This window comes from Oreochromis aureus, linkage group 3, assembly GCF_013358895.1.
Source record: "Oreochromis aureus strain Israel breed Guangdong linkage group 3, ZZ_aureus, whole genome shotgun sequence".
Taxonomy (NCBI): Eukaryota; Metazoa; Chordata; class Actinopteri; order Cichliformes; family Cichlidae; genus Oreochromis; species Oreochromis aureus.
In genome coordinates this window covers 78,401,108-78,473,196 of record NC_052944.1, presented here as the reverse complement: position 1 = coordinate 78,473,196, position 72,089 = coordinate 78,401,108, and the positions used below count along the sequence as shown (strand labels likewise).

Genomic DNA, 72,089 nt, shown 5'->3' with positions numbered 1-72,089 from the left:
TTACTTTTCCTTAACACATGCATTCGCTTCATCTTCTTAGAATTTAACTCTGTCTATTTCTCTGGGTGCTCCCCTGACATCATCAGTCACACACACCTTCCTCTCACACACACTTTTAAATATTCTAACCTCTTTCAGACGCCATGACTCGTCTCACACACACTGCCTTCTCTCTCTCAAACTTCCATTTTCCACTCACTCAGACAAATCATGCAGAGTCACTCAAATCACATACTGACAGCCTTCACACAGTTAAAATCACACAAAATACGCTTTCATACGAGTATTTTGGACATGCCTTCCATGATCAGAAAGAGCAAGTCAAAAGAAAAAAGAAAAAGAAAACTGAAACCTCTCATCGTCTCACACCCCGCTTCTCCACACACACACATAACTGAAAAATAAAACACACCAACATTTATGGCTCACGAAATATACATCTATCCAAATTCAGTCATTTACTATACATCCCCACTAATATATTCACACTGTATTTACACTCTCATAATAACCAAAACCAACCTCTTATATACAGGCATTTAGCAAAAAGCTCAATTCTGTCGAAACTGAAACCACCCTCTCTGCGCGTCACTGCTGCTCATTTGCATTTACACACACCATCCGTGCACATCCGGCTGTGCATTACTGACACAGAGACTGATCTTACTCATAGATCTCATATTTTATATTACAGACGTCTTTAATTACAACTGCACAGATTTTTTAGGCCTTGTCGCTCCTACAAATTTCGAAAATTTTCCATAACCGACTCGAACGGGCAAACCTTCAGGTTTTTTGCCACCAATTTAACAGACCAGACTCGAACTGCTCTGTCCAGATTTCTAGCCCTAACTTAATTTACCGGTAGCCAAAAAGCGCAAGAATAGGGGACTTGAACCCCTAGCAATTTTGGAAATTCCCAGTTTTCCCGGTTTGTCGTGCCGTACTATCCCATTAGTCGCCGCTAGGTCAAGGATAAACGTCTTTATCCAGGAGGGAGCGTTACCTCCGAGAAAATGCGCTTCTTAACAGACGCCGCTGTCGTCCTAGACAAATTTAGAATAATTTGAAACAACAATCTACCCTCAACACAGGATTAAGATTGAGGCAGATCTACCTTTGTGGACATAGGGGACTTGAACCCACGAGATGACCATCACAAGATAGACCCAATGTCCAGCGGGACTTGAACCCACAGAAATGACCAATTTCCCTACTTTCTACATTTCTTTGGGACTTGAACCCAGTACTTTTACTTATCACTTATCATTACTTCATCCAGCATGCTCATGAAATTCCCATCAAACTCAAAATAGACCTTCACCAGTAATTACAGTGACCAGGCTTTTAATTTGACATGCCCAATGTGACACCTTTTGGAAATATATTTCAACAGGCAGTGTCTTACCTTTAAATGCCCCGGGGAATGCCTGCTCACTTTCACCACTGATTACCGTCTGCCCGTCCAATTGCCACGGACCCCGGATCTCACCAAAACCCCTCTACCTCTCTCTCACCGGAACGAGCCCCCAAATGTTAGGGTTCAATGTTGAGAGAAGAATCCATAAAAACCACAGATCCAGGCGTGTGCAATTTAGACGGCATTTTAATGAACACATGTGTGAGTTCAACAACCCAATCAGTGTTGAACTGTCTTTCTCATATTCAGACAACTGTTTTATGGGGTTAAGAATTGTACAGCCCCCTTTTCTGTTACTAGGCAGATTTACGTCACACTAAAACCACAATGACTTTTAACATAGAACATCATCTTCGTGTCGACGGCTGATGCTTCCTGTTAGCCCGCCTTCGCTGTCGCTTATCTCCCTGGAACATCATGTGCACTTCCTGTAGAAAATGTCACTCATACAGGCACAACTTCTGCATTTCTGCCCTACCAAAATAGATCTACCATGGTGTGTATGTGTGTGTGTGCGTTACGCGTGCGGCGGCATGCATGCTGTGTACTGCGTACGTGTCATGACCTCTCACTATTTGTCTGTCTGTGCGTGCAGAGTTTGCATCTGCTTTCTGAACCTTAGTTGACCTCAACTTAAGCAACTTGAACTTTCCCCTATCAGTGATCCCTATATGTGTACTCTACTGAATTAATGTTTTGATCAAAAGCCTCTACTAAAAGCTTAAATCAAAGATAAATGCATACTAACTCTTTGGCTCTTTGGCTTTCACTCGCTCTGCTTTCGGTTTCACTTCTGCAAAACATGCTCTGCAGGCGCATTTCCTGTCAGCCTGCAACTCAGTTTTCTCACCCACTGAAGACTATGTGTAAGAATATAAAACATTCAAAAACCTTTAAATTATAGATTCAACTGATTATAACTGAACCTGTAATAAAGACTAATATAATACCAATATATTTTTAACATCTGAGTGCATCTGAATGCAACATCACATGAAATGGTAATGATGATTATAAAATAACAGCAAATAATAGCAGTAAAATATTTCTCCTCTCGATACTAGTTATTTAAACCAACTCCTCAACATGTATGACCCAAAAGAGCACTGAGATCTTCTAGCCAGATGCTCTTAGTACATCCAAGGTCTGGATTGAACCATAGAGGAGATCGGGCCTTCACAGTAGCAGCACCCAGACTCTGGAATAATCTGCCAAAGGAGATTCATACTTCAGAGTCTATTCAGTCTTTTAAATCGCGTCTTAAAACTCACTTTTTTACTTTGGCTTTTAATTCAAGTTCAGTATGAGTACCATCAGGCCTGTTTTATGCCTTTATTGTTAATTCACTGTCTTCTTATTTATCTATATTTGTTTCTAATTTATCTTGTTTCTCTGTTGTTTTCTCTTGTTTTTAACCGTTTGTGAAGCACTTTGGTCAACTCTGCTGTTTTTAAATGTGCTATGCAAAAAACAAATTTGAATTGAAAAAAAAAAATGAATAACCCCATTAACTGCATGTGTTTAGACTGTATGAGGAAAATGATCAGATTTGGAGAACTCCATACAGAAAGGATGAACCACTGAAATATTTTATAAAAATAGCTCAGGAACATTTTCATATCCTGCAGTTTTAGCAACTGACGGTGGTTCTATTGTACATGCCTGCAGGTCTTATACTGACGCTTATTACGTTTTATTTATTTTTTGTTGGTTGAGTATGTGTCTGTCATTATTACCTGTTTGATTCATGAGGACTGCTTTTATTTCTCTGATTTAACACATACATTTACTCTCACAAGCCTTATCTATGTTTATTGTATGTGTTGTAGTATATAACAATACAGAGATTATTTTTATTAAAAGTGTGAGTTTTTGCTTTTATTCGTTAGATCAGGTTTACATCTAAAGGTACACACAGACTGGACATCTGTCTCTACACATTCACCTGTGTCAGTGAAACAAGTTCACTTCCTGTTACTTTGCATATGTTCCCTTTGTCATCTTAAAGCTGATAAATAGAGAGCAAGGGAAAAGTGGCTGCTATGGTCACAGCTGTTGTGTGTCATATACAACAGCTGACTGGAGAACACAGGTTGTTGTTTGTTCAGTTACTGCTGGGTACAGAGGTCCCTTTTCATTTTTGAGTCATTACATTTTATTTTTAACATCGGACTTTATTTGATTTGATGATGTTTATGTTTTTTGGGGGGGTTTTTGATGTGAAATAACATTCGTTCACCTGCTAACACAGTTCTGCATTTTTTGCTGGATAATTTTCCATCCTGAGGATCAATATAGTGTTTGAGGAGATCCTTCAGAACAACAGTAAGTGTTTAAATGACGTCTTTCAGTCTTTTAGTCAGTCTGACAGGTTGACTGAAGTCTGTAAGCTTCAGTGGATTAATGGACTGATAATGTTAATCCATCTGAAGCAGGATTAAAGCTACACCTTGCAGGTTACTGGTAACAGATTTTTATACAATGACATCATTTTGAAGTCTTTTGGCTGATGATGGTCTTTAGTATGTAGCTGATGATTGGTGATGAGATCAGTTATGTTTGTGGTGTTCTGTGGAGATCATTCAAGAACTGAAATAAAAGGAGACACAATAAAAACAAAAGTATTTCACGGTTTCATTTATTTGACAGAATTAGCTGATTATGAGGGCGGCAGAGACCTGCTTCTTTGCATTTGTAATATTTGTTTGTCAAATATGTGTGTACAAAGACAACAGGAATGTGGTTGCTAAGGTGTTGCCGTGGGATCTGATGTCATATTGATCGAAAATGCTTGTCTGTATATATGACAGCTGACAAGGAAATACAGATCAGTGTTGTCTGTGGCTGTTTGGTTGATTTTTATTATTTTGCTGAACTTTTTTCGTTTTTGAAATATTAAAAAACATAAATGAGAAATAACTTGCATAAAAAAATCTAAAATTTGTTTTTTACTTGTATGTGTAGTATTTTTCCCCCAACCTGATGATCAGGATGAGTGTTTGAGAGTTTCAGAGATCCCTTCAGAACAACGGTGTTTAAATTGGCTTATTTGAGTCTTTTATACAAAGTTCTCCAGAACAGCCTTGGTTTTATAGAGGCTACAACTAAATGTTGCCTCCTCCATAGTACAATATGGACAGTATGTAGTTGGTGATGGGATAGGTAATGTTTGTTCTGTGTGAAACACTCAGACCTGCTTTAATCCATCTCTTTTCTTATGACGAACTTTATAATCGTCCTAAAGTTCAACCCACCAAACGTCACTCTCACGTGACTTCAGGAGTTTGATTGGGCAGCTGAAGGACAGATCTGTCGATCAGTGACTTTCAGCATTATTTAAACCTTAAATTTAATCTCGTATAGTCAAGTTTTTAACTTGCATGCTCTTTAGTCTGTTCTATTCAGTCTGCTTTAGACAAACTATATAATAATAACTGTAAGTATCAGAACCAAACTCGAGAACACGGAAATGGCTCCCGGAGCACATGTGTCGCTCTGCTTGACTTTGCTGTTTGTTGGTGTCCTCGCGTTTCTCTCTGCAGGTAAGATTTAGTGAACAACACTGCTCTAACAGGGACAAAGATTTTAAATGTGTATCATGTTGTAGTTTAAAGAGTTGGTAAACAGCCACAACGTTTTATACATGACATTATTCTGCTGACTAGTGCCACGTGTACAACATGGCGGCACAGTAAACGCAGCATAGCAGACTCCATGTTTCTTTAAATGAGGATTACTTAATTGTATCTGTTTGGTTATTATCATTAAATGCAAGTTTTAATTTATCTTTGTAATTTCAAAATTATTTGAATCTTTGAATATTGTTTATTTCAGATTATGTATTGTATTTTGTAATGTACAGACCCGTAGCTGAAAACAATTACATTGCAATAACTTTTTTTTTACAAAAGTATTTATATCTTAATGATTTGCGTGGAGGCTTTTGGAATTGCTTACTTTATCAGTATTATCATTATTTTATTATTTACACAAATTCGATATTTAAGATTTTGCACAAACATCAGATTTGGGGGAAATTAACATTATTTCTGTGTTAAAAAATGATTTTTAAGGTCTGTATTAAATTTATACAAACCAAATCCACAGCCAAGTTTCATGATGTATTAAATACATTTTTAACATCTCTGGTGTTTCCATGGCAGCGTGGCAAATTTCAGTTTGTTACCATGAAACATGAATTTATTGTAGTCATCCAGTCTGCCTCCAGCTTCATGTGGATGATGAGAGCGGGCTTGGCTATGACATCTCATCATGACAGGAAGTTGTTGTAACTCAAATGCACATTGTTCAGTCTTCCTTAAACTTCACATTCTAGAAAGGAGTCCTGGTCTGGAGACATCTGCACACGAATATACACTCATAATCACAGTGCCACTAAGTAGCAACAGGAAACCACTGTAATAGACCTTTTGTGTTATCCATGCCATTGTTATTCAATTACTTTATTTATTTTAGACATGGTATACAAGAACACTGTGTGAAATTACCGGCTTTTCTCTAACATCATAATTTGTAATACATTTATAATAATTATTAATTATTTTGGACTCCTCCTCTCCTAGTACACCAGAAGCTCCTGTCTGTCCTTCAGCATCACAGCACATATGCCAAACTGCAATAATCTGCTGACGTTCATGTATTTTGCAAACACTTAAAACCCGCTGGACATAATTTATCACTCACTTTATTATCACTCAGAATAAAATACAAAGTTTATCAACTTATTAACGCTGACTCTCTGAGGACTAAAGCAGCAGTTTTCAGTTGTCCTGCACTAAAAGATATTTTTGTAAAAACACAGTGTAAATAAAACCTGTATGAAGCTTTAGACAGAAAAAAACTGATCAGTGACAAAAACACTTATGCTGATGGAATATTACTGTTATGGTTTGGATGCTGGAGATTGTGGAATTACAGGGATTATTTTACATAACCATCATCTTATCATTGCATTAATTATCATTTCATCAAAGTGTTTATTGAAGCTGCTGGCATTATGTTATAATTTATATTATAGGGGTTATCATAATCAAATATTAACATGTTTATTACAGGTGCAGTTATAACTACTTTAAAATGATTGAGTTATATATATATATATATCATAACTCATATGCTGAGTATATTGGTATAGTAAAATAGTAGCTGAGCAAAGGCCTGAATGTATTCAGCTTCTTGTGGTATTTGAGTTTGCTTAGTTACAGGTGACGGAAGGATGTCCAGTCCATGGTGACCTCAAAGGCCTTAGATCATCACCATATTCTTAAGAGTATGCCACAAGGAGGAACCTCTGTGTTTGCATTTAATTCTTAAAATACATGAATGTTCTGTACATGCAAATTATGTGCTTGTAAACGCAAGAAGGGGCGTTACAATACCCTGATGTTATAAAAGCAATCTAGAGTGTATTTTGGGTAGAGATGTACAACTGTTTTGCAGTTTGCACCTCTCCACGCTGCGTGCATTCATTAAAATCAATTGTTTGAACGGCCTTTTCTGGACTATCATTGTTTTACTCTCATCCTCAATTTCGAACCCGTAACATTTGGTGCATTGGCCGGTTGAGGGAGAAAAGTTGGAGGTTGAGACTGAGAGGGTCCAAGGTGCTCAAACAGGCAGACACGAGTCAGTGGTCGAAGTGAGTGGACATAAGCCGGCTTATTCAAAGGTAAGGCACTACCTGTTGAATTATTTCCAAACAGTGCTGAATTGGTTCTGACAAAATTGAAAGTCTACTCACTGAAAATTACTGGTAAAGGTCTGTTTTGGTTCTGGTGAAAATCTCATGAGAAGTTGAAGTTGAAGTAATGATAAGAAAAAGAGTAAAAGTGAGTTAGAGTCTCACTAAAGGTACCGGGTTAAAGTCCCAAAGGAATAAGAATAAAGAGGATTCAGAATAAAGAGAATTTAGAATAATAGGTAATTGGTGAAGTTTGTGACATTAAAGTCTCAATTGAATATAAAGCCGGGCTTGGACACCGATATGGTGGGTTTATGATTTTCGGGGTGTCTTCAAAATAATTAAATTGTATAGAACGGGACTCTGGGAGTCTAACAAGTGCATTGCTCAGACGTAACGGTTGCCAAGGTCAAGGGCGCTTAGACCTTGTCCTCAGTTGAGGATAGTCAGTTGGTCACTGTGGAGCTTGGGGCACTCCAGAATAACTAGTGGTTGGACCACTTTGCCGTCCGGGGCGGTGGTTTGCACTTTTTGGTCAGTAGAAACCGGGTTTCGGGCGTGTAACTTTTAACTTAAAACTTCGGGGAAGCCTGGGATGTCAAATGTCCCCAAAACAGAGCTTTTCGGCAGGGGTTGAGTTGGTTGACGCTTTTAAATTGTGTAGGGTCTTAGATATTTGACCACGGTCCGGGGCGAGACTGGTTAAATTGATCACAAAAACTCAGGGAGTTTGTCCCTTGGAGGGTTAATTTAAAAATTGTCTAAATTGTGTAGGTTTTGGAATGAGAAGCCTAAAATCTGTGCAGTTGTAATCATAGGACGTCTGTGTAAATATATTAAGAGACTTGTCTGAGTCTGAGAGTCAGGCTGGTATTATTTTTAGATTGTGTGTGTGTGTGAGAATGCAAATAAGGCAGCTGAGAGGTCAATAGAGTATGAGGAAGTTAATAGGGACTGCTAGACATTGCTGGTGCATGTACTTAAGACGCTGGTTTTGTTTATTACAATATGTAAGTAAAGTTTTATTTCTTGCCATGACTGTATGACTTTTGAGGGGTTTTGAGATAGGATACATAAACTGTTGATACTTAAGACCGTTACCTGGGTTCTGAGAACTGAAATTGAATTTGAGATAATTTAATTAATAAAGATGTCTGTAAGCGATGTGTGTTTTGGGGTGTTGAAGTAAGATGTTTTAGGATTTTTAGATGGGTTTTGTTTCAGTTTGAGATAATATATACAGTTACATTTTCTGTGTGTGTCGTTGAGTGACAACATGCGCACTTTAAATTGGGCGCTGTCCTTCCTCTTTTAGTTTCAAAACACAAAGGCTGTGAGATTAAAAATTACTGTGAGTAACGGTTTGACTTTTGACTAGGGAAATAATATGCTTACTTTTGGGTCTATGAAGATATTTGACCTTCAGTGATGTTATGAGAGGTTTCAGTTTTCTTTTTCTTTTTCTTTTGACTTGCTCTTTCTGATCATGGAAGGCATGTCCAAGATACTAAATGAAAGCGTATTTTGTGTGATTTTAACTGTGTGAATGCTGTCAGTATTTGATTTGAGTGACTGGGTGATTTGTCTGAGTAAGTGAAAAGGGAAGTCTGAGAGAGAAAAGGCAGTGCGTGTGAGACGATTTATGGCGTCTGAAAGAGGTTAGAGCATTTAAAAGGTGTGTATGGAATAAAGGAGTGTGAAATATATTTCTTGTGTGATGAAAAGTAGGATGTGCTAAAGTTTGAAAGTGTTTTTAATTCAAGAAAACAAAAACAAAGGAGTTAGATTAGTTTGAGGAACAGGAAATATTGCTTTGTGTACCGGGGCTGCAGCGACAGGAAATAGTGAACAGGAACTGTGCATGCCCATATATGGGAACTGAGTGTGTACAGAAAGAACACAGAGAGAGAGATTTAACTCTAGGCACATGAAGCAAATGAAGCCTTTAAGAAAAATGAATATAATACTAATTATATGGTTTAGTGTGTCAATACAGGTGGGCGTCTTTCAACTTTGCAATCTTGAGTTCAGCAGCAGAAAAGTAGATTAAAAGAATTGGGAAAATAAGCCAGTCTTTGGCTCGAAATTGTGCGGCTGGATCTCTCACTTTGTCCCTGAAGCGGAGAAGAAGTTCAAAGGACAGTTAATCGCCTGATGAAGACCGATAGAACATCGTGGACTTGAATACAGCAGGCAAACGACAGTGCCACTGATCCAGTAACACTGATGACGACTGACGACCAGCAGCAGCATGTAAGTGTAATGTAACATGTACTGTGAAAATACAGGCTGGGCAGTTGAACAGTGGGATAAAGAATTGTGGAAGAGCACTACACATTGAGTGATATTTTGCCATGCTGGGACTTAATCTGAAAGAAAGACTGTAAAGAAACAGAGAAGAAGACAGCAGCTGAGTTGAGACTGTGTTTGCTGGAGCTTTGAAGCCCGAACAGGACATTGTGCAGAGAGGACCAGTGAGAGATGAAGCTGGACGAGTTTGACTGCGAGAATATAGGATATAATTGGATTGAAAATTGAAACCTGAACTCATGAATTGTTTAGGGATGTCCACCATAGCATAACAAAGAGGTAAACATTAGAAAAGGTAAGAATAATGAAAGAAATAATTGTTATTACCTTAATGAATAGAAAACACACATACAAATTGTTACATGTGAGATTATTTTTGAAATGAATCAGAAGTGAGATAGTTTGAATCTAGAGCTCAGTGAAAAGATGCATAAATTAACTATGAATACATGAAAATGCAATGAATACATAAGGATGCAATGAAGAAAACAGCTTACACTGCATTTACATGACCACATAACATAAGGAAGAACACGCTTACATACATGGCATAATTGGTATTTTGACTAGAAAAGAGAAATGGGTCGTTTAGGCGTCCGTGATAATAATGAAAATGTCTTAGTTTGTTATTTTCAGGAGTAAAGCAGACCCAGGCCAATTCTCCAGATGCAGGAGTCTGAAGAAATTACAGGTTAACATGAATGGATATGTTAAGGCAAGTTTCTGGTTGAATTGTTTACAGTGTCCAGGAACCTGAGAGCAAGCCCTAACTGCTGGCGGAAGGCCAGGAGGGCTGTGATTTAAGGTGGGAAATTAAAGTTGGGGTTAGTGATTCGGGACGGAGAAAACTGACTCTTTAACTGGAGAATGGGAAAGTGTCTGTGAGACTGTGAAGCCATATATGCAAAATAGCACACACAAACATACGCAATGAAGATCGGCTTGCTACTTGTATGAGTGATAGAATGGTGTGAATGTTTAATAAAGTGATTAAAGTGTTTATAAGAGTGACTCAGGAGTGCTCTTGCACTGATTGATCAAAGTAAGTGATTAGTATAGAAAGAAAATGAAAATAATCGAATAATGTGATAAAGTTTAAACATGTATTTATTTTGCCAAGTTAAATTGTTGAGATATGGCTGAGTATGGAAAAAGTTTGAGAGCTCGTGTGAATGTGGACAGAGGAGCTTCCTGTGTGTGTGTGATTGAGGCCTTAAAGGAGGGGTAGATTGTTCAGAGGTGCAAATTTGATTAGGAGGTGTATAAATTAGTGTTGACATATTGTGAGAACGTGCTTATATGTTAAGGTTGAATGTGAGTTTGGTAAAGTGCTTAAAGGGGATCTCGTGTACAAAACGGTGTAGCTTTTTACGTTTTGGGTGTGTTCTATGGGTGAAATTTAAGATTGTTGAAGATTTTTGAGGTTGTTGTTTTATTTTTAATAGAGGGAGTTTTGATAAACATGGACATGTCTAAAAGGGCCCATAGTTTTTATAACAGTGCACTTATAAAGAAAAACCTGTCAGGTGATTTTGTTTTGTACTTTGATGAGCTAATACTCAGCTCTCTTTTTCTCATTTTTGTTGTAAGCAGGCCTGCAAAAGAGTGGATAACAGCGCTGACAAAGTAAAAGGATTGCCATGAGCCAATCCTGTCTAAAAGCAGAAAGAACTATTTTCTTAAAAACAAAGTAAAACAAATAAATGAGTTGATGTTGCTGAGAGTGAAGACTGAATATTTGCGAGATAGTCTCCACTGTCAGCAATACCTGATGTTAATGCATGTGAGTGAATGTGTGTAAATGGATGGTGACTGGACGGACCAGGCAGACCATAGGTTGGACCGACTGGACACTGACAAAAGACTGGACTAAGGTTGGACACATGACTGATAATTGTTCTGTTTTAACTTTTCTGTTATAACACAGGTTGGATCATAAGTGGATAAACTGAGTATAAAAGGTGATGTTCTGGTTAACACACAGGTTTTTGTTTCTAGGACGTTTCAAGGATGCAGGCTGTGGATGGAGCCAAGAAAGGATTTGACATGATGATTAATTTGATTTCATTCCTTAAATACAGGTTTGAAGGGCCGGAGCATGTATGCCTAATATGATAGGACTAACTTTTTCTTTTAATTTCCTAAGCTCGAGTGAAGGATTTTGAGTTTGTAACACATGAGATGTGTCACAAAAGGGGTGTTAATATATGCGATTAGCTACATGAAATGTGTTCTTTTAGGGTTACTAGGCAAATGTCTACGTGACCTTTGCCTAATAACCTTTGTGATGATAAACTTGTTTACCGACTTGCTCTCTTGTAGAACAGACAGACTTAGAAAAGGGAACCTCAGCTCTGAGTTTGAGAATAACTCTGTTAAGTTGACAGGAAACACGTCGAGACAGCAATATAGGGCAAATATGTTTGAGCTTGTAATTAAATGTGGGGCTTGAAAAGAGGAAGCAAATTTGGTACAGGACGTGCTTGAGATGATCAGACGAGAGAAAGGAGAAGAACAGAGCACAAATACACCGAGTTGTTTATATTACAAAGAAGATCAAAAGCTTGTTAGACACAGGTTATAATGGAAGCATAAAAGGGATGAGAGGAACTTTACATAACATAGAAATCCTGCAACAATTCGTAAATTGCCCAAACACAGTGTTCAGACCGGATATCGCTACCCGTTAAAGGGGCGAAGAAATCAGGCCTAAGTTTGAAAAATGAAATGGGTTAACTCGATAGAGGATGTTTCCAAAGGTAGAGAAAATAATGTAGGACCTTTTACCAGGAGAAAGCTAATTGTATCTTTTACACTTTACAGTGTGCATTGAGGGAAGTCAGGAATAGTTTAAATTAGGATTGAAAAAAATTAAACTAGGTGAAAAGGGGTGTAGCAAGTAGATTTAGGGCAGTTCACAGCCTGGCGTGAACGCAAGGTGCTGTCACACAGCTTAAGTTATTTGGTTGATTTATTTTATGACAAAATAATAAGGAAATATTAAAATATACAACACGTTGAGAAGATCTCTTATGTTATATTTTAGTGTTTAACATGGAAGATGCCTCTCTGGAGCTTCTCTCCTGATGCTACTCCACCAAAAGAAGTTTATTTATAGAGACTATGTCAGCTCCCAAACAGACAATAATAAACCAAGATTAGCAATAAACAATGTAAATATAAAGAATAACAAATGAAGAACAATACAGAATCCAAATCTGAACCAAAGAACAAAATAGTGAAATGTGGATTATTGGGTTTTTCTCTGTATATATGAAGTATTTGTAATGTGTATCTGCTAATGAAGGCTTGTAGAGGCCAGTTTATACTCACAAACGAGTGCTCAGCCAGACTGAAAAACAGGAAGCTTTAGTGCACAAGGCATATTAATAAATATAGACACAAAAGAGGAACTCCCCATATAAACAACGTTCAAAATGTGTGAAGTATAAAGTACCGAAATAACACTATATAAGTCACAGTTGATGATTCTAATGTTAGAGAGCTCTTGCAATTGGCGTCTGAGCTGTGCAGAGGTCTCTCTTAAGACAGGTACTTATGTAGGTTAGCATGAGGTTGAGTCCAACAGAAGCAAGGCACCCTAAATGTGCACAGCATGCAGCAGGGTGGCCAAAATAATATAGGAAACAGATAATCTGCCTTAGGATGACTGTATTAATAACGTGTTGTACAGTATTATTTTATGTTTGTCATAACAGTGATGTCTCTATTTACAGGTTGAGTTAATTTTATACACAATGCATAACTGTGCTTGTTTAGAGTTGATGTTCTATCCAAGAGGGTTTTAAGCTTCACTGGTGAGAGTGTCCAGGTGATACATGTTGAGGGATGATGAGAACATAGCAGGTGAATTGCATGCGCGCTTACAAACACACATGATTTAAATATAGGCCAGGCCAAAGGCCTGGACTTGATGCAGCTTTCAACTTTACAGCTCCTAACTTGCAGGAATGGCGGGGAGTGTAATGAATGAATGCAAAACATGCTTACGGACACAAACATGATATGAGTTTATTTTACAGGGTAAAGGTGGACCACAGGTTGCTTTGTTTCTGCTTAGCAACTACTGAGGTAAAAGGTGTTAAAGATAAATATGCAATAAGTGAACAGGAAATGTGTAAGGGTGAGCCGGGTGAAACAAAATGTTGTAGATAATGGAAACTTGTCTAACGGGCATTAACAGTAACCTTTGCATGTTATGTATATGCTGAGGCCAAAAGAGGCGTAAATCCAGATAGAAAATTTTGAAGTGTGCTTTTTAGCGGAGATTTAGGCTGACATGGGGATGGTGTGCATTTTACTTGGGTTGTGTTTAATAAGACTAAAAGCGTTGCTCACACACATAAAGAGTATTGAGATTGAATAAAGTTAATATAATGGATAGAGCCCAGAACAGGATAATACATAAGTAAAATCAAATGTAATGTTTGATTTCACTTTTATTGGGAAAATAATTAGCCAAGAAATGTGTATTGAACTCTCCACATACTTTGAAACTGCGCAACTCTGAGTGGGCAATGTAATGAAGCAACTGTTACATATTTGCATTAAACTAGCCAACATAGACTCACCACAAAATGATGTAGGATGTTGCCCTGCAGCGGGGGCAGAAAATCATTTGCAAACCAGGGATCTTATGTTGATTATCATATTCTTACTTATGTACACACACACACAGAAGGGAAAAATTTCAAAACAAAACAAAAAACAACTTCGCTTAACCTGTCAAGCACAGGAGCAAAATAAAAATCTCTTTGGGCTCTGTTAAAATTTCTTTAGTAAAAGTGTAAAAGGCCAAACCTAGGAAGTTCGGCAAACAGGAAAGTTCCTCGAGTATCAGGAGTTAATAGTCAGGAAACATTTCTCACATTAACGCCTTATATCTGAAAAATGATTGACTCATAGATGCAGATAGACACACAAGTGCACATACATCCAGATGTGCATTTAGACATTAAAAGTGTAGAGGCATGTACACACAGATTGGCAAACCGGTACAGAGTCTAACTGAAGAGCTTAACAAAGCAGACGTGGCAGTAGGGTTTGTGATTTTGCCTGATGTGATATTGTGAACCAACTTTGAATAATGACAGGAACCTTAGATGAACAAAGTAGGTTAGTAAGGTGTAGCAGAGAAAGGTTGTTTGTTTTCTATCCCTTACAGGAGAAGATTTCCACTAGAGAAGGACCCAGAAAAGGAGTGGAGATTACCTAAGCATGAAGTGTTTTCAAGTGGGGGCTGGTGTTTTATTGCTGGACCACCTAGAGGACATGAGGTTGTTGTCGGATTTGCTGAGTCAGGGGCGGCTAGAGAGGGTCAGAGCGAAGGTAGTGGACCTGGGAATGGTGTAGTGACGTCTTTGGAAGACGCGTCAAAGGGGAATTGTGGAATTACAGGGATTATTTTACATAACCATCATCTTATCATTGCATTAATTATCATTTCATCAAAGTGTTTATTGAAGCTGCTGGCATTATGTTATAATTTATATTATAGGGGTTATCCTAATCAAATATTAACATGTTTATTACAGGTGCAGTTATAACTACTTTAAAATGATTGAGTTATATATATATATATCATAACTCATATGCTGAGTATATTGGTATAGTAAAATAGTAGCTGAGCAAAGGCCTGAATGTATTCAGCTTCTTGTGGTATTTGAGTTTGCTTAGTTACAGGTGACGGAAGGATGTCCAGTCCATGGTGACCTCAAAGGCCTTAGATCATCACCATATTCTTAAGAGTATGCCACAAGGAGGAACCTCTGTGTTTGCATTTAATTCTTAAAATACATGAATGTTCTGTACATGCAAATTATGTGCTTGTAAACGCAAGAAGGGGCGTTACAATACCCTGATGTTATAAAAGCAATCTAGAGTGTATTTTGGGTAGAGATGTACAACTGTTCTGCAGTTTGCACCTCTCCACGCTGCGTGCATTCATTAAAATCAATTGTTTGAACGGCCTTTTCTGGACTATCATTGTTTTACTCTCATCCTCAATTTCGAACCCGTAACAAGATATAAAACTCTTCTACAATAATCCCCCTTTTTTAAGATTCAGCAGAGTTTCACTCTCCTCACTCTGATTGGCTGCTGTAGAAGTGAACTGTTGTACTTTTACTTTTAACCTCTCTGCTCTGTGTTGTTTCCTCTTTCAGACCAGAAAAACATCACAGCTGAGTCTGGACAGGACGTCACTCTGACATGTCGAGCTCCAAACAACGACATTAGAGCTCTAGAGTGGAGCAGAGCTGACCTGGGAGATGAATATGTGCTTTTGTTCAAGGATAAGCGATTTGAAACAGATAACCAGCATCCATCTTTTAAGAACCGGGTGGATCTGCAGGACAGACAGATGAAGGATGGAGACGTGTCTTTGATTCTGAAGGATGTGACGACTAATGACACTGGACCATACGAGTGTCATGTTGTCCAGCGAGTGAGAGGACCTATGACTCTAATCAACAGCACCTACCTTCATGTTGTTCCTCCAGGTGAGTGAGTAGAGTTGAGTGTGTGTGTGATCAGAGGTGAAGCTGCTTCCTGGTTGTTGATGTTTGTTTCTAAAGATGTTGTTGATGAGACTTTGTAGAAAGCAGCTGGTCTGAGTGATGTGATCAGAGTGCAGTAGATAATGTCTGACAGCAGTTTGAAGAGGAAATGGATTCTGTTCTGTTCTTCACTCATCACCTACCTGACAGCTGACACCTCACACCTGTTTCTCACCTGCAGGTCAGACAGGAGGAGACACAGAGGATGGATCTGTTGGACTGAAAGTTGGTTTATCAGTTATTGCTGTGCTACTTGTTGCAGCTGTTTTTTTTTTGTTTGTTTGTTTTTTTATCTATAGAAAACAGTCTCAAGGTTCAAATGAGTATCCTGCTGATCAACCGAGCTAACAACCTCTTCAGACCTAAAATCATCAATCCTGAACATCCAGCAGATGTCTATAGACGTCAAACATTCAGAGTTTGATGCGATTTCTCTGATTATCACCCTGTTTAGACTCAGACTAACAGTGTGTGTCTTTACTGTCATTAACTCTGAACTACAGTTTAGTAACAACCTGATGATGAATAAAGTGTTACAAAAATTTATGAGCTATAATCTCAGAATCAGTGGGGGTTTTTTTTATCATTTTGAATGAACTTTGCATAATCTGCATTATTAAGTAAATCCAGTTTATCACATCTTCCAGCTACAACACCAATATGAAATATGTAAATATATAAAGTACAGATTCATGCAGCTGCAGCTAGAGTCTCTGTTTGGGTCCCTGTGATGTAAATTTAGACATCATTGAGAGCGAGGGTTCGTTGATTAAATGTGCACAAGTGAACGTGTGTTTCCATCGTCTCAGGCTGAAATCTCTGATGCAACAATGATTTCAGATCATTGTAATATTTACAGGAACTCTGGGCTTCATTTTTATGTGCAAAACACTGAAAACTAAAGAGACAAATTCAAAGAGCACAGTGTAGAACAGCTGACTGCAGACTGATGTACACCACTGTAACATGTGAACATCTGCAGCTGCTGCTTGGATTGAATGTAGAGAGCCTTCAGAGCTGTAGTACAACCATCATCACCAATCATTCAAACTGGAGCACAAGTTTAAAACTGCTGCTCAACCTGTTGAGACAACGCCAGATGATAGGTTTGTAGCTTAAACCTATTCGCTGGAACGTTAAAGGCAATGTAATTACACAGCAAGCAAGACACGAAGTAGGCAAAGTTCTTTGTTTTACTCATGCATGAGGGAGGCCTGCCTGGAGCCAAGTGTCGTTCCACCTACTTGACCTCCATCAGACTCTCAGCCAGGTTCCCCATAGCACTCCTTTTATTGTGGTTACTTGAATATGCATAGGGTCATTAACATATAACGGTACACATGTGAACAAGGAATACCCTGCCTGTGGTTTTGTAAGTGTGTGTGTGTGTGTGTGTGTGTGTGTGTGTGTGTGTGTGTGTGTGTGGGGTCGAGATATGACCCCGTGAAGACTCCCCAAAGCTGGTGCCAGGAGTCTAGCGGTCCATCTGAACAAAAGGCTCTTAGACTCAAACAGATATACGTATATTTGCTATACCATATATCAGTAAGAGAAGATACGGCCTCTCCTAGGAGGTGTGTGATCTATGCCAGAACACTCTGAAGAGGAGTGAACGCACTCCCCTCTTCATGCAACACAGAGTTGTTACAGGCCTCCTAGGATGAGACATTCTTTCAATATGCCATCAACTATATACTTCTAAGCATATATGAGTAAATATTTCTAAGCATAAATGGCAATCAACAATACAAATCTAACACCAGACTCTGCGATTCTTTTGGTCCTGGTAGAGATCATGCTGAGATGTTTCCATGTTTTACACAATCGTTTTCCAACCATCCATCAATCTTCTTCCACTTTATCCGGGGCTGGGTCACGGGGGCAGCAGCCTAAGCAGAGAAGCCCAGACCTCCCTCTCCCCAGCCACCTCCTCCAGCTTATCCGGGGGAACACCAAGGCGTTCCCAGGCCAGCCGAGAGATATAATCTCTCCAGTGTGTCCTGGGTCTGCCCTGGGGTGCCTGGGACATGCCCGGAACACCTCACCCAGGAGGCATCGTTGTCAGATGCCCGAACCACCTCAGCTAGCTCTTTTCGATGTGGAGGAGCAGCGGCTCTACTCTGAGCCCCTCCCGGATGGGCACTCCACCCTTTTCCGGCTGAGAACCATAGCATCAGACTTAGAGGTAGGGGATCCTCATTGTCAGGTTTTGTATTGTTGGTTGTCATTTATGCTTAGAAATATCTACTTCTATATGCTTAGAGTTTTATAATTAGTTGTAGATTGGTAGAGGTTTGATCCTTAATACTCTGCAAACTTTGTGTGCATTCCAAAGTGCTCTGGCATGCACACACAACTTAAGGTCAGGAGAGGTTATATCTTCTCTTACTGATTTATGGTATAGGAGGACACCCACTCTGTATGTGGTTAAGTATAAGAGCCTTTTGTTTAGATGGACCGCTGGCACCAGCTTTGGGGAGTCTTCACAGGTTCACATTCTGACACACACACACACACACACACACACACACACACACACACAGTACTCTTTGTGTGTATGTATACGTCATATGTTAATGAACCTATGCATATTCATGTAACCACAATACAAGGAGTGCTATAGGGAACCTGGCTGAGAATCTGGACAGGCTTCCCTCATGCATGAGTAGCCCAACAAACTTTGCCTATTTGGTGTTCAATGCTTTCGCGGTGTAGTTAAATTGTCTCGTTCCAGCGGTGGGCCTGTGCTAGACAGACCCAAAACTCATTCCCGCTGCTTCACACTCATCTGTGAACCGTTCCAGTGCGAGCTGGACGCCATCACGCGACGAAGCCAACAGAACCACATCATCAGTGAAAAGCAGAGACGAGATTCTGAGGCCACTGAAGTGAAAGCCCTCCGCCACTTGGCTGCGCCTAGAAATCCTGTCCATAAAAATAATGAACAGAATCAGTGACAAAGGGCAGCCCTGGCGGAGCCCATCACCCACCAGGAACGAGTCCAACTTATTGCCGGCAATGCGAACCAAACTCTTGCAACGGTTGTATAGGGATCGAATGGCCCGTAGCAATGGGCCAGACATCCCATACTCCCACAGCACCTCCCACAGGACACCCCGAAAGACACGGTCGAATGCCTTCTCCAAGTCCACAAAACACATGTAGACTAGTTGGGCAAACTCCCATGCACCCTGAAGTATCCTTGAGAGGATAAAGAGTTGGTCCAGTGTTCCGCGACCAGGACGAAAACCGCATTGTTCCTCCTGTATCCGAGGTTCGACTAGCAGACGAACTCTCCTTTCCAGCACCCTGGCATAGACTTTCCCAGGGAGGCTGAGGAGTGTGATCCCCCTGTAGTTGGAACACACCCTCCGGTCCCCCTTAATAAAGATGGGGACCACCACCCCGGTCTGCCAGGAAGGTTGAAGATCGACGTATGTATGATATCAATAAAGCTAACTTAAACAGAACGAGAAAAGTATAAATTTCACAGACAACACCAACGCTGAACAAAGAAAACATGTTCATCACATACATTCGTGTCTTTCCTGTCACGGTCCCCGTGCCTCACCGGCTGATTCCGCGTTAGGCAACATGTCTTTGTTTTTGTTCTCTCTCTCTCTCTCCCTCTTTCCCCTGCCGCGGCGGTGCTCACTGCGGGCTCCACCCATGGCCCACGCACCTGTGCTCTTCATCACACCTGTCGCTGTTTACTGCAATCAGAAGGGCCTTTTAAGATGGCAGACCTACACTACTCGTCGCTGGAACGTTGAGCCACCCGTGTTAGTGCTTCAGCAATCTGCCTAAGTCTCTGAGTTTCTCTGCGAGCTAGAGCTAATCGGATTTTTCTGTGTGTGTGTGTGCGTGAGATCCCCGGACCCGTCCCTGTACCCCGGCGGCGAGAGGGAACGACTGGAGGAAAAGGAGTGGGATTGTTGGCTGAGAGAGCGGAGTGTGGTTTTGGACCCTTTCCCTTCCCCTCGCACCCTGGAGCCCCGGACCCCTTCCCCAAGCACCTTGTATATATATTCACCCGGTGACACCACTGTAAATACACGCACTATCAGTTTCTGCAAGAGTCTCCTGGTCTGCGCCTGAGTCCGTTTACAGAACCGTGTCATTTCCGTTATAAAGCTACAAGGGTGCTTTTGTCAGCCCTGCGGTCGGCTTGCCCACCATGTACCCCGACTCTCGCTCTATGGATGCTGTATGCTGTCAAGGTTCAATGTTGAGAGAAGAATCCATAAAAACCACAGATCCAGGCGTGTGCAATTAGACGGCATTTTAATGAACACGTGTGAGTTCAACAACCCAATCAGTGTTGAACTGTCTTGCCAAAATCAACACAAAGACTTTATAGATGTGAGAATTGTGCCACCCCCTCTTCTGTTACTAGGCAGAAATACGTCACACCAAAACCACAATGACTTTTAACATAGAACATCATCTTCGTGTCTACGGCTGATGCTTCCTGTCAGCCCGCCTTCGCTGTCGCTTATCTCCCTGGAACATCAGGTGCACTTCCTGTAGAAAATGTCACTCATACAGGCACAACTTTGCAGTCTAAAACTCATTTAGTAGGTAAGAGTTTATATCTGTGTGTGTGTGCACGTGCAGGGGCGCGTGCATGCTGTGTACTGCGTACGTGTCATGACCTCTCACTATTGGTGTCTGTATGTATATGTCTCGCCCTTAAATGCTCTCACATCTCACCCGTTACACTTCTGACCTTCACGTGACCAGAGGCTCCCCTTTACATATAATAACCTAACTGGAACTATATATGTAATCTACTGAATAAACACCCTACTCTTTCAGCTTACGCTCACTCTGCTTTCGGTTTCACTTCTACAAAAGCTGCAACTTCAAAGACATAACTTCCTGTCTCATTTTGGCACAAAATGTATTTTCCTGTCTCTGCCCTCTACACAGAGATCATAAAAGCATTAATAACATTTAAATTATAGATTCAACTCAACCATTTAAAATGGTTCTTCTTTGGACCTGTAATAAAGGCTAATATAATACCAATATGTTTGAACATCTGAATGCACCTAGGAAAGCAACATCACTATTAACACTGAAATGTTAATGATGATTATAAAAATAGCAGCAACTAATAGCAGGACAATATTTCTATTCCTGACACTCCCTCTCTTGGTGACCCTTAAAAAGGGTCACCATACACTTATAACATTACTCTGACCCTCTCTAGCAATGCCCGCTCCCCCTAAGAACACTCCATGGGTAACGTCAGGTTCGTCCTTGGTCCCTCTCTCGTGGAAATCTCCTCCTGTAAAGGATAGAAAACACTTTCCCCCTACTTTATTCAAACCTGATTCCAGCTAATATTACTCAAAACATGAACCTAATTTTGTATTTGGTTTTTGACTTCTATTTTTATATCTTATTCAACATTACTCAGCATTTGTGAACCTCTGAAAGCGTTGTCTTTAAGAGGATCAAAGGAAGCACGTCTCTGCATGTGCTTCCTCTTTGCTCCTTATCTGATCATCAACATCCTGTGCACAAACTGTCGCTGCTGCTGCAAGTTCCTCTCACCTAAAGTCACCTATCACAAGAAAAATCCTCATAAACGCTTATTCTCCTAAAGGATCAAAGAAAAAACAACCACTTTAATCAACTGAGTTTAAGCATACAATCAATTACTCCTAAATAACTTTCATCATAGCTAAAAGCTGAACTCTAACAGTATTTTGAACTCCCATTTCCTGGGTGATAACCTGTTTGAATATATCATTTTATTTCATTTTGCTGCTTTTAATGTAATGACTCCTTCTAACTTAAACTTTATCAGACTTAACCAAAATATATAAGGTTTCTCCCTTTGCTTCTGTTCTAAACAACAACTTTTTTACTTCAACAAGCATTTGTTATTCTGTAACTGCATTTTATATAAGAGGACTAATTTAAAGCTGCATGTGTTATCTCAATATTTTACATGTCACCCAATTTAGTTACAAACGAAACTCCTATTCAGTTAAATGCTAAATGGATTTCAGGCCTTTTGCCTGGAATCAATACTGTCAGGTCTTAATGAACTCTATATGTCTGTAAGCGTGTGCAATCCTTCAAAACTCAGGTCATTCTCACAGTAGATTGGCTAATCATAACGTTAACCAAAAGTTTGTGACCCTCAAGAGACGACTCTCTGAGCCACAACTCCATTAAAGGCACAAAAATGCAATGTGTATGAAAAAATCCTTTCTACATATATAATCTCCAATATTATTCATTTGAGTCAGCGAGACTTTTAACATCCTCATAAAAGCTCTCCTCTACCCTAGAAATAAATCTATTTACTATCTGTTTCTAAAGCCTACATTATAGCAACATTCTAGCATTATGTCACTGTTACAACTTATCCTAAAAATCAAAAAGAAATCACACATTTTCTACTCATCAAATGTTCACTATTTTCCCCAAAGCATATCCTTTATTCCCACAATTTCCCCTTTAAGTTTGGTGTACAACTTCTTATTAACACCAGCAATTTATCTTCTAAACCTAATTCAGTTCATTTTAATCCTTTCTTTTAACAAATCCTCAGTTTTACTATATCTAGATTATCAAACAACCCCAATCGTTATAACATCCTAGTAAAACCCATTTCAAATTAAACAAATTAAATCTTAAACCCCTCTCTTTTTTGACACATCTCATGTGGCAAAAAACTCAAAATGCTCCACCCAAGCTTAAAACATTAAAAGGGAAAAAAGGTTAGTCATATCATATCATCTCTCAGAACACTTCAGGCATCCTCCTCTCCGGTATTTTGCTCCAGCCCTGAAAACCTGTGTTTAAGGAACAAAATCAATTTAATCATCATGTCAAATCTCCTCCAACTCGTTGCTCCATCGAACTCTGGATCCTTGGGACTTCCTGGAAACAAAACCTTTACTCAACTCTCCCCCTATATGATCCAATCTGTGTCATGACACAAAATAAACTTAAACAGAACAGTTATTAATCATGAGTTACCCCAGTTAATGGTAACTTGAATCTCATCAACCAATGTTTCCCTTTTAGCATTTTGCATTCTCCCAACAATACAATGTAATCCCATAATCTAACCCCAGTAAAAAGAAATTTTCTCCAAACATACATCAGCAACCCAAAATCAGCATCCCCAGATTTAAGTCTCCCACTTGTCCTTTCATTTATTTCCCCCCTTGGTCCCCTCACTCACATTCACTCACACGCATTCACACCTGATATTTTTTGCTGATACTGCAGCCTTCTGCGCACGTCATCAGATGCTCCACATCAGCAAAATGAGCTCAATCCTTTGTTTTATTTCGTTTTTCCTTTTTAGGAAAATAGTTCGCTATACTTTTGACTGGATCGAATCGATCAATCCATTTTTAGACAGAGACTCGCCGCCGATCAGTCTCTGATTGTAATCAATTATAATTCTGTAAAGCCCACCTGATTTTCGTACTTGGTAATTTTGTCAACGCCGTCCGTTCACTGTCTTCCAGGCCTGCTTAAAACAAAAATGAAAAAAGAGAGCTGATTATTAGCTCATCAAAGTACAAAACAAAATCACCTGACAGGTTTTCTCTAAGTGCACTGTTACAAAAACTATGGGCCCCTTTAGACATGTCCATGTTTATCAAAACTCCTCTCTTGAAATAGAAACAACAGCCTCAAAAATCTAAAACAATCTTGAATTTCACCCATTCAACACACGAAAAAACCTCGCCAAAAAGCTACACCGTTTACAGACACAACAATAACCCCGGTTAAGCACATTACCATACTCAGATTCAGCCTAACACCTTACAACAATGTGTCAACACTAATTTATAAACCTCCTAATCAAATTTGCACCTCTGAACAATCTACCCCTCCTTTAAGGCCTCAATCACACCCACACAGCAAGCTCCTCTGTCCACATTCACACGAGCTCTCAAACTTTTTCCATACTCAGCCATATCTCAACAATTTAACTTGGCAAAAGAAATACATGTTTAAACTTTATCACATTATTGAATGATTTTCATTTTCTTTCTATACTAATCACTTACTTTGATCAATCAGTGCAAGAGCACTCCTGAGTCACTCCTCTTTTGTTTTGTTTTTTTCCATAACTCACTCCCTTGTCATACAGCTTCGTTTGAGTTATTCCACCACAACTCTATTTTATCCAAGTGTGTTTTAAGTGTATTTTCTTCAACATTCACACCATTTTAACCCCCATGAAATTAGCAGGCTGATTTAATTACATATGTTTGTGTTCTTAGCCAGGTTTTAAATCATTATCTGTTCATTAATCTTCATGAGCTTGTCTGTGTAAGGTTAGTGCATTTTCTGTTTGTATGTGTGATTCTTATAAATGTTTCTTTATGATCTTTGTGATCTTGTAAATGTTTCTTTTGCAGTGTTTCAAACTCCTTTTGACAGGGTGTATTTTCTCTCCCTGGTTCATCACTGGTCATTGTTAATGACATTTCCCCTCCGCCTGTGCCCAGTGGCCTTACCTGTTAAATCCCGTCTCCTCCAGTGACTCCAAGGTCACTCCGGGACTTAGGTTCGAGCAATCGTGACTGCGCCTTGCCTTAGGTTGTCCCAGGGTTTCGAGGTGGGATCTTACCCGTCATGGGCTGTCCAGCCTTCCATGCCCACCTACTACAGGAGCCAACTGGGCAAGGGTGTTATCAGGCCTAGGGGACACACTGGTTCTGGAAATTAAAGGAGTGTAAACTGCTTTCTTTATTAAACTTTCCAACAATAATTTCACATGTAACAGTTTGTGTACGTGCGTTTTCAATTCATTAATGTAATTGTTAGTTCATGTATTTATTTCTCTCGGTCTGTCTCTTTTCTAAAACCTGTAATTAATATAATTTTATTACTTTATTACTTTTTCTTAAAACATACATTCGCTTCATCTTCTTAGAATTTAACTCTGTCTATTTCTCTGGGTGCTCCCCTGACATCATCAGTCACACACACCTTCCTCTCACACACCCCCCTTTTTCAGTCTCTCAGACAAATCACGCAGAGTCACTCAAATCAAATACTGACAGCATTCACACAGTTAAAATCACTCAAAATACGCTTTCATACGAGTATTTTGGACATGCCTTCCATAATCAGAAAGAGCAAGTCAAAAAGAAAAAGAAAACTGAAACCTCTCATCGTCTCGCAGCTTCTCCCCACACACACATAACTGAAAAATAAACCACACCAACATTTATGGCTCACGAAATATACATCTATCAAAATTCAGTCATTTACTATACATCCACACTAATATATTCACACTGTATTTACACTCTCATAATAAGCAAAACCAACCTCTTATATACAGGCATTTAGCAAAAAGCTCTCAGTCCTCTCGACATTGAAACCACCCTCTCTGCGCGTCACTGCTGCTCATTTGCATTTACACACACCATCCGTGCACATCCGGCTGTGCATCGCTGACACAGAGACTGATCTTACTCATAGATCTCATATTTTATATTACAGACGTCTTTAATTACAACTGCACAGATTTTTTAGGCCTTGTCGCTCCTACAAATTTCGACAAATTTAATAATAACCGACTCGAACGGGCAAACCTTCAGGTTTTTTGCGACCAATTTAACAGACCAGACTCGAACTGCTCTGTCCAGATTTCTAGCCCTAACTTAATTTACCGGTAGCCAAAAAAGCGCAAATAGGAGACTCTAACTCCTAGCAATTTTGAAGATTCCCCAGTCCTTCCCGGCTCGTCGTGCCGTACTAACCCTACTCTTCAGGGTAGGTCAAGGATAAACGTCTTTATCCAGGAGGGAGCGTTACCTCCGAGAAAATGCGCTTCTTAACAGACGCCGCTGTCGTCCTAGAAAAATTTATAATAATTTGAAACAACAATCTACACCCGAAGCAGGATTAAGATTGAGGACAATCCTCAACAGTTTTAGAGATTCCCCAGTCCTCTTCGGATGTTGCCCGAAACTATCCCTACTCTTCAGGGTAGGTGAAGGATAAACGTCTTTACCCAGCAGGGAGCGTCACCTCCGAGAAACTTCTTCAGGATTGTATAACCAATGGGACTCTAACCCACAGATTGACCAAATTCCCTATCACTCTAAGTTCACTTATTACTTACTTATTCTCATTACTCAGTACTGTCACTTATACTTCATTATCATTACTTCACCCGGTAAACTTCATGAAAACTTCACCAAAATTAAAAACAGACATTCACCAGTAATTTTCAGTGAGTAGACTTTAATTTGACATGTCCAATCTAGCACATTTTGGAAAATTCAACAGGTATGTGCCTTACCTTGTTTAAGCCGGCTTGTCTCTCACTTCAGACCACTGACTCGTATCTGCCCATCTAATCACCACAGACCCTGGATCTCTCCAAAACCCCAACATTCCCTCTCTCTCACCGGAACGAGCCCCCAAATGTCAAGGTTCAATGTTGAGAGAAGAATCCATAAAAACCACAGATCCAGGCGTGTGCAATTAGACGGCATTTTAATGAACACATGTGTGAGTTCAACAACCCAATCAGTGTTGAACTGTCTTGCCAAAATCAACACAAAGACTTTATAGATGTGAGAATTGTGCCACCCCCTCTTCTGTTACTAGGCAGAAATACGTCACACCAAAACCACAATGACTTTTAACATAGAACATCATCTTCGTGTCTCACGGCTGATGCTTCCTGTCAGCCCGCCTTCGCTGTCGCTTATCTCCTGGAACATCAGGTGCACTTCCTGTAGAAAATGTCACTCATACAGGCACAACTTTGCAGTCTAAAACTCATTTAGTAGGTAAGAGTTTATATCTGTGTGTGTGTGCACGTGCAGGGGCGCGTGCATGCTGTGTACTGCGTACGTGTCATGACCTCTCACTATTGGTGTCTGTATGTATATGTCTCGCCCTTAAATGCTCTCACATCTCACCCGTTACACTTCTGACCTTCACGTGACCAGAGGCTCCCCTTTACATATAATAACCTAACTGGAACTATATATGTAATCTACTGAATAAACACCCTACTCTTTCAGCTTACGCTCACTCTGCTTTCGGTTTCACTTCTACAAAAGCTGCAACTTCAAAGACATAACTTCCTGTCTCATTTTGGCACAAAATGTATTTTCCTGTCTCTGCCCTCTACACAGAGATCATAAAAGCATTAACAACATTTAAATTATAGATTCAACTCAACCATTTAAAATGGTTCTTCTTTGGACCTGTAATAAAGGCTAATATAATACCAATATGTTTGAACATCTGAATGCATCTAGGAAAGCAACATCACTATTAACACTGAAATGTTAATGATGATTATAAAAATAGCAGCAACTAATAGCAGGACAATATTTCTATTCCTGACAATGCAGAGTTAAATCCCTCAAACGATTTACAAATGTATGCAATATGATCCAGAAACGTAAAGTTGCCTCTACGGATGTGTACAATGGTTGTGTTAAATTTGAAGATTTGACTGCACCCACTCCCATTTATAAACACGTGAAAGAGTCACCTGAGACCGACTGATCACATGACATGCTCACATGATTTTCCGTGACTTTAATAATGAATGTTCCCTACCAGGAACTTATCTTGAATATCATGATTTTGCTCTTCAGGTTGTTTTGTTGCTTTAATTAATTTATTATTAACAATAATATAAAGTTATGCACAAAAGTAATTACTAACGTAAAAAAAGTGGTTTATTTATATATTTTTTTAAATAAATAAATGCGGCCCCTAGCGACAAAGTACGTACAAACTCTACAAACTCTTCTAGCATGAACTGAACTTCCAAAACAGAGCAACCTAGATCACTTAAATTACACAATTGAAAGCATGAAAGTATGTATGTATTGTTTGTGTATTTAAACACATCATATTTATATATATTCAAATAATTTAAAAAAAAAAATGTTCATTTACCTGTTACTACCACACACCAAATCCGGTCGTTGGTACTTGCTGGCTTGTGTAGCCACTAGGTAACAAAAGCTCAACACAGCGCCTAGCATCCTGGAGCACTTCTGTTGTCTTTTGTACTTGTTTTGAGTTTTTATGTGCTTCTGAGTTTTTACGTGTTTCGGAGTTTGTACATGCTTTGTCTGTAGGGGCCACCGTACTTTTATATACTTATATACTTTTATTTATTCCACATAAAATGTAATAAATAAATCATATAATACAAAAACCAACTATTCACAGTTCAACTTTTAACTATTTAAATTTTCAGCTTTTTCCTTTGTGCAACAACACAAAACACTGCAAACCACAACACAATTAAATATAAATTTAAATATGAAAACAAAAAGAAGATGCATATTCTCTGTCATATGGACCTGCATGAATAAACTTTCTGAATCCTTTATCATCTGCAACTGAAAATAGATGATGTCCCTGGCTCATTCTCTGTCTCTCTCTCCCGCTCTGTTCATGTGCTACTGAGTGTAACTACGGCCCCTCACCCCTCATCCCAGCGTAAAGCACAAGGCTGGCATGCGGAGTAAAGCGGAAAAAAATGCGAGAGAGAGGGTGAGAGAAAGAAAAAAAAAAAACAAAACAAACCACGGCGCGCGATGAGGAGCCGGCTTGCGTCGTTCACGTCAAAGATCCGGCTCTAAGAGCCATTTCGTTTGCGACCGACCCATCACTACTTCTCTAACGACGGTATGCTTTGAAACAATGAGCTGCATCATAATTTCATTGTAATCTTAACTTCAAAACACTAATTTACCTCCGTGAGGAGTTCAGAGCCTTCCGTTAATCCTGCAGCACTGACCCTGTTCATGCTGGGATATTGCCTCTGGATTCACCATTTAACAACATAGATGAGATTAACTGCAATGACTGGAGGCAAATAAAGCAATGGTAAGTTCTTAAAGGTTGTGCGACTTTAGTAGCCCTGAACTTTAGAAATTGTCAAATTTGGTTAAACTGCTTAAAAATGGCCTTCTCCTGTATGTTCTGCTTGAATAGACAACAGCAGGGTATTGTTGGGAGATCCAACACATAGGAATAGAAATGCATTTCACTGCAAATAGTTTAGTTTATTCATTTTATCTTTATAGGCTTTGAGCTTTTCAGCTAGTGGCTCTTTAAGAATCAAAGTGAGGCAGCAGTTTGCTGATTTCTGCCTTGTGACTTTCACATTAATCAGCCTAGTAGTTTAGATGCTTTCTCCCTGCTGAAGACAATAGACAAGAGGTTATTCATATTTAAGCTCTAATTTGGGATATTTTTTTCTTCTTTTTGTGTTTGTTTGTGTCCCAGATGGCCTGACTCAGCGGGTGGGGGTAAACCCTGTTTCTGAGTTTGCCTTCGCCCAAGCAGTGCAGAAATGTCTCCGCTACCCTTCAGAAAACATGGGTGGTGCAGGATGCCCGATATCCAGCTTGATCCCCGAGTAAACTAAAAAAAATAAGTGACCTGTAACCAATACATGTAACAAAGAAACTTTTTAAAAATATAATAAATTACTTTGTAATTGATACAGAGATGTGTGTCATTTTATTACATAATGCCAGATGCTTCATTTTACAGGGATATTATTATGGACATGACAAATTGTAAGACAATGTCCAGCATATTATGGGTTTCCTATTTGTGGATCATACACAATTGTCATTTTTGCAAGTTTAAGTATTGCTGGTAATTTGCAGCGGTTTTTTATTAATACAAATACCTGTAAGTACTGATTTTTAATCATGACTTTATTGTTTCAATAGTAACCAAGGGTGCAAAAGTGATGGAAAATCAACATCAGAGTTCAACATTGATTCAATATCAAAACCTGACGTTGTTTCAATATTAAAAAAGGGTGCAAAAGTGACGTTGGGTCAACATCAGATTTCAACGTTGATTCAATAGAAGCACCTGATATTGAAACAATGTTTAGTCAATGTTTCCTTGCTATCTGGGGACACCCTGACCCCCGTCTCCTTTTAAGGTAGTGTCCATTTGCCTTTTGTCTGCCCCTCACTCTCAGTAACTCTTGCTTCCTGCCCTGGGAGTGGGGGTTCATTGTCCTCCTCCCCTGCACTCCAGTTTTTTGTTCCCATTCCAGGCCTATTTTCTATTTTGTATTCTTACACCCATTAACCACAATATTATAATGTTGCAAGTAATCACAAACTATATTCTCTTTAACTCTGATCTATATTCTGTATTAATGAATCTATTCTCACACACCCAAAGACACTTTCCTAAAAATCCAACATGGCTACTGCATGTAAACAGGAAGTGGTGGCTCCACCTTTAAAGAACTAGAAGAAGTGGAGCGAGGTCATCAATCTTTGGAATGAAAAGGATGCCAGGCAGAGGTGTTTAACTTATAATCAGGCTTTACTGTAACCATTAAACCAATAACCATATAAACAGTGACAAAAGAAAGAGGCAGCAACGCTGCTTTAACAATAAATCAGACAGGCCACCCAAAAGAAATGGAGGCCGCTTCACCTAAGAGAACAACTGCTCAGTTGAGAGCTACTTACAAAGAGCCATGCATGGTGTGATGGGCTGAAAACGGGCCTTTTCCAACATCTAGGCTAGAACAGCACAGACTCACACGCAGAGGAAATCCAACAAAAGCCTACCCCACACCCGCACTGCTCTCCTCCAGCTTTTATCACCTCTGGAAGGTACCTAAAGTATGTAATGCAAGGATTTAATCACTTCAAGATGGAGAAAGTATAAAGTTTAACTTTGAGTGACAATTCTGAATCACTTAATATGATAAGGAGATTCTGCAGGTCATTGATCAATGTATAAAAGTAAAATAGAATATGTTTTTAGTGACACAGCACACAAACAATGAAGCAATATGTATAATTAGGATTATTTATAATAAATGTGAATTAATTAGTGTAACCATAGAGAATGACTAAATCCTTCAGGACAATGTCACATCAATGCACTGAACTCACTATGTTATCCCTCTAACAGCCTCAACATGTTCTCACTGTAATTTCCCCCTCAGGAATGAATTTATGCTGCACTAATCTGAATGTTTAGGAGAAAATCAAATGCATTTTACTCGCAGTACTCGAGCTGACTTACCTTTGTTTGAATGACGGTGAATTCACAACGTGGAGAAAAATAGCCAAATCTTGTACCCAGTCCTTGGTGAATTGGATGTGCGCCTCCAGACATTTATATTTGCAAAACTGGTGCGCAGTGTATGCGCTGACTCCACAGACAAGGTAGGAAAATATATCAGGCTAAGTCAATCGTGGTTGGTCTTTAGGGTTTCTACTCCACTGCCATATTTCATATGGGTCCACATTTCCCATGCATGCTATTTTTTGCAAGTACCGTCTCTTTGCATGTGGACGCAATCTGTCTCTGTACCGTCCTTTTTCTTTTGAGCTGCTTTTAAGTATGGTTTATGGCAATCTTCCTTCCAACACAGTGTGCTTGTTTTGATTTGTGGCCTGCTAAAATGGTGCTGCGCTACCACAATGCACTGCGGCGTGACGTCAACTCCAAAGCCCCATTGGTGATAAACAAGGGCAGATGAGCAGCAGCTGTGACCTAAGGCAGACGCCAGGGGCAGAGAGAGACACAGAGGAGGGGCAAGAAAGAAGGAGAGGGAGAGAACAACACCACACCCACACACTCCCACAGCCTCACAGGATGTAAGTAGAAAAAATAATAGATGAGGTTTTGTTGGCAGGATTTGGCCAACCACATTGCTCATTGCACAGCAGAGTGGCAAATTTTACAAAGGAAGAACAAACCACAATGTTAGTAAAACTTGAAGAGGTTATACACATAACACAGAATGGCGGTAACCCAGCTGCTGCTGATAAAATGGTGAGGCGACAGAAACAGCTCTATACAGTTGTGTGAATTTAATTTACCCCAGTAGATGTAAATGACCTTTGTGGTACAGAAAGCCTGGAGTTAAAAGAAAATCCAAGATTTTTCCTGTGAAAATCTAATTCAGGGAGAAGGATTTGTTGGCGATGGGTGTTCAAGAGTGCAATCTGACTAAATGCTGGCAGCATGGGTTCCAGATCAGCTTGTGGAAGTGGAACTAACAGCAAACACCAGCAGGACCAGCCAATGGTTTTGCGATGCAAGCTATGAGGGCACAGCAGGTATCTCCGATCTGGAGGCTCGTCTAATGTGTACCTAGATGCTGGACCTAAAGCCTCTTTTCGATTTCTTCTTAGGATTTTATAAGTAGTAATAAGTAATCCAGTGAGGAAAAAGAGCACACAAATGGTGGGGGGAAAAGTTTTCTTGTAACTGTTCTGATCAACATAAACTCTTTGATGTGGATCAGAGAAGAACGGTCATAAATCACAGCAGCATAGCTCCCTATAGTAAACATTGGGGCTGATATAATAGCATTAGATACAATATAACACAGAGAGGTAGAAGTCAAGCCAAGCACAGGCGCCATCTTTTTGTCACGTGCAAGCAACATGGGTGTGATTTCCATATGCTCCAGAGAGCATGACGATAATGAATAAAAATACTGGCTCACTCCTGGTGGCTGCTTGGCGGGGCCTGGTCCCCGCTGGCTCTGTCGGGCCCCTTCTGGAGTGTGGGGGGGCCTTCACCATGTCTGGGCCCAGCGCTCAAGCCATGTCCACACTAATACGTTTTCTTTTGAAAACGCATCTTTTTCTCTCCGTTTTGGAGATGTGTCCACATCGAGAAGACGTTTTTGGGCAAGGAAAACAGCGTTTTGAAGTGGACACCGAAAGCGGAGAATTTAGGAAACTATGACACATTAGTTAGTCATATGATGCAGTCGTGTGAACAATTAAACTAAGTTGGCAGAGGGAATTAAACAGCAGATGTTTTGTTTGCTCTCAATTTTGACAGCCCTATTAAAGATAATATCAGTTTGTACATGCTCCAGATAGCTTTCCTTCAAAATCTTTAATTCTAACTCACTTTTGCAATTTTGTACTTTTGTGTTAATCGCAGCAAGAACTGCACCTCATTGTCAGTTCATTTAAAAAACTTGTTTTTCCTCAACATTTTGCTGTGACGTTTTAAGGAGCCGAAAAATAAATAAACGGCAGACAGAAATGACACAGGGCGATTAGTCGTTTCAATGTGAATGAAAAACTCAGAACGACTGAAAACGATAGTGTGGACGTGGAGCGTTTTCAGATGAAAACACTTTTCAAATTTATCCTGAAGGTGTAGATGTAGCCTCAGCCTCTTTTGGCTTAGCTATCTCCCAGAGGAGCCTGCGGGCATGTTGTTGTGGGTGAATCCCATCCGGGTCTCTCCTCAGCTTTTTTTTTTTTTTTTCAGGAGCTCTGAGCTGGTTCAGAAGATGTGATCCAGAAGTTAATCCAGTCTGAGTCACATGTTCATGACTTTGTAGTTTATCAGACAATAAAAACCTTCAGCTTTGTGTTTTTTTTCTTAGCCCAACTTCACCTTAAATACTGAGAGACACTATCAATGCTTCACAGGCTGAGGAACAGTAAATAAAATATTCAATTCGATTTTGTTTATGCAGCATCAAATCACAACAACAGTCGCCTCAAGAGCCTTGGTGAGAACTAAAGTCAACTATTCAAGAACACAGGTCCTCACCACAGATTTAGCTGCTCCATGTTTATGTAGTTTAATAAAGCACAATTGCAACATGTCACTGTTATTTAAATTAAAAAAAATAATAATGAAACAGATTATTTCCTATACTCACGTTGCTTTAATTTACCTAAGAATTAAACAACAGAAAATGGACTTTGAAATCATATAAAAGAACACACTGAGCAAATATTCAACAACTACTACTAGAGAATGGTCTTTATTCTTTACAACAAATTGAACAAATCATTAAAGACACCGAATGTTGTGCCAGATGTTTTTAGGCTGAGGTTGTGGTTTAGTCTTTATTTTCTTATCAATTCAATATCATAAAAATCAATCAACCAAACCAGAACAACTTAAATTTTCTGTTTGACACATTTATCCTGTACATTAATCATATATGTAAAACATCCAGAGCTATTACAGTTTATTTTATTTGTGGATGATACAAATATTTTCTCTGCTGGAGAGACTTTGCAGGAGCTTTTGTGAATTTTCACACAAGAAATGCTTCAACTGAAAACATGGTTTGATAGAAATAAGTTATCACTAAATTTGAATAAAACCACATTTATGTTATTTGGAAATTGCAAAAAAGATGGTGGAAAAACATTGTTGATAAATCATGTTGAAGTGGAGCAGGTTTTTCATGCATATTTCTGGGTGTGATATGATGTTCAACATGTCAGGATGTCACAGAAACTACCAAATGATCAACTTTATAAAAGTCAGATTCACAATTTAAATAAAGACACTGATATCTCAGTGTCTCTCATTAATATTTTTACTTATCCAAATGATGCCTTCAGGTTCCTTCCAGTGTTTAAAATAAACAGCCCTGTCCTCAGAAACAGGATGCTGGACGACTGCAGAGCTGTTAGCTTCAGTTAACCACAGACCACAAACACACAGTCCAGCTCACAGTGAACAACACTCAGTAAGTATAATATTAAACACACAAGTTACAACTGAACAAGATTTCACATTTTTGATAAAGAAACAAAAAAACCCTTGATGTTGCAATTTTGATGTTTACCTTCATATTAAAGTCATAACAAAAAATGTATCAGAGTTTACATTAACACCATCCTCCTCACACATGGTTTATATATGGCCACTAGAGGGGGATGTTGGACTTTAACACTAACATGGATACAAGCAGATCATCAGTGATGCTTCTCTCATGTTGTAGGATGTATTAGAAGCACATGTGGAGGACGGAGGAGAGAGGAGGCTGCACAGGTGATCCTTCCCAGAAGCTTCTTTTGTTTTTAATGTGTCAAAGAGGTGTGACACACAAGTACAACCATGGAGGGAGGAAGAGTTAAACTTCAAAGTCTTTCACTTTGATCCATGTTGTGAATTTAAAGTCAGCATAAAAATAAAACGTGATGAACACTGCAACACCTGAGATCATAAACACAGCTGTAGCTGGGCTGCACCTGTGCTCCACTTAAATCCTTGTTTCCTTGACTCCTCTCCTCCAGTGAGAGGGAGTGAGATGTGAGTAATTTAGGATGCATTGTAGGAAATAAGAGAAGGTAACATTTAAAACAGTGAGTGAGTGTTTACATACCTGTAACTACTGACTGATGTTTCTGTGTAATTTACTAATATCAAAGTTTCATTAAAGAAAAGAAGAAATCTTTGTTTAATAAGCTTCTAATAAAAATGAAGACTTGTTTATCCTCCAGCTGTTGCCTTCTATTAAAACTGAAGGTAAAACTCTCCTGCTAAGGACACACCTGTGCTTCCTTCACTTTATCACCTCCTTCAGACGAGGAGGCAGAAACACATCAGAGAAGAAGAAAAGCCCTCCGACTCCTCGTGTTTCAGTGTGAACCAGGAATCAAAGATGGATGATCGCTTCACTTCCTCTTATTTTTTAAAGGTGGAGCCAACAGTTCTTGTTTGCATGGAAGTCCGAAGAGGCCGTTTGGTCTGTTGATCAGTAGGACAATCTTTTAAACCTCAAGACAATAACATTGAGTAAAAATGAAATATACATACAGGGTTTGTAGGCCTGCTGTCTGTGCTCAGCTCATCTGTTTCTGTATGATTTTAAACACTGACAACACCCAGAACTCTGAACAGCGGCAGCAGACTCAACGCTGGAAAAACCTCTGAGACGTTTCTACCTCCTAAGGTTAGAGGTTAGTAGGAGTTAAAATCCCCGTTCTCTCGTTCATATTTCCTATAGATCACAAAAACAATAACAACAGCAACAAGAAACACGGCAAAAACATTCAGACCAATGAGCAGTCCAACTGATCCATCCACTCTGTGTCCTCCTGGCTGACCTGCAGGTGAGAAACAGGTGTGAGGTGTCAGCTGTCAGGTAGGTGATGAGTGAAGAACAGAACAGAATCCATTTCCTCTTCAAACTGCTGTCAGACATTATCTACTGCACTCTGATCACATCACTCAGACCAGCTGCTTTCTACAAAGTCTCATCAACAACATCTTTAGAAACAAACATCAACAACCAGGAAGCAGCTTCACCTCTGATCACACACACACTCAACTCTACTCACTCACCTGGAGGAACAACATGAAGGTAGGTGGTGTTGATATACTTCCATGAGTGTGTTTCTGCCATGAAGACAATACACTCGTATGTTCCAGCATCATTAATCGTCACATCCTTCAGAATCAAAGACACGTCTCCATCCTTCATCTGTCTGTCCTGCAGATCCACCCGGTACATAAAAGATGGATGCTGGTCATCTGGATCCAGCTGCTCATCCCGGTAGAAAAGCACATCATTATCTCCCAGGTCAGCTCTGCTCCACTTCACAGCTCTGATGGGTTTGCCTTGTGGAACTCGACATGTCAGCGTGACGTCCTGTCCAGACTCAGCTGTGATGGTTTTTTGCTCTGAAAGAGGAAACAACACAGAGGAGAGAAGTTAAAGGTCAAAGTACAATCATGATCAGAATGATTGACTTTAAGACCTGAACTCTTTCATGGCATGCATTTTTAATTTCTCTTTGCTATTTGGACTGATTGGGACCCTATGAATGTAAAAACAAAGAATTATCTTTTTAGCAAGCATAAATAAATAGCATTATTTTTTTTCCTGAGTTTCTGAGTAAAATGAGATCCACATATGAGGACATTTGTTTTAAATTTTGATGATTTGACAGCGGCAGTATAATGTCCTTGTAAGCAGTGTTGGGTGTAACACGTTACTGTAATTAAATTACTTTTCCACTGAATATCGATGAATATCATTATTTAATTTCAATAATTTATCTTCTAAAGATAAAAATAAACTCTGTTACTTTAACATCGCTGTAGTGCAGCTGCACGTCATTTCGCGCCAGTTTGCTGCATAGTCGTATTCTACAGCGGAAGATGTCGGACTCAGCTGAAGCGAGTGGCTGTTTTATGAAATGGACATATTCCCGTCTCTTCACTTTTCTGAAACAAGCAGGCAAGAACATTACGGTAATATGTAAAAACCATCGGCTGCTGTTAATAGCACGAGTAATCTACTGAAGCGCCTGACACAGAGCATAGACGAACACTTCTGAGTGATCCTTGTTCATCATCCATGGATAACACCGCGGCAACTCCTGCTAAGCAGCAAAACCTGATTTTACGTCAGCAGCACAGAAAGCGTCTGAAGGTGAGCTTAAAAAAATAATTGCAGGCTACACTGTGAAAGAGATGCTACCGCTGCGTACTGTAGAGCAGCGGTCCCCAACCCCCGGGCCACGGACCGGTCATTTGGTACTGGGCCAATATCGGTTTTTAGCGTTATTTTGTTGTCGGTTTTTTTTCGTTAACTCTGTTTTCCTGGGTCTTTTCACGTGTGTTATGAATAATTCTTCTTTTTTTCGGTACTGCTACTAGTTTTATTTTGTTATATTTATCTGCGACACCTTAAAGGCCGGTCCGTGAAAATATTGTCAGGCACAAACCGGTCCGTGGCGCAAAAAAGGTTGGGGGCCATTGCTGTAGAGACTCCGTCTTTAAAAAAATTATTTATTATTTAAAGAGTTTAATTTCTATTGTTTGTCCACTCAAGGTTTTTAAGAAGTATTTAGTTAAATTACTTATTGAGTAATTAAGTTGCTTTTCAGACACAGTAATTAGAAATCACCTCTGATCACACACACTCAACTCTACTCACTCACCTGGAGGAACAACATGAAGGTAGATGCTGCTGATGATCTCTAAACCTTGTCCCTGGACAACACGACACTCGTATGTTCCAGCATCATTAATCGTCACATCCTTCAGAATCAAAGACACGTCTCCATCCTTCATGTGTCTGTCCTGCAGATCCACCCGGTTCTTAAAAGATGGATGCTGGTTGCCTGGATCAAAGCGACCATTTCGATACAAAAGCACATATTCATCTCCCAGGTCAGCTCTGCTCCACCTTAGAACTATGATCTTGTTTAGTGCTCGACATGTCAGAGTGACGTCCTGTCCAGACTCAGCTGTGATGGTTTTCTGGTCTGAAAGAGGAAACAACACAGAGCAGAGAGGTTAAAGGTCAAAGTACAATCATGATCAGAATGATTGACTTTCAATATTTTGTTTATTTTCTTTGACATTTGAGTTTATAGTCATGTTGGATTTAATGAACCTCTGAACATCCAGCAGGTCACCAATGACCCACTGAGGGGGAATTTTAGCCTCATGCTAAAAGATAAAGCTGAAAGAGACTCTCTCGCCATGAGAGAGTTCAAAGGTTATTGACCCTCTGAAGCACCGTGTACTAAAGCGTACTGTTCAATAAAGAGCTCGACCTCCCCACTTCAGGTGGAATAGCAGGCTCAACCTCAGTGTGGGTCCTTTGTTGTAAGAATTCTCAGCTTGTCACAATATAGTTTGCAAACCCGACTTATGCTGTGGATTCATTTTATTTGAGAGATTAACACAGTTTTGTTTCAAACCTCACCTGCATGGAAAAACATGAACATGTTGTCAAACAGGAAAGTTTAATATATCGACGCACTTACAGACTTCCGCGTTAGCATTACTGATGATGTTAAACTGTTAAATAGGGATTTATCAACAGATTAAACTGAATTTAAAGCTCTGCAACTCTAGACTACCAGCCATAAAGACAACAGCTGGAGAAACATCTGTCTCCCTCTGACTTCCACCAGCTCATCCATACAACAAACAAACATCAACAACCAGGAAGCAGCTTCACCTCTGATCACACACACACTCAACTCTACTCACTCACCTGGAGGAAGAACTTTCAGTGTGATGATGCTGATGGGCTTTAATAAGCGTGTTTCTGCCATGTAGACACGACACTCGTATGTTCCAGCATCATTAATCATCACATTCTTCAGAATCAAAGACACGTCTCCATCCTTCATCTGTCTGTCCTGCAGATCAACCCGGTACCTAAAAGATGGATGCTGGTAAACTGTAACAAAGTGACCATCCCGGTACAAAAGCACATGTTCATCTCCCAGGTCAGCTCTGCTCCACTTTACAGCTCTGATGTTGTTGTTTGCAGCTCGACATGTCAGAGTGACGTTCTGTCCAGGCACAGCTGTGATGGTTTTCTGGACTGAAAGAGGAAATAACACAGAGCAGAGAGGTTAAAGGTCAAAGTGTAATTATGATCAGAATGATTGACTTTAAATATTTTGGGGTTTTTTTCCTTTGACATTTGAGTCAAAAGAAATAAACAACAAATTGTTGTATATGTTCATGGATGTCAGCAACAAAAAGCTTTGTAGCTGTATACTGACTCCTGAAACTACAACACATCACACTGACACACATTAGACATCTTTGTCTCTGTCACAGCTGCATTACAGATGTTAAGTGCCCACTCAGTCTTGTATGTCCTTCATACACACAGAAAAAGAGTCCATATAAAAAAATAATTATTTCAAACAAATCATTCACATGTAAACCAGACACATAATCTTTATCACAGATATAAACATTATTTAGTTTGTACCAGCTAGATTTCCAGGTGTGCACCAGGTAGTAGTGCACATGTATCAACAAGCATGCTGCCTTTTCCAGTTGTTCCCACTTTTTCTCTTTAGTCTAGCTTTTTTATTACTTATTTTTTTCTTTACTTGTACTTGCGTCTGTTTTAAAAAATTTATTTTAATCATGTGGATTGAGAGAGTTTTTGATCTACTTGGGGTTGGGAAATGTTCCTTTTATCGAGCAACAGGACCACAGCACAACTTCTACATACTGCACAGGCTGTTTACTCGAGAGAGCAGCTGATAGTACTCAGACCCACAGACGTGCCAGCTGAAATCTGGAGGAAAACACAACAAGGATGTGAACAACAAATGTTCAGTCATTAGCAAATAAAATTGATGAGCTAACGATGCTAGCACAGAGTCAGAAGGAATATCGGGAGTGTAGCCTGATGTGTTTCACAGAATCATGGATGCATCAGGACATTTCCGACGATAACACATCTGTGGAAGGCTTCCACACTGTTCAGACGGACAGGGACAGTGCCACAAGCGGTAAGCAGAAAGGAGGGGAGCTTACTCTTCTTGTTAACAACTGGTGGTGAAACCTTGCCCACAAATCAATCAAAGAATGCTGCCTGGACACTGAACTGTGCACTGTTGGACTCAGGCTGTATTATTTGCCCAGGGAATTTACCCATGTAATCTTGGGGGCTGCTTATGTTCCTCCCTCTGCCAGCATGTACCACTATCCACTCTGCCATAGCTCCCACCAGAGGGGGACAGACCACATCTTTCCTCAATGACAAGAAGGGTCCAGGTGTTACTAAAGGACAAGATCAGAGAGGCTAAAGACAATAGAGCTCGAAAATGTGACGTCAAAACCGCAACGGATTGTAGGATTGGTAAGTGGTACTAGTGAACGCAGGCTTTCACAAGAAAACAGTCACAAAGCAATAAAAAAGAAACACAAAGAATGTCAAGAAGCTGTTGTATTATTAACTGCAGTAGCCGGTCGCATGACAGTGAAAGGAAGCCGATGGGTAAAGAGATCGGCTTTTAGCGGATTCCATCGTGGAAGAGAAATTGTTCATGTCATGTTTCCGAAGTAACAAAGAGCCGACAGATGGCCTGGATTGCAGCCATTTGAAGACCAAATATAACGTCCCAGAACACTGCAGCTCACATGTTAGTCTGCTCCAAGCATTTCTACAAAGGTAAGTCTTCTGTTGTAGTTATTACGTAATTTATCATAACATAATTGTTGATGTACATTACAAATAAGTCTTATATTGATTTCAATTGAATTCGTTGCGCTATGCTGCTCTGTTCACTGTGGCTTTGGGGCTAATGTTTGTTGTGTTCCCATCTTCAGAAGTTTTCTGATGACTCTGCAGTGGTTGGATGCATCAGCAGGGATAATGAGACAGAGTACCGGGCTGTGGCTGACTCCTTCATCACATGGTGCATGCAGAATCATCTACAGCTCAATGTGGCAAAGACCAAGGAATTGGTGGTGGATTTTAGGAAGACCAGGAAACACTTGACCCCTGTTTCAATCCAGAGGGTAAAAGTGGACATTTTGGAGGACTATAAATACCTTGGAGTATACATTTACAATAAACTGGACTGGGCTAAAAACACCACAGCACTTTACAGAAAGGGCCACAGTCGTCTCTGTTTTTGAGGCGACTGAGGTCCTTCAACATCTGTTGGACAATGCTCAGGATTTTCTACGACTCTGTTGTGGCCAGGGCAACCATCTACGCTGTTGCATGCTGCACATCCCAACAGACTAAATAAACTCATCCACAAGGCCAGTAATGTTATGGGAATGGAGCTGGACTCTGTTAGGGTGGTATCAGAGAGGCGGATGTTGTCCAAGATAAAGACAATGCTGGATAATTCCTCCCACCCGCTCCATAACGTGCTGGCTAACCACAGGAGCACACTCAGTGAGAGACTGAGATTACCCACAATGCACCACTAAATGACACAAGAAATCATTCCTGCCCATGGCCATCTGTCTGCAACTGTAAACCCACATAATTTCTTTAGGGATTAATAAAGATTCTGATTCTGATGTGATTTCAAGTTCAAGTAGACCGACACAGTTACAGCAGACGTTTACACACGAGTTAGAGACAACAGCTGGAAAAACATCTGTCTACCTCTGACATCCACCAGCTCATCCATACAACAAACAAACATCAACAACCAGGAAGCAGCTTCACCTCTGATCACACACACACTCAACTCTACTCACTCACCTGGAGGAACAACACTCAGGCTGATGATGCTGATGAGCTGCCATGAGTCTGTTTCTGCCATGAAGACACGACACCCGAATGTTCCAGCATCATTAATCGTCACATTCTTCAGAATCAAAGACACGTCTCCATCCTTCATCTGTCTGTCCTGCAGATCCACCCGGTTCTTAAAAGATGGATGCTGGTGATCTGGATCAAAGTGACCATTCCAGTATGAAAGGACATATTTTGGCTCCAAGTCAGCTCTGCTCCATCTTAAAACTATGATCTTTTTGTTTGGAGCTCGACATGTCAGAGTGACGTCCTGTCCAGACTCAGCTGTTATCATTTCCTGATCTGAAAGAGGAAACAACACAGAGCAGAGAGGTTAAAGGTCAAAGTTCAATTATGATCAGAATGATTGACTTTCAATATTTTGTTTATTTCCTTTGACATTTGAGTTTATAGTCATGTTGGATTTAATGAACCTCTGAACATCCAGCAGGTCACCAGTGACCCACTGAGGGGGAATTTTAGCCTCATGCTAAACATGCAAAGTGTCAGAAACTACAAGATGTTAGCTTCCACAGAACAACAACATGTGCTGATAATAAGTGAACACAAGTGAACTCTAGACTACCAGCCACAAAGACAACAGCTGGAGAAACATCTGTATCCCTCTGACATCCACCAGCTCATCCATACAACAAACAAACATCAACAACCAGGAAGCAGCTTCACCTCTGATCACACACACACTCAACTCTACTCACTCACCTGGAGGATCAACATGAAGGTAGATGATGCTGATGATCTTCCATGATAATATTTGTTCCATGTAGACACGACACTCGTATGTTCCAGCGTCATTCATCGTCACATCCTTCAGAATCAAAGACATGTCTCCATCCTTCATCTGTCTTTCTTGCAGGTCCACCCGGTTCTTAAAAGATGGATGCTGGTTGGCTGGAAAAAATTGGTTGTCTCCATACAAAAGCACATTTTTGTATTCCAGGTCAGCTCTGCTCCATCTTGCAACTCTGATGTTGTTTGGAGCTCGACATGTCAGAGTGACGTCCTGTCCAGACTCAGCTGTGATATTTTTCTGGTCTGAAAGAGGAAACAACACAGAGGAGAGAGGTTAAAGGTCAAAGTACAATTATCATCAGAATGATTGACTTTAAATATTTTGTTTATTTCCTTTGACATTTGAGTTTTAAGTCATGTTGAATTAGGGGTGGGCGGTATAAACGGTATACCGTAGAAACAATATAAATTTTGCCAACGGTAAAGATTTTGACTATACCACTCTACCGTGATAGCACATGTTGATGATGTCATCAAGCTGCGCCTGTTTTGGTCGAAAGCATGGCAGCGGCTACAACCATTATCAACTACAAATTATGCCGAGCAATAGTAATAGCAAAGATAAGTAATAAGTAATAGCAAAGAGACAAAGCAGTTTTGAAATATGGGGAAAGCGAAAAACTGCACTTTCTCCACTTCCGTACCGTTGATTCATTAATATTGAGTTCTTTCGCAGCTGCTCTGTTCCCATGTTGTTGCAGTATATTAATAACTAACCTCGTATTGTAGAGGGATTATCTAAGTTGTTCTCCTGACTGAAGTTTGGTCCGTGTATATGTCTACATCCTCTGAACATCCAGCAGGTCACCAGTGACTCACTGAGGGGGAATTTTAGCCTCATGCTAAACATGCAAAGTAGGGCTGGGTATTGTCACTGATTTCTATAATTAATTCGATTCAGAATCACAAGGTCCCGAATCGATTCGATCCACGATTCAATTCAATTCGATTTGACTCGATTTAAATCTGGGAAATTTTGCCTCAGACAGTCAGAAATATTATAATTCAGATCAGTACATTTACATATTGTTGTATCTATAAAAAGGAAGCTGACACTTTCCAGACTTTATCAAAGGTGTGAGCGTCACATCAGATGCCTTTGTGTCAAAGTAGCTGAAGATAAAACACAGAAAAACATGAAGGTGGTTTTCCAGGCCTGGGATTTTATAAAAATATTCTGCAGTACATCAAAAACGAAAGAAAACCATTAATCAACATATGAACGTTACCTCTGACGTTACAGCGGTTTTATTAGAGACACGGCTAAGCATTTTGCATTTTGCATAATTTTAAAAAGTTTAAATTTGTTCAGTATTGAACAGCGGAAATTAGGTTTTCTTTTCGGAAGTATGTAAAAGGGAAAAAAAACAGCGGCCGACAGCGCTGTAAACAACGGTAGACTTGTGCGTAACAAGCAAGCGAATAATGCAGAAAACAGATTTTTAGACAGGAAACTGTAGTTGAAGTACAGAGAGAGAGAGAGAGAGAGCTGTGCATGAAGTGTGATTTTATCGTGGGTGAAGCAAAACAGCAAAAGTCAGAGGGAATCCATGACAATGTTTATGTGAAGCATAGTTTGGATCTTCTTTTGCTGCTGGTTCAGTCAATATTGTTTGTAGAGAGATAAAACTAACAGCTTTAGAATCAGCGCAAAAAAGGCGTAAACACGAAGCACGGACCCGCCGAAATATCAGAATCAGCGAGCTGTTGGCCTTCAGACCCGACCGTTTTCGGTGCCGTTGGGTGAGAAAGGCAACATCTCACTGATTCTGATCCATCGGAGGCTCCGCGCTTTGTGTTTACGTCTTTGTGCAGAATCCGTGTACCTGCTCTCATTTACTGTCTTAGCTGTTTGGTGGTTGTTGAAATTTTTTGAGGTTTCACCTGAGGTTCTGGCATTTCGGGCAAAATAAATTTATATCAAAAAATCAATTCAGGATTTTAATGAATCGATTTTACCTTATCGAAGCCAGAATCGATTTTAATCGATAAATTGAAAACCCACCCAAATGCAAATTGTGTGAAAAACTACAAGATGTTAGCTTCCACAAAAAACAATGTGCTGATAATAAGTGAACATAATGTGTGAGAGAAAGCAGCCCTCTGGATAAACTACCTCTGACATCCTCCAGCTCATCCATACAACAAACAAGCATCAACAACCAGGAAGCAGCTTCACCTCTGATCACACACACACTCAACTCTACTCACTCACCTGGAGGAACAACATGAAGGTAGATGATGCTGATGAGCTGCCATGAGTCTGTTTCTGTCATGTAGACACGACACTTGTATGTTCCAGCGTCTTTAATCGCCACATCCTTCAGAATCAAAGACACGTCTCCATCCTTCATCTGTCTGTCCTGCAGATCCACCCGGTTCTTAAAAGATGGATGCTGGTAATATGGGACATACTGTCCATTTCGGTACAAAAGCAAATATTCATCTCCCAGGTCAGCTCTGCTCCACTCTACACCTATGAATTTGTTGTTTGGAGCTCGACATGTCAGAGTGACGTCCTGTCCAGACTCAGCTGTGATGTTTTTCTGGTCTGAAAGGAAACAATACAGGGCAGAGAGGTTAAAGGTCAAAGTACAATTATGATCAGAATGACTGACTTTAAAAATTTTGGTTATTTCATTGAAGTTTGAGTTTTTAGTCATGTTGGATTTAATGAATCTCTGCTGGTGACCTGGCGGATGTTCAGTGTTCCCACTATCCCATAGTCCAGCCTATCACGCGATTCACATTCGTATATACGAAGCTAATCAACGTGGTTGACAGGCTATGACAGCGTCCTTATGTGCCGACACCGGTGTTTTAGCTAGCAAAGCGGCGTGGCTGATGTGGAGTGAAGCCACGTTAATGACAACGTGTACAACCATTGGAGATGTGAGCAGGACAGACGGAACAACTGACGGAAAAAGTGTGGACTTTATACCAGTTTTTAAATTGTGTTGAGAGGCCACGTAAAACCAGAGTTATGATTAAAAAAAATGCAATGTTTGGTTTTCTTCCTGAATACTGTCGTTGTTTATATTTACTGCGGGAAGAAACGGTAAAAACGGCGTTTTTTAAGGAAAATGTTTGAAAGCCTGTGAGCAAAAACAACCCCCCACCCACTCACCCTTTCCTATTGGTCGAAAAATGTACCATGTCGACCAAAACACGGCATTTAGTTGTTAAGAAACGGGGGGAAGTTTTAGGAGTGACGGCGGTGTTTTGAGATGTAAGCGAATTGTGACGTTTAGCGCAAATCTTGTGTAGTTAGTGTGTAGTGTAGTCAATAGTTTTGTTGTGTGTGTCAGAACAATGAGACGACTGCTGAATGTTACAGGTGTTACAGCAGTGATACATCTCATACATTTAAACACACAAACCCCGTGAGCTGACATCCAGGAGGTGCTAAATAGTCCTCTATGGCCTTATTGCCTTATCCTCCATCTTCTTTCTCAATTATTTCCACTCTTTAAACGATATTTTCTCCATGTGTGGAGCTAACCGTGAGCTGCAGCATGCAGACACCATGTGCGCTAGCAAAGGAAAAAGTGGCTGGGTGGAGACCCAAACAGCAAAGCTGTACCCTACACAGTTCACCACCGGAGGGCGCAAAGGAACAAAATCCAGCTTAACAAACATCAAATGCAACAAACGTCAAATGCAAAAGACCATTACAATGCCAAAACCAGTAACTAGTCGTTACTGGGATTTAGATAGGCTCGTTATTCGTTACTTCGTGTGGTGACTTTATTTTGTTCATATGGTTAATGATTAGAGTTGCCAACCGTCCCGTAAAAAACAGAATCGTCTCAATTTCAGAGAAAATATTACGCGTTTCGTATTGAGGTGAAAAGGAACACAGTTTGTCCCGTACTTCAGCTACAATGAAAAAGACACAAAGCTGGAGTTATTGTCTTTGCTGCACAACTGCCTCTTCATCTCTTATTCTATCCCCTCTCTCTCCTGTTTCTACTTCAATCATGAAACTGATCAATGATCAGCTGATCGGCTTTTCTCTCTTGTTTGTTTATCGCCCACTTTGCGCCAGAAAGAGGAAACCAGCAGATGTCGCGTTAAACAACAGCAGCACGTTTAAGCTTGATCAGCTGTTGTTAGAATTTATTTAATATTAATTTCTAGTATCAGCTGATGTTTGTTGGAGCCACAGCTGTAAAGCTGCTGGTCATGATATCGGTTTGGTTATCTGGTGAGAGGGAAACATGCAGATGAAACCAGGAGATGTCCTTACTGAATCATCAGAGCTGAACAGGTGATGTAGAAACAGGTTTACCTTTTAGGTGACATGAATGAGTTGAAGGGAAGTTATGAACTGTTTCTGAGAGACAAATAACACCAGGATCCTTTTCTATGTAGCTGACAGCTGGTAACTGTGCAGGGGCGGGTCTAGCAAAGTGTTGCCAGGGGTCCATGTAGGGCATTAACAAGGAAAGGGGGGCACAAAGAAATACTTTTCTTTCTTATTCTCATTTAAAATAGCTTTTAACAAATAATTATCTGAGTCTTACAACAAACGATTAATAGATTGATACATATATACCATCAGAACAGTGTACATCACTGTCACAACAGTGTTTGTTTTCATTCAAAGGGTTTATGATTTTTCCTATAATGGCGGGCCGGTCTCTAGTCAAAATGCCCGGGACGATTTTTTGTCCCAGTCCAGCTCTGTATGCAGCTCATCTGCAGTCTGGTGTTACCTACATCTTCTTATTCAGAAGGCAGAATTTCCGAGTTCTGAGTACAATCGAAAGCACCACGACTGCAGTTTTTGTGTTGGATGTAAAAAGCACACATGACGCTGTGACATAGGCTAGAATCATGGCGGCAGTCAACGACGGTCCAGGCGTGGGATTTCTCTCGTGGAAATGTGCACATTATTTTTTCCTTTCTATTGGTAGGTGGCACAGTGCACTTGTAAGTAAGCAAGCTAGAATACTGGCACTCTTGCTGGGTATCCAGTTACGGAAGCAACACATTAACAAGAGAATTCTGAGTAAAACCAAAGTTACTTTCCCTAGTAACTAGCTACTCTGAAAGTAACGAGTAACTTGAAGTAACTGAGTTACTTTTGATAGAACTAACTAGTAATGTAACTAAGTTACTAATTTAAAGTAACTTACCAAACACTGCTAGTGACCCACTGAGGGGGAATTTTAACCTCATGCTAAACATGAGTGTCAGAAACTACAAGATGTTAGCTTCCACAGAACAACAACATGTGCTGATAATAAGTGAACACAAGTGAACTCTAGACTACCAGCCACAAAGACAACAGCTGGAGAAACATCTGTATCCCTCTGACATCCACCAGCTCATCCATACAACAAACAAACATCAACAACCAGGAAGCAGCTTCACCTCTGATCACACACACACTCAACTCTACTCACTCACCTGGAGGAACAACATGAAGGTAGATGGTTCTGATGAGCCACCATGAGAATATTTCTTGCATGACGGCACGACACCCGTATGTTCCAGCATCATTAATCGTCACATCCTTCAGAATCAAAGACACGTCTCCATCCTTCATCTGTCTGTCCTGCAGATCCACCCGGTTCTTAAAAGATGGATGCTGGTCATCTGGAACAAAGCGACCATTTCGATACAAAAGCACATATTCATCTCCCAGGTCAGCTCTGCTCCACCTTAGAGCTATGATCTTGTTTAGTGCTCGACATGGCAGAATGACGTCCTCTCCAGGCACAGCTGTGATGGTTTTCTGGTCTGAAAGAGGAAACAACACAGAGCAGAGAGGTTAAAGGTCAAAGTACAATTATGATCAGAATGATTGACTTTAAATATTTTGTTTATTTCCTTTCACATTTGAGTTTTTAGTCATGTTGGATTTAATGAACCTCTGAACATTCAGCAGGTCACCAGTGACCCACTGAGGGGGAATTTTAGCCTCATGCTAAACATGCAAAGTGTCAGAAACTACAAGATGTTAGCTTCCACAGAACAACAACATGTGCTGATAATAAGTGAACATAATGTGTGAGAGAAAGCAGCCTCTCATTATAAGACACTGTGAGTCTCTGCATGCTGCCTTTATGGAGCTACAGCTGTTTGTATACACTGAACTAAAAGCTTTGTAGCTGTATACTGACTCCTGACACTACAACACATCACACTGACACACACATTACACTTCTTTGTCTCTGTCACAGCTGGATTACAGATGTTAAGTGTCCACCCAGCCTCGTGTCTCCTTCACACACACTGAAACAATATGAAAATAAGGGTTTTGTTAGTAACATGTAAACCAGCTAATGTTCATTAATCTTTATCTCAGAGACAGTTTAGTTTGTAACAGTTAATAAACACGAAAATATGACAAACATCAAAGTGGAGTGACGCAGTTAGAGCAGAGATACGGGTTCTGTAGTTCTGCTGATCGGACTCTTATTTTGTCATAAACCCTTGTTATTGTTTTGTGTCGATGGGATTTAAATAAAGTCTTCAGTAAAGCTGAAAATCACAGCTGAAAGTAACAGATCTGGCCGATCGCTCCGATTTATCATTTTGTGCCTTAAAGAGCAAAAAAAAAAAAAAAAAAAATGCGCAGCTGTTCTTTAACCAGCTCCACGGCATAAAACCAAGTCTGCCAAATGAATTTATTATTCAGAATATACAAGAGAAAGACTTTATTAGTCTCTGAGTGACTCCATCCAGTCTCTGCACACACGGACAAACTGAACCAGCACGAAAGTAACTCTACTGCCAACTGTTTGTCTCACAGGAAAATGTTTACTTTTATAAAAGTAAAACATATATTAATATTTTTACTATGCAGCCGATCGTTCCATTTTTTTCTCAAATTAACTCCGTTTGTTTTTAATACAGTTAAATTATGAAATCTGACCTGCAGAGACAAACAGGACAAACATCAGCGTGGAGCAGAGTGACGCAGTTACAGCAGACATGTCCGTGTTCTCTGTTTCTGCTGATCTGACTCTTAGTTTGTCCTAAACGTCTGAGTCTGTTGGTGTTTTCACTCAATAACTGAACCTGAGTTTAAACCTGAACACATCAGATTACATTTACATTTAATAATGTTTTGCCTTTCAGCTGTTGTTGTGCTAGTTTTTCTTGTCGGTGTTGTTTTTCTTCTTCTAGTTGTTCTAGTTCTTCTTGTTCCTCCTCCCAGTATTTCATACTGATGCAGCTTCTTCTCCTTCTTGTTCATCCGTTTTAGTAGCAGCTTGCATCCAAAGATGTTGCACTACTGCCATCTGCTGGGTTTATTGTTACATCACTTCCAAATCCTAAGATCCTCTGGATGAGTCCAGTATTTCTCAAAAACTGATAAACCCCTCCTTTCCCTTCATCATGACTTAAGCACTCAGTCACCTTTTCAAACTTGAGTTCTGTAGTACTACCCATTACTACCCTCAACATTCTCCTTTGACTGACATACTTCCTGCAACTAATAAGCAAACGCTCAGTGTTTTCGATAGCATTACACCATGCACAGATACCATTGTCTAAATCTGAAGGAAAAAGTATGGTTTGGAAAGTAAGAATTTATGGAAAATGGCATGGGATAATGAAATAAAAGGGAGACATTTATATAGAGTACAAAACACAATAGAAGTTAAGAGGAGTAGAGGATTAAATAGGTAGGAGGAGATAATTATAAGTAGAATACGAACAGGTCATTGCTTTCTCAGTGGCACTATTTTTAAGATGGAGAAACATCTGACTGGGTTATGCCATCAACATGTATTCTTTTAATAGCTTCCTTAGCCAACCTATCTGCTCTTTCATTACCTACAACTCTTATATGAGCCGGAGTCCACATTATTTGTCACGATCCTGGGTCTTATGACCCAGTGTTTTGAGTTTAGTTTATTTGGATGTTTATGATTAGGCAAATTAGTTTTTTCTAGTTCTTTGTTATTAGATTCCCCTTGTGTCTTCCAACCCCTGTTAAGTCTCCCTTCCCCCTTCATGTGTTTCATGTCTGTGTCTTATGTTATCAAGTTCAGGTTGTCATGTCTGCGTCTTATATTTCCTGTTTTATCTTGAAGGGGTCCTGTGTTCCTATGTTCACTGGCTGTGTCCGAATTCAGGGGAAGGATGCTTAAAATGCCATATTTGGAGGCAATGACGTCACGGCGACGCGACGAGGACTGTCCGAATTCAAAGAGCACTCAAAATGTGGCGACAAATGTGTCCTACTTTTCCGCGAATTTGAGGGTTAGTCGTGTCCGAATTCAGGGAAAGGATGCGCCAATGCCATATTTGGAGGCAATGACGTCAAATGCGTCCTACTTTGCCCTGAATTCTAAGGATGGTCTGATGTATCCTTCATGTCCTACTATATCCCAGGATTCATTGCGGGTCATAGAGGAGATTTGTTTCTGATAACGATGGTGGTCGAAGCAGGAGAGGAAAACACTTTCAAATGTAAGTATATGAAAATCTGGTTGTACAAAAGTTAAATTGTTATAGCGGTCGTTTTGTTAAGCTTTGGGCATCTGCATAGACATGTTTCTTTTCTTTAAAATAACCATAAACCAGCTTGTATCGGGGGTCCCGCGATTTATCATGTATTGCCGCTTACATACAGCTAATTTTGGTTTTTTCGAATTGGTGATATGTTGTGGGGAACAAAGACCAAACGGCTTAATTTATTAAAACGAGGAGAAAACGATCACCTCTTCACTGGGGTGAAGAATTGGGCCGCTACGGCGTGGATGTACAAGAATAAATCAATTTACACATCATATTCATATGAGTACGGTCCTATTAACCCTCATGCTGTACAGCAGCGGTCCCCGACCTTTTTTGTGCCACAGACCGGTTCATGTCAGACACGGAGCCTTTAAGGTATCGCGGATAAATACAACCACATAAAATGATCCGACCAAGACAAAAACTGTGGTATTTTGTAAATATAATAATAGACGTGAATGTGCTGTGTAATTGTGTAACTTTATTAGCAGCGTCCTCCTGAAAATGCGCCAATATTGACAGTAACATCCTCCTCTCTGCCACTTAATGCTCTCTGGTCGCTATGGTAACGTGTAAATATTTCTTTCAAAATAAGACACACAACTACAACAAGGGAAAGACTCAGGGAAACAGAGTTAACGATAAAACCCCTGAAAACCATAAATTTCACACCGGAGCCTTAACTCTGTGGCCCGGTACCAAACGACTCACGGACCGCTGCTGTACAGAACCTGTGATGTCCAGACGGTGTTCCTCTGGTGTTCTGCTGTGAAAACCTTTGGGCTTAGGGATTAACATAGTTGCCATGTTAGGTGCATTTAAACGGGTGGATTCAGTGGCAGAAACACACACAGGCACAGAACTGCGGTGAAGCAGATTTATTAACAGTGGTCAGGAAATATTTACAGGGGGACGGGGCTATATACAATGACCGGGTAAATGTGCAAATAAACAGAGCCGAGGGGGATGAAACGGAGCCGAGGTATGCAGACAGATAGATGGGCAAACCAGAGCTACCTAAGAACGAGGGACAAAACAGAATTAGCGGATAACCGGCGAAAATCGAGAATGAAACTGAAACGAACGGAGAGAGTTGGAGAGCTTACTTGAAACACCAAAATACAGGAATAACAACGATTGCAGGCCAGCGCCAGGTAAGTCTCTGTCATAGATCCAAAAATGGGCCAGCGCACAAAGGAACAGGCAGGCGAGCAGGCGGCGAGACAGGCACTTATGGGAACGACAATAATCCGACATCAGACGTCCATCACTCAGCTCCCTAAATGCTCCCACTGATGACGTCCGATGCGCCGCAGGTGTGCCGGCATGCCGTCAAACACCGCCCCCCGCCTACCTGTGCCGAAAAAGGAAAACAAACCCCAGAAACACCAACACACATACCACCAACTCCTAATATGCCATGGTGTCCTTTCTTCTCTTATTTGTTGTGTGTGATCAGGACAATTCTGGAGAGGATGGGCCTGCAGGGGAAAGTCACCCCCTTGCAGGCCAGAAGACATGAGATAACTTTAAAGAATACAAAGTACGTATGTGTGTTATCAAGAAGATAATTCTTAAGAACACAAGTTAATAAATGTGCAGTTACTAAGAGTTGTTGTGGTGTTTTTGTTTGCCTGCTGTCATTTTTGATTTCCTCTGCCTTTAGGATTGCAAGTATCCAGGCTCAGGAGAGGGGGTCAGTGGGAAGCCCACTGCTGCTACTTGGCCCTGGTTTGCCCTCATGGATGAGGTGATAGGACAGATGCCTTCCATTAAGCCTCCTGTCCTAATTTCCTCTCTCCCTGAGGACACTCCAGGGCCAAGCGCAGCAGTGGGTGACCAAAACAACAGTGATGACGAAGCGGCTCAGCCACCTACGACAGGGAGAAAGAGGAAAAGAGACGGGGATGATGAGCTGCTAGACCTCATCAGAGAGGACATGAGGCAGCAAGGAGAGGCTGAGGAGAGGACGGACAGACTGTTTTCACTTCTAGAAAGATTAGTTCCCATATGAGTTATGTATTGAGAAATTTATTTATTTGAATATATTTGTTACATTGTTATATGTGTTATGGTAAATGGTCTGTATTTATATAGCGCTTTCTAGTCCCTAAGGACCCCAAAGCGCTTTACATATCCAGTCATTCACCCATTCACACACACATTCACACACTGGTGATGGCAAGCTACGTTGTAGCCACAGCCACCCTGGGGCGCACTGACAGAGGCGAGGCTGCCGGACACTGGCGCCACCGGGCCCTCTGACCACCACCAGTAGGCAACGGGTGAAGTGTCTTGCCCAAGGACACAACGACCGAGACTGTCCGAGCCGGGGCTCGAACCGGTAACCTTCCGATTACAAGGCGAACTCCCAACTCTTGAGCCACGATCGCCCGTGTTGCATTAGTTTAAAGGTTTTATGTTATTAATAAATTGATTCAAACAAACAGTAATTGTCACTGAACTCAATTTGATTTACAGGCATTTGTAACATGTATGAACACAACGCTAACTTTGAACAATATTACTTGGATATTTATTTGATGACAATAAAGTCAATAATATTTAAACAAGAATATTTCTAATACACCAACAATATTTAAAGAAGGAAAAACAATATTTACAGTTGTTCACACAGGATTAACCTGAGTGACCTGTTCCTGGACCGTTTCTTTAACAACTGTAATAGATTACAGGAAGTCTCTGGCAGTGTTGCTGAATCTGCCCAAGCAAGATCAGACATGGATGGGCTGCTGCAACTGAGATCTGCGGTTTGTCTTTTCTGGTGGGCGAGTGGAGAATCACACAGGCTGGTCTGCAAAGAGAGCTTTAGGATGCTTCCTCCCACTGTCCACTGCATCGTCCATCCACAGGGTTTGCAGGGCTCACTCGAGGCTGCCACACCACTAAGATGTTTACAGAGATATACAAGCAGGAGATGGTGGATGCTATATTATTAGTATAATACTTGTAACTCTGTAGCAGACAACAGTTTGATAAAGTGCTACGAAAAAAAAGAAACCAGAAGTTTCAAAGAGATTTAGTTTATATATTTTATATGATACAGAAAATGTGTACGAATGACCGGCAATAATTCAGTCACTGAAATTATCCATGAAACTAGCAAAGTAATTCCTAAATGCGTGTAGATTAAAGAAAATTATTTTACCTGGATATGATTGTCTCTGATGAGCCTAAGGTACCAAACATTCCAGCGACGATGACACCGGTTTTGTAGCTCCTCGAAATTAAAACAATACACAACCACACAGAGCGACATTTCTTGGTCCATTTTTCAGTTTTAATGCTGTGGTGTTAGCGAGCAGAAAAAATGGAAGTAAGGGCAGACTTGAACAAAGGTTAGAAGGCCAATTTTACAGCCGGTCACTTCCATCCTACCCTGTCATAGGATCCTTAGGAGCGTCCTTCCCCTGAATTTGGACACAGCCAGTGTGTTACCTTACCTTGTTTCCATGTCGTGCTTCCAAGTTTCTGAACTCATTCCAGGTTTCGACACCTGTATCTATGTCCATTTCCATGTTCCAGGGTTTTGTTATGTTTAGCTCACCCAGCTTAGATTATGATTTAGTTCTGCCCTTTGCTTTGTATTTCTAAGTCCAGCCTTTAATAAACGGTCGTTCAGTTAATATGAAGTTTTGTTATTTTGCGTGTCTGCACTTGGGTCCACCTTCATCACTCCTTACAGTCTGCCTCAGCCAGACTGTGAACGACGGTACTGGTTGTCAGGATCCAATATTATCATGCATTTGAATAAAGGCCTCATCATACTGTATGTGGAATTGTATGACATGGGCAGGATCAGCTGGGTGTGTAAGTCCAATTAGGTTTGACAATGTCCTCTCTATGGCTTCACTCTCCTGCTCTCTGGGCTCTGACTCTGTCACTCCAGCCTCTTTCTCCTGACTTGCCCTTTGCTCTACATCCTCTCTAGGCTCTGCCTGTGACTCACTCTTCGCCTCTCTTCCTCCTTCCATCGCCTCATCTCATCCATCACTCTCCACTTTCTCTCCATCCGAGAAGCACAATTTCCTATTGCATTAATCTATCACTTAATTACTCGCACTTAACAACATTTTCACCTAATGTGTTGATGCTGCTCAATCATCCAGGTAAGTAAATCCAAAAAGGCTGATTCTGTTCATCTGGACGCAGAGTTTTCAGAGGGAGAAATATTTCGTCACTTCTTCAGCCCAGCTGACTCCAGGTTTCCCCAACCTTATAAACAGTACATTTGTGCAAATCGATGTGGAGATGCTGTGGTTTAGACTCAGCGTTCCCTCATTTGTTGTCCTCATAGTTCTTCCACACACAGCGGTCACTAACCTCCAGTCAGGGATCTTGTCCTGTGTGAGAAAACTCCCTACCTTACGGTTGTTACCAGGGATGTTTCATATTCATGCTGATGGCATCTTTAACAGACACCCTGTTATCATACACGTGAGGCCAAGCAGCCTCTCCTGACTGAAACTGTGTTTTGTAAACATGCAGTAATTTACCTTCAACACTCACTTCAACTCTTTGTATCCCTCTTAGTTATCCCTTCACACAGTGGAAATGATACTTGTACCCTGTTAATGAGTGTATCCACTCTATTAAAAGCATACATTGCAATTAATGTTAAAAAACGTAATTTAAAACATATTTCTAACACAGCTTCATCACAGCTGTCAGATATTTTATTCACAGTCAGTCGGCTCCATTTCTGTTCTATTTCTGTTCCATTTGTTGTGTTTCTGGTTTTCTCCTGAAGTCCAGACTCAGTATTTTCAGCATTCAGCAGTCTGCTCACAATAAAAATGTTTAGTTGTGTTAAGCTGCAGCACTTAGATAAATCATCATGATGCATGTGCTTCCAGTGTTTATCAATGAAGGACAAGTTTTCTGTAAGCAGTCCAGACAGCAGCTGATAATCACTGATGTCACACCTACTGTTATAAATATTACTGTGTCAAACATCAGCCTGATAAACGTTAATGTAACAGTGTTTATGTTGTATGACTCCACTTGCCACGTTAATGACAACGTGTACAACCACTGGAGATGTGAGCAGGACAGACGGAACAATTGACGGAAAAAGTGTGGACTTTATACCAGTTTTTAAATTGTGTTGATAGGCCACGTAAAACCAGAGTTATGATACAAAATATGCAATGTTTGGTTTTCTTCCTGAATACTGTCGTTGTTTATATTTACTGCGGGAAGAAACGGTAAAAACGGCGTTTTATAGGGAAAACGCTCGAAAGCCTGTGAGCAAAAACAAACCCCCACCCCCCTCTCTCTTTCCTATTCGTCCAAAAAAAGTACCATGTCGACCAATCAAAAAATGATATGGCAACGTGGCATCTAGTTGTTAAGAAACGGGGGGAAGTTTTAGGAGTGACGTCGGTGTTTTGAGATGTGAGAGATTTGAGACGTTTAGCGCAAATCTTGTGTAGTTAGTGTGTAGTTAGTGTGTAGTTAGTGTGTAGTGTAGTCAATAGTTTTGTTGTGTGTGTCAGAACAATGAGGCGACTGCTGAATGTTACAGGTGTTACAGGAGTGATACATCTCCTGTTGTCAGGCCTGCAGGTATCAGGCTGCTGTTCTCCTTTATCTCATAGTGGACAGAAATTATTTTTGGGAGTGGCACAAATAATTTGCTGTTTCTGATCTGTGGTTGTGGTTTAATGTTTATTATTAGTTTTCTGTACAGAGTACAGATGTGTATTTGTTAGTCACCACCAAACCACAATCATCTGACACCTCTGTGAAACCCACAGACCCACACGAGAAAAAAAAAAAGAAGTGTGAACAAAAGTTTATTTGAGAAACTAAACTTCTGCTGTGGAAACAAGAGCTAAAAACATGAATACAACATAAGCGATGATGTTACTGAGGACACAGAACAACTGGAACTTTAATTGGATTCTGTAAAATGAAAGTATGTAGAAAATAAGCAGTATTGTGATCTGAGCCCAAGAAAAAACTTGGATTTAGGTCCATAATTGGTTGAATGAGGACACTTTCTTTAAATGTAGCTTCTGTGTAACCATCTCCTGAACCAGCACAGTGGTTTGTACCTTGTTGAAAGCGTTTGATCATAGAGTTTGACAATGACACGCCTGCATCCTCTTGCTGTTCTCGACTTTGAATCATGTTGTGTAGTTGTTTTTCTTAAACATGACAATAATTCTGTCATCATGCACTTTGCTGGGCCTTTTAATGTGGCTCAGCTGGTCAGTGGATTCATTCTGTTTAATGATGCATCATATTGTTGATTTGGCCACTCCTGCAGTTTTGCTCTCTCTGATGGGTTTATTGTCACTTGCGCTGACATCTCTCGAGACCTCACACTGAACATAGTAAAAACAGTGAAAAGCTATAAATTATACATTCAACATGGATCGATGGAACAAGGGAGCAGACTTTACCTGGCCATGAAACTCCTATCAGTAAGTTGTTGCCTCTGTGAATGCAGGACTATCTATAAAATTGCTGTAATTCCTAACAGGTAACAGTACTTTACTTAAATGTCTTTAATTAAGGATTGAAGTCTACACTACAGTCACATCCTGATTGTTCAAGTTAAAATTCACTGTGGTGGTAAATAGAGTCAAAACTACAAAAATGGTGTCTTCATAAAAACAAATTATGCCAACAATGAGGAAGAGCAGGAGAGAGAGGGAGTTCTGGGCTTCTTTGCTTTGGCTGCTGCCCCCACGATCTGGCCATGGATACACATGATGTATGGATGGACAGAGGGACTCTGGTCTGAGGTGCTGGGGGGACCAGTTAGAGACCAGCAGCTGGACGTCAGTGGTTGGACTGGTGGACTACTTCAGTGAAGAGTAGACGACGTCTGGCTCTGGTTTAAAGTCTGAACACAAACACACACAGTTCAAACAACAGGAAACATGATTACAAGCTTTGTAGTTCAATCAAGACCTCCAATCTCCACCTCTCTGCATCACACACAGTCCCAGTTCAGACTTTACTGGGAACCAGCTCACATACAAATCACAGAGCTTTCTATATGGCTCACACTTTGAATGTTGAAATTCCAGTTTTTTTCCAGTTTGAAATTTCATCAGGTGTAATTCAGAGTTCATTTTTCCTGAACAAGGTGTTTTATTTTGAAAATCAACTGGATTCAGTGTAAATGTTCTCTTCCTGTCCTCCTGCTCTGATCTGTGCAGTTTGAAGTGACTTTAGTCCACAACAGACGTTAATATAATCCATCCTCTATCTGAAATAAGGTGTATTAGCTCCACCCCCTTTAAGACAACTTTCTTCTGATTGGGTGCCCCACATCAACAGAAGGTTTGAACAACAGGTGGGTGGAGCTTCTGTGCCTGAGATGAACATATGAGGGATCTGTTTACTGCTCACGGGGGGCACTGTGACACTGAACGGTAATATGAACATCTGCCATTTGAACAGGAGAGGGGACAGGAAATGAGAGAAAACATAATGGAAACAAGAATTATTTGTTTTCTTTGTTTGTTTTTAATTCAAATGTGGCCCAAATAAAAAAGCTGTCTACCACTGTGGAGCTTATTGTGTGTTTGTTGTTCTCTCATCAGGCAAAACTGGCTTTTTAGTAAGTAAACTGACTTAATTTGAGCTCTGAGCTTGAGTCATGGTGTGGTTAGCTTAGCATGATGGCTGTAAACAGTGTGAGCAGCCACCTTGTCTCTGTCCACAGTCACAGATAAAGAGCAGCTGTACCTGGGCCTCCTTGTTCTGATGGTTGTTTGTCCATAACAGACGTCTTCAGTTCTCACTGCTGAGTAAATCACAGCTGAATCAGTCTCTGTACAATAAACACATTAAAATAACTGCAGGTACAACTGCAACAGTACTGTGATGTTATTAGACTACAGTGAAAGAAATATTTGTTGTTTTTAATGCAGCTTTATGAAGTGTAGCGTTTTTATAAACCACAGTTTTTTTTTTTCATTCTAACACGTCTGCTGTGAAACACAGCGTGAGCACAAAGAACTGGGTTTAGTTTCAGAGAAAAAGGCAGGTGGACGACCACAAAGCTGCATCTTCTTCCAGTGCACACTGACACTCTTCACCACAGAGCTCAAAGCAAACATGTTCTCACAGCATGAACATGATTATTAACCAAACCAGAACACACTGCAGTGAGAAGCTCATCAGCTTCACACTGACTCCAGTCTAAAGGAAGCTGCTGTGGTTTTACCTGCAGAAACACTTTAAATTGTCCTTTTTTGTGTCTCATGTTAAAAAAGTTCAACCTCTTAACTCATGTTTGTACTAAAACCAGACATCAGACACGTCTGTGCTGTTTGTGATGTTTTAGCTCAGTGACAGCACTGCTGAGAGTTCAGTGGGACAGATGTGGTCCAACAGAAATGCAGACAAGCATCATTTGGGCCAAAAAAACCTCTAAATCACATCAGCATGAAAACACAGTGCAGGTAACCGACTCACACAGCATCCTGCAAACACTCAGTACAGAAGAAAAACAGTCTGTGTTCAATATTTTCTGTCTTAGAAAACTTTGATCAGCTGTTTTACAAAGAGAATAAAAGCGTCTGATTATGACTGAGGAACAAAGTTTTCTGTGTTCAGCAGGAGGAACAGAGACAGCAGAGAAGCCAGGAAGTCCTCTTGGTTTAATAAACATATGAAACTGAGGAGGAAGTGAAAAGATTCATTCCTTTTAAAATGGGAGTTTTTTCTTTTCACTGTCACCAATCACAGAGAGCCATCTGATTGTTGGAAATGACTAAGATTAGTGGCAGGAAACTTGACTAAAGCATGACTGTGATCATTGCTGCTGTGACAGGAAAGCATCAGTTAAAAAGTTAAAAAATCTACCTCTGGTTCGTTTGAATGGATTTTGTTGTTGATTTGATGATGTATCATAACTGTTTGTGGTGTCACTGGTGATGTCATCGTCTCCATCTTCTTTATCTGCTCAGATAAACCAAAGTAAACAAAACGATATTATGTAAGAATCTAAAAGGAGCAAATGATGACATGTCCACAGGATCTAAACAAAACATTACAAATTGTAAAAACCTTCAAGTTTCCTTTGAACACATCCTCTCACCAGCAGAACCAGTAACACCAGTAGAACCACAACACAGACTGATCCAACAAAGGGCAACACAGAAAGAACAGGTGGAGATGTGGATGTAGGTGGAGGTGTGGATGTAGGTGGAGGTGTGGTGGTGTGTTTGTCTAAAATAAAGCAAACACAGTCATTAAGTTGTCGTCACATTGTGAATGTTGAAAGCTGCAGAAACACAGACAGGTGAGTGTGTCACCTGTGACAGTGATCCAGCTGGATGGAGACTCTCCATGACCGCTGATGTCACACTTGTAGAGGCCTTCATCAGACCTGGAAACATGCTGGATGGTCATGTGACCTGTAGGCTGCTTCCTGATGAGGGAGCCATCTTTATAGAAAGCAGCTGGGAGGTTGGAGGGAGTGGTCTTTGTTTTACAGAGCAGAGTGACGTCATCTCCCTCCATCACAGGGAGGACAGGACTCTGCAGGATCACTGATCCACCTCAACACAGAGACAAACTACAGCATTTCATCCATTTACACACAGCTTCATCAACACTAACTCCACACACTCAGCTTACCAGTGACTGTCAGGTTAACCATGTTACTGATGGGACCCTCTCTGGACTCACACCAGTAAACTCCACTGTCCAATGTGAAGATGTAGCTGATGTTACAGGAAGAACCAGCTGGTTTTCCCCACCCATCTCCACACTGCGTCCTCTGTCCTTCAGTTGTGTTTCTCCTCAGAGTCCATCCAGCAGAGCTGTCGTCCTCCTCACAGCTCAGAGACACAAAGTCTCCTTCAAAGAACTGAGAGCTGCTGGGACTCACAGTCAGACGAGCTGTGAGGGTTAAAATGAAAAACTAATGATCTGTTAGACTTTACATTGTGAAACATGAACCCAATCAGGTCATATCATTGAGAATTTATCAGGTTTAAACTGTGACAGAAGAAGGTTACTGACCTTGGTTTGTTGTGCAGCTCAGCAGTGAGATCAGAACTAAAGAGAAATGACACTCAGGTTGATTTGAGGTCAGTGTTGGGGAGTAACAGAGTACATGTACCAGTGTTACGTATTTAAAATACTAAATATGAGTAACTGTATTCTGTTACAGTTACTGTTCAAAAAGGTGGTGTTCAGAATACAGTTACTTTGTTGTATTGTATTTTAACTGTATTCCGTTACTATCAGGGTTCCAGGGTCGTTGACCCGGTATTTTCAGTTTATGTTCACTGTCTTTTTTCCGTATGTTCCAGTTACCATTTAAAAAGGTAGTATTCAGAATACAGTTACTTTATTGAAATAAATGGATTACACGGCACTATTTTCCTGCTTCATATGTTAGGCTATGCCCTCTCTATTTTATGTAATTTCACGCTGGTGGAAACCCAAACAAAACATGCAATAAGAGGCTCTAATGCCTGTATCTCAATCTCGCGGCTCATGTCACCCCTACTTGAGGCCCGCATCATGACGTGAAGAAATATTTTTTTTAATTATTATTCAAAAAATTATTTAATATGACAGCAATCTGCAGAGTGTTACAGGCATAGCCCTAAAGAATGTTGCATCATGGGCAGTGTAGTCCGTGCTGCAGGGAGAATGGACTGCCGTACCCGTTATGTGTCTGTGAGCGAGGGAGGGAGAAAAAGGAAAAGTCCGAGCTGTCACGGAGCAAAACGGGAGCTGGAAGCATGTAAATATAATAATAACCACTGCAGCCAAGAAGAGTGCCTGACGAGCCCATTTGTAAGTAAGCTATTAAGACTCAACTGTACACTGTGTTCGTGTTTTCCTCCAGAAACAATAAGTTCGGTTGGAGAAGCCTTTCAACGCCTCTCTCTGTCTCTGGCAAGCAAAGTTGACCCAGACAACAAAGTAAAGCTAGTTTTCGGCTACCAGCCCGACACGGAACCCACCGTATTAGCCCGAGGTCCCTTTACTACGGTTCGGAGCCGCGGACTTGTTTTATATACGCGCGGTACAGTTTTCTATATGAGATCGCTGCAAAAAATGCAGCCTTACCTAATGTCCACCTGCTGTTACTCATTTTATATTAAGATTTAAACATCTAGCTGGTATTGGTATGACGAGTAACCTTCAGTAATAGTAATAAATCACACAGAAATAGCATTCATGTAGTTGTAAAAAGCATGATGATACATATAGTAATCCAAAGTATTCAGAATACGTTACAAATACATTTTGAGGCAAGTAATCTGTAGTGGAATACATTTTAAAAGTAACTTTCCCAACACTGTTTAATGTGAACATAAAGAACAACAGCTGACAAACACACAAACTCGTCTCTCTCTGATGAATCTGCTTATTTTCTATTTAACACCAGCAACATGTTTAAAATATATACAAGTAACAGATAAATAATTAAATCAAAGAAATGTTCCCGCTGTTCACTGCCTACTAGAAAAAAACAAAAAAATGTCATAAATAAAGACAGAAATGTCTTGTATCAGTACAGAACAGTGTGGGCAGTGAGTTGAATCTGAAGTTCTATAATTTTACACATTTGTCATATAAAAAAACTGAGATTTGCTCATTGTCAGTTGGAAAAAAAACCAACAACTGGTAGAAGAGTGAGAGTAAGTCTACAAACAGGTTTTATCCTAAAAGCAGCACTTAATGTGCACTAACTACACTGTGATCATGTATAAAATATACACTACATTTAAATAACACAGTAAAGTCATGTGTCCACTGTGCAGCTGTGTTGATATAATGAGTGAATGATTTGAGCTTTTCACTGCCTGCTGTGTTTCCTCGACTCCTGAGCAAAGATAAAGAGTCAGTTCAGACCTGCAGTTGGTCCTCGTGGTGTTTTGAACTTGAATTCAGCCTGATTTGTTTTTCATGTCTTCTCCTCCATCATCAGTTATCAGGAGAGCAGACAGTCAAAGTACAAGAATTCAAACAAACACAGAGATTCTACTTACAGAGCAGACACAGCACAGATGTTTCCTTCATCGTCCTTCTCACTCATTTGAGCTTCTTTTCATTTCTCTCACTGACACCAAGTAAAGCCCGCCCTCTTCCTCTGAGCACCAGCTTTCTATTGGTTCAAACACAGAGGCGGGGACTAAATTTAAAAATACAAGTGATAAAACTATTTAAATGTATAACTTTTAAAACAGTCACACGCCTTTGACATTTATCAGTTCACAAAGATGAACAGTAAAAGGTTAATATAATTCAGATGTCCTCTGTTCTCAGTGATCCGTAGTTTGGTTGATGAACAAATCCATGTCCATGTAGTTACGTCCCCCTCAGTGAGAGAGGCAGATATGAGCTGAAACACAGGAATCAAACCAGGGACGCTGCTGTTATGGAGCTGAACTGGAACCATTCAGACACTGAGGCCCTCTGAACAGGGCTGTGCAAAGACGTTTAAAGGGGCAGGTGCTCAAAGGGGGACATTGAACCAGGTTGAATAAGAAGAACACACATTCATCAAGAATCTAATATGGGTGACAAGGCAAAGCAAATGTAGCCGATGTTTTACCTGATGGGTACAATGTTGGTGTTGAGGGGTTTCTGCTGCTCCTGCTGCTGATAGTGCTGGAGGGCAGAGCTGTGTCGATCTGAGACTGTAGACATTAAAAAGTCCACAGGAGAGATGGCAGCTGATTAAACAAGTTTCATGAAATAATAACACAATGCAAAGATTGGTGACAGTGCTTGGAACCATAAGGAGACAAAAAACTGTGAGAAATAAACTCTGCCTGTGAATCACTCTTTGCTTCTCTTCCTCCTTCATCTCCTCATCTCATATATCACTCTCCACTTTAACACATGTAGCAGTTGTTGGAGACGTTTTCCAGGAATGTTTTGCTTCTATAACATTTTTCTGTCATCATTTTTTTAATATATGATCTTTAAAATACAGCGTGTTTTTTTAAAATATCATAATTATAATAATCCATAATTATGTGGACATTAACATTAGTTTTTAGTGAAATATAAGCCCTCCAGAAAGGCAGGAAAAGCCCTGTAACTTACTTTAAAACTAAATATGTTCCCTAAAACGGTGACAGAGCTACAGACCCATGACAGCCTTACCCAGTGAGCCAGCAGCTATGACCAGCACTACTTGTGCAGTTAATAAAAGGACAGGTAAAGTTTGTCGCGCTGTTGCACACACAGCACGCTCATTTGTTTCAGTTCGTCAGTTGCAACAAGACAGCTTACCAACGTGTACGTAATAAGCTAATACTGCTGTGTGCTATAGACTACAGTGTGCGCTGTACACCTACTTACTGCTTTTGTCGCATCAGTCTGTGTCTCTGAGTTAATTTGTGTTTCTCCTACAGCTCCGGACCGCAAAAAATGCGCGTGCTCTTTGTGAGCTCGTTCCCGGCTTGTAACCAGCGCGTTCTGCCGTCAAGGGCGATCATTGGTTAATGGTGATCATGTGACTGATGCAAGCCTGATCCTTTTATTTAGCAAAAACTTTGTTTTTGAGGGGCACAGACAGGACTCCACACGCACACACACATTAACACAAAAAACAAAACAAAACAAAACAAAACAGAAAAGCCTCAACAAAAGGGCACTTTGGGCACCCATCAGGAAAGGGGCGGGTGCTGAAGCCCCTCCTGCCCCTGCATCTGGACATATTTTATGTACAGCTGTGTAGAGACACGCTGATGTCTGGCTGGAACACTATGATTCACATTTTACATTAACATCATCCTCACACATGGTTTATATGGACACAGAGGGAGATGTTTGTACGGTGGCCCTGAGGGGTCTAACGGACTGCAACTTAAGAAAACACCAGCAAATAGAAAACCACAGCAAATAACTTGACTGAGCAGATGCTGAAGTGTGGTGGATAATTCTGTTTTTGAAAAATGGCAATAAGACGGCCCAAAGTAAACTTCTAAAAGTACGAGGATTTATCTCACTGATCTATGAGTTTGCCCAACCAGTCTGTATGTGTTTTCAAACAACACTGAGTTAGACTTTAGAAACTTCGGTGTATTTTGGTAGTTCCTGGTGCCTGATTATTATTGTTACTGTTATTATTTTTTTTGTTATTTTTATGTGTCATGATATTTTATTTTTTAGTTGTTTCAAAATGCTTTATAATATAATTATATAAAAATACTGTTTTAAAAAACAAACAAAACAAATATGGACCAACCTGTATGTACTCAGGTCTGTACCTCAGTAAATATCCACAGTGTGAGGCTGTAGGAAAAGCCCAGCAGTCACGGGACCATCTGCCTGTTTCTGTGCAGCTGCTCTGAGGGAGCTGAACAACAATGAAGGACAATCAATCGTCTGTGGATATTTCTCTCTGTGTGTTTGAAGCTGCTGTGAGTAGTGCAGCCTTATTCACGTTTATTTTTATTATTATTATTTTGAATGAAACTCTCTGTCAGATGTGTCCACTTCATGCTTTCTGTGAGCTGTTGCAGCTCATTAACTGTCTTAGTATTTCACATGGAGGCTAGCTTCCACATGCTAGCTGGAGCTAGTCTGGTTGTTTCAATGTGTTCTGCTTTTATTATTTACATGTACTGGATCAGTTTGTCGTAGTAGTAACTAAATTACCCAAATACTGCAGCCTTCAGGCGGCAGTTGTTTAATAAAAATTAAAACTTTTTTTTTTAAAGATGTACTTTTCAACACAATGCTGTTTCCAATTTGTTAAATATTCTAGCTTAGACAGGGATGAGATTCCACCCTGGTGTCACTCCTCTGTTCTGCTTGTTAGTGCAAATTTGTTCCACATATAAATGTTCACATCTTTCACATACAGACACACTTCAGCAAGTCTCTGCAAACACATTTTATTGTCTGCAATTACAAACACACAGATTACAGTTTTGGTCAGTTTGTCATTTAAGAAAAAGGTCAATGTTAATGTTAATACTGCTTAGAGTCACATTATGAATAAACTAAAAAACAAAAGCACATTAACAAAAGTCAAAGAGAAGCTTACAGACACTGTGTGTGAACACTGAGTCTTCAAGTTGTGTTGTTGCTGTGGGAGCACCAGTGAAGATGACCAGGAACCAACCAATCAGTGCGACACATTTATAAAGTTAAGCAGACAAAACAAATGAATAAAAATATTTAATATTAATACATGTACAACTATTTTAGCAATTAAAATAAAATAAATTAGTAATACTTTCCAGTCAGAGGTGTGAATATATTTTATAAATGTGTAATTTGATGAGATCTAATGTGACTACAATACGATCAAAGTCAAAAATGTTCAAGAGTTCCCTTCATTTTTTTCAAGGGTAAATGGAGAAAAGTCAAGTTGTTTTTGCTGACAGAACTTTCAGAGTTTGTTTTATTTTATTTTTAACAACATCTTATTTCAAGATTTGCAAACTGTTTTTAAAATATGAACTCCAGAGGTGTGTGCTACAAAGCTTTGACTGCCTTGAGTTTGAAATCTGTTTCGTAAGCATGTCTCTTAACAGTTGCCATTTTGGGGTCCTCATACACACAATACGGTAATATTATGTTGAAGCACAGCACGTATCACTCCGCGAGGCTCCTGATAGTAGCTGTAATGCTCTGACAATCCATCAAGTGGTGCGGCTGCATAGCTTACGAAAGTCATACTAAAACATTTTTTGACAGATTTTTGAGCCCCGTGTACAACATAAAATCAGTTGGAGGTCAGTAAACACAGCCAGAATTCATACATAAGGCACACTGTTGATTTTTGAGAAAATTAAAGGATTTTAAGTGTGCCTTATATTCTGAAAAATACGGTACAGAGCTGGAATATAAAGACTGCTTTCAAAGATGAAACTCGTCCACTGAGATGAGCTGTCAGCAAAAACAGAAGCAGCCATTAAAGATCAAAATGAAATAAACATACAGTACTGTGGGCCTGCTGTCTGTGCTCAGATCATCTGTTTCTGCAGGATTTTAAACACTGACAACACCCAGAACTCTGAACAGCAGCAGCAGACTCAACACTGGAAAAACCTGTGAAACATTTTAACTTGCTGCACTTAAACAGGAGGCTGGTTTGTTTACTCACTCTGTTGTTGTTTATATTTTCTGTAGACCAAAAAACAGCAACAACGAGAAGCACAACAAATCATTCAGTCCAGCAGATCCATCCTTCTTCTCTTTGTCTTCCTGTCTTACCTGCAGGTGAGAAACAGGTGTGAGGTGTCAGCTGTCAGGTAGGTGATGAGTGAAGAACAGAACAGAATCCATTTCCTCTTCAAACTGCTGTCAGACATTATCTACTGCACTCTGATCACATCACTCAGACCAGCTGCTTTCTACAAAGTCTCATCAACAACATCTTTAGAAACAAACATCAACAACCAGGAAGCAGCTTCACTTCTGATCACACACACACTCAACTCTACTCACTCACCTGGAGGATCAACAACAGTCAGGTTGGTGCTGTTGATTAGAGTCATAGGTCCTCCAACTCTCTGGACAACACCAGTGGCGGTCCTAGCCTGTTTGGCGCCCTGGGCGAACACTCCCTCTGGCGGCCCCCACACACACACCCACACAAAACATGTTAAGGATTGTACATTAACATAAAACTGTTGTCCACACACATATATGAAGAGAGAGAGAGAGTATGCATAGTATGCAAACGGCTACCAAACAGCCATCATAATTCGTCATACAATGAGAACAGGACAAATCAACAACTGACAATGACTAAGGCTACGTTCACACTGCAGGTCTTAATGCTCAATTCCGATTTTTTGATCAAATCCGATTTTTTTGTCTGCTTGTTCACACTACACATAAAATGCGACATCAAACGCGCTCTAGTGTGAACGCTCAAAGCGGCCCGCATGCGCAAAAGAAGATGTCACACAGAACCCGCTCTGTTTAGACCCAGAGCAAACAATATTGTTTGACTGATTGCCCTTAATATAAAGACTTCGGACTTTATGTTTCCAGATTTTTGCTTTAAGTTATTTTGTTATTTACATAATAATGTAGATGACCTAATAATGATCTTTTTTGCTGTTTTAGATGAGCGGTGCTTCAAAGGATAGTTGCAGATTTCTGTCAGAATCTGCAGAAAATACAGTAAAAATAAAATGTTCACATTTCTCCAACGTTGTCTTCCCAACAGTTTCACCGGATGGTAGGAAATCGTTCGCGATGTCCTATCGGGCGCTTCTCCGGCGCTGATAATTGGCGTCTGTCCTGTGTCAGTGACGTAAAAGACGGATTTAATGCGACTTGACCGTTCACACAGCAGTCGCTTTCTAAAACATCGGATACGTATAGGATTCAGTACCACATACGAAAGTGACCCAGATCGGATTTGAAAATATCGGATTTGTGCCGTTCACACTGTCATACCAAGATCGGATATGGGTCGCATAGGGGCGAAAAAATCGGATTTGATGCGCTTTCGCCTGCAGTGTGAACGTAGCCTAATTAATATTAAAATCTGTAACATAATGTATTGTTTGGAGTTTAGTCTGTTACTGTTACTATTTTTACCATTTCTTTTTGGAGCAACTGTAACCCACATTATTTCCTTAGGGATTAATAAAGTATTCTGATTCTGATTGTTTCAGGATGACCTGCCATTATCCAATGACACATCTGCTTACCTGTATCTTTTGCTCATTTCTCCTCCTCTTCTTTTCTCTTTTTTCTAAACTGAGCACCTGATGGCTTTGAACTTTTCTTGTCCATCTTCCATTGGTTTTAATTTTGCACTCCAGTATGAACACCCATCCCTCAACCAGAGGATCACCACAACATAACCTAATAGACCTACACCTTAGTTCACAGATTAACTTTGTCTAAGGTTTATTTCTGGGATTTCACACAAACCAGGATTCAAATCATGAATACATAATGGGCTTGGATTTACAACATTATGAATGAAATGTGCTCTATTTGGAAGCAGCAGGTCTCCCTCCCCTTTCGACGGGTTATGTGTGAGACTTTAAATCATCAAACTGTAAATTATAAATTTAAAATTGTTATTGATCCCTTTACCCCGAGTCCTAAAGTGTATATTTATTTTCTTACTCTACTATATTTATTGTTCGTTTATTTGCACTGCTGTAACTGGAGCCTCGTCGTCTCGTCTCTCTATATACTGGACTGTATGACAATAAAGTTTACTTTGACTTCAGCAGCGCCGCAGGCGCTACTTCGAGGGCTCTCGCGCTCAGTTTTCGTGTATAGAATTTCAAAAAACATTGGTGCAAATTATAAGTTTGTATCACAATGTCCGGTGTTTTCGTGTTTGTTGTTTTGTTTTTATTTTGTTTTATTTTGCGAGTTGGTTATTAGATGCTGCTCCAGCCAGCCAGAGAATCCCCACCGCCCGCCCTCTCCTCCCTGTGCAAGCAGCAGCAGGCGCACCTCGCAAACGGAGGGCGCCCTTACTCCCAGCAAATGGGCGATAGAAAACCCATCGGTGCCTATGCCATTCCCAATATGCGCTGGCTGATGTCGGGGCAGCATGAGTACGAGCAATTTTTTTTTAATTTTTTTTTTTTGCCGATGCCCGTGATGCCGCCCCCCATCACGATGCCGCCCCGGGCAACCGCCCGTGTCGCCCGTATCAAAAACCGCTACTGGACAACACGACACTTATATGTTCCAGTGTCATTAATCATCACATCCTTCAGAATCAAAGACACGTCTCCATCCTTCATCTGTCTGTCCTGCAGATCCACCCGGTTCTTAAAAGATGGATGCTGGCTGTCTAGAAGAAAGTGACCATCCTGGTACAAGACTATATAGTCTGATGTCAAGTCATCTCTGCTCCACTCGACACCTCTGATGTTGTTGTTTGGAGCTCGACATGTCAGAGTGACGTCCTGTCCAGACTCAGCTGGGTTGGTTTTCAGATCTGAAAGAGGAAACAACATGTCATGAACTTTGATAATAAATATAATCAGTAGGATAATATTATTAATCAAAGCTAGGCAGGAATTTTCTCCTTGTTTTCTCTTTTCTGTTCTCTTCCACGGAAATGAGCAGATACGAGGTGAGGTTGGACATGAATGGAGAAGTAGACTCGTCGGGAGTCAGCAGGACTGACATGTTGCTTACAGAAGAAGACAGTCATAATAATACTTGTTAATGTTGGGGTATAAAATGGCCCAATCCAGGGGGTAACTGTCCCTGAGACAGTAGGTGTTGTTTGTTTTACATGTTTTTGTGATAGATTCATTTTTAATTTAGTCAATTTGTTTATTGGATAAATAATAAAAAAGTGTAGCATTGATTTGTTAACCATTCCTCGCCGTCGCTCCCCTGACCATGGTCGGGAGACGCAAAGGGGAGATGCTTCCTCCAGGGCCAAAGTTTTATCCTCCTTCGGGGTTAACTCCTTTCACTTTTGTGGAGTAGTGAGGCTGACAGAACTCAGCTGAGACACCCAGGAGTACTGAAGACATGAGGCTTTAATAACAGTGCTGCACATTTGAAAACACACTGCACAGGCTGTAGCCCATTGGAACGCTGCTTCCGGTTGCCACCTCTACCCGTGACATTATTTTTCGCTCACCGCGTTTTTCACGCACATGCTCACACACACATCACTCCTCACACAGCACCCAGCCACACACAAGCCGGCAGTTCCCACAACAGATTGAAAACATGTCTAATAAATGTTATTATGAAATAAGGGTTTGAGAAAGGTTTAAAGTGCTGTAAAGTTTGTTTGAGGTAGAGTTTGTAATGGTCACATGACCAGAGTTTAGTTGAGAGCACAACTATGGCATTGTGGGTCAGAACTAGCATGGATACGGAGCTACAGATGCAGCTACAGCCACAATAGTAATGTTATTCTGCATGTGGTCCAAGAGGTGCACACGGTAATGATTTTCATGTATATTGTTCATATAATGTTGTGTACGTGTTCTACATTGGTAATAAGAGGTCATTTTCAGTAATATCAATAACATTGCATTTTTCCTGTTCTGCTCAAGACTGTTTATGGACAATAACATGTGAGACTTTGATGAGATCAAAGACATTTACTTTGTAAACTTTGTGTTTTCTTCAGTGTTCGTGGTTTCTGAAGAGAACGAGAGAGAAACAAACTTGAAAACATCAATATAACATGTGGCCATTGTTTGTTGGAGCCCTGTAGTTACACAGGGCCATCTTTTGTGTGTGGACTGTGATTTCACAGAGAGGTCCAGTGCTGAAACTTGTAATTTGCTGATGCAAATCAAATCATTTAAACGACAGAAATTTCTCCTGTACTGCAGGTGTGCTACATAACAGAGTCATGATAAGTAAGTTCATTGTAATTAGAATTCATATTAAAATATTTGCACCTTCATGTACTAAAATGATTTTATTATTATATTAATATTGTATAAATATGGTTAAAAATATACTTCAAAGAGTTAAATATGCTCGTTGGACTGTAGGACCATCACTCACTCACCTGGGGAAACCCTCAGGTGGATGATGCTGATGAGTTTCCATGAGTCTGTTACATTCACAAGGACATGACACTTGTATCTTGCAGCATCATTAATCGTCACATTCTTCAGAATCAAAGACACGTCTCCATCCTTCATCTGTCTGTCCTGCAGATCCACCCGGTTCTTAAAAGATGGATGCTGATGATCTGGATCAAACTGACCATCCTGGTACAAAAGCACATTTTTATCTCTCAGGTCAGCTCTGCTCCAATGTACAGCTGTGATGTTGTTGTTTGGAGCTCGACATGTCAGAGTGACGTCCTGTCCAGACTCAGCTGTGATGGTTTTCTGCTCTGAAAGAGGAAACAACACAGAGCAGAGAGGTTAAAGGTCAAAGTACAATTATGATCAGAATGATTGACTTTAAATATTTTGTTTATTTCCTTTGACATTTCCGTTTTTAGTCATGTTGGATTTACTGAACCTCTGAACATCCAGCAGGTCACCAGTGACCCACTGAGGTCCAAAATATAACTGACCATTTTTGACTACTTTTCACTTT

The 72,089-nt window shown here is 40.3% G+C and overlaps 1 protein-coding gene and 1 long non-coding RNA gene across 7 annotated transcripts; both read right to left on the bottom strand.

Moving 5' to 3' along the window:
• Positions 1–33,772: 33,772 nt before the first annotated feature.
• LOC116324704 (hemicentin-1-like) lies at positions 33,773–49,803 on the bottom strand. 3 transcript variants are annotated; one of them, XM_039608663.1, is made up of 10 exons: positions 49,498–49,803; positions 48,777–48,854; positions 48,027–48,359; positions 44,827–45,162; positions 42,522–42,854; positions 41,766–42,101; positions 38,784–39,119; positions 37,717–38,043; positions 36,113–36,451; positions 33,773–35,874 (listed from the first exon to the last, which is right to left on the bottom strand). In XM_039608663.1, the coding sequence occupies exons 3-10, from the start codon at positions 48,163–48,165 to the stop codon at positions 35,729–35,731; spliced, it is 2,292 nt and encodes a 763-aa protein (XP_039464597.1). In that variant the 5' UTR covers positions 48,166–48,359; positions 48,777–48,854; positions 49,498–49,803; the 3' UTR covers positions 33,773–35,728. The 3 variants fall into 3 exon arrangements, with proteins under 3 accessions (XP_039464597.1, XP_039464598.1, XP_039464596.1); XM_039608664.1 differs by having other exon boundaries at positions 49,680–49,725; XM_039608662.1 differs by lacking the exon at positions 48,777–48,854.
• Positions 49,804–57,856: 8,053 nt separating this feature from the next.
• On the bottom strand, positions 57,857–60,445 carry LOC120438285. 4 transcript variants are annotated; one of them, XR_005611770.1, is made up of 4 exons: positions 60,395–60,445; positions 59,943–60,038; positions 58,821–58,905; positions 57,857–57,969 (listed from the first exon to the last, which is right to left on the bottom strand). It is a non-coding gene; the product is annotated as an uncharacterized LOC120438285 (long non-coding RNA). The 4 variants fall into 4 exon arrangements; XR_005611772.1 differs by having other exon boundaries at positions 58,821–58,878; XR_005611769.1 differs by lacking the exon at positions 60,395–60,445 and adding an exon at positions 60,147–60,301.
• Positions 60,446–72,089: the final 11,644 nt, after the last annotated feature.

Bases quoted from the DNA above. Each gene is read 5' to 3' on its own strand.
- LOC116324704 (XM_039608662.1), bottom strand. From the start codon at position 49,558: ATGTCTGCTGTAACTGCGTCACTCTGCTCCACGCTGATGTTTGTCCTG. The intron at 48,360-49,497 runs GTCAGATTTCAT...TTCCTCTTTCAG, and splicing joins TGTCCTGTTTGTCTCTGCAG to ACCAGAAAACCATCACAGCT. The intron at 36,452-37,716 runs GTGAGTGAGTAG...TTCCTCTTTCAG, and splicing joins CCTTCATGTTGTTCCTCCAG to AGCAAAAAACCATCACAGCT.